Here is a 72089-nt window from a genome sequence, read left to right on the forward strand (position 1 = left end):
TGCAGTTTGACTTCTTAAACTGGCCACGGGCCACGGAGAACATTTGCAGCCCCGAAAAAAGCGCCGGTTGTCCTTTGCCCGGTCTATGGGTACGTTTAGGGTACCGTAACGCACGCCGACTTACACAATGCGTCACGCTGTGATCTCTGGTCCGCTCGACAGCTCCGTGCCGTCCCTATACACCCGGCAGCATCCAGTGCCAAGCCGCCAGCCTTCCAGCGCCAGCCGCCAATGGGGCAGACTGTTGGCTTGTGTCTGAGTGCGCTCCTTCATGCTCCATCTCATCCACATGATTTACTATTAAAAGGTCATAAACACCCAAGGGCTGTTTATTTTTAGGGGCCTATTAATTACTCCTCTGAAAGACATAAAATCCGGCAGCTGAGGTAAGAGAAGAGAAAATTCACCTTTCGGATACAATACCGGCGAAAATGTGGTTATTAATCGCTTGCCTGGACCACCCAGGAGCCAGATGGCTCCATTTCATACAATAATACAACTGGCAGCACTTTAAAATCATTCCTGTGAACGCGGCCCAGTCGGTGTTCTTGCCGCACCGCAGATCAAGCAATACTTTTCGGTTTTTAAAGGTTGCTCTTTCATATGTATTAACAGAACCCCCCCGCCCCCCTCCCAGGAAATATTAATAAATGATAATGTTGGATTTAAAGGGAAGTGAACACTGGAAGCTGTGCCCAAAAAAAGGCCTGCAGGAGGCCAAAAGGACTGTATGTGGTCACCCTGCAGATGATCTTTTCCCTATTACTGACCTAGCATGCCTTATTCTGCTCTCTGTGCGGAGACGGCCATTATGGTAGAGGCAGGGCTTTGCTTCCTCATGCCAGAGCCTCCCTCCTAAAGATTGTTGATTTAAAGACCGGTGTGGGGACTGATAGGATGCACAGATCACAGAATTGATGAAGCAGAAGCAGTGAGATTCTTGCACTGCCAATTCTCAGGTAGAACTTTCACTCCAGCAAGGAGCACTGTAGTGATATCACTAAATCTCATTCAAAATCTTCTGAGACTAGCAGTCAGAGGCAGTAGTGCCTTGGGGCTCACGCTGCAGATATACAGCAATGGGGCAAAGGACTAGTCACTGATATTATCTGTGGACACCCTACAGATGATCTTTTCAAATTACTAACCTAGCAAGTCTTGTCCTGCTCTATGTGCGGAGACGCCAATTATGGTAGAGGCAGGGCTTTGCTTCCTTATGTCAGAGCCTCCCTCCTAAAGATTGTTGATTTAAAGACTGGTGCGGGGAATGATAGGACACACAGATCACAGAATTGATGAAGCAGAAGCAGTGAGATTCTTGCACTGCCAATCCTCAGGTACAGCTTTCTCTCCAGCAAGGAGCACTGTAGTGATATCACTGAATCTCATTCAAAATCTTCTGAGACTAGCAGTCAGAGGCAGTAGTGCCTTGGGGCTCACGCTGCAGATATACAGCAATGGGGCAAAGGACTAGTCACTGATATTATCTGTGGACACCCTACAGATGATCTTTTCAAATTACTAACCTAGCAAGTCTTGTCCTGCTCTATGTGCGGAGACGCCAATTATGGTAGAGGCAGGGCTTTGCTTCCTTATGTCAGAGCCTCCCTCCTAAAGATTGTTGATTTAAAGACTGGTGCGGGGAATGATAGGACACACAGATCACAGAATTGATGAAGCAGAAGCAGTGAGATTCTTGCACTGCCAATCCTCAGGTACAGCTTTCACTCCAGCAAGGAGCACTGTAGTGATATCACTGAATCTCATTCAAAATCTTCTGAGACTAGCAGTCAGAGGCAGTAGTGCCTTGGGTCTGATGAGAACCTAGACTTGTTCCTACAGAAGGAGCGGATGGAGTTGATGCTGTTTATAATTCTTATACCTTCATACCTTTTTTCTTTTTTGTGTTTCTTTTCATATACCTTTATACCACCTGCAGAGAGGAAAACCTAGACTTGTTCCTATAGAAGGAGCGGATAGAGTTGATGCTGTTTATAATTATTATACCTTTATACCTGTTTTCTTTTATTTTTATTATTTTTGTTCATATTATAAGTTCATACCTTTTTTTCTTTTTGTTTTCTATTCTTATACCCTTTATACCACCTGCACAGATGAGAACCTAGACTTGCTCCTACAGAAGGAGCAAATGGATTTGATGTTGTTTATAATTCTTATACCTTTTTTTCTTTTGTTTTTATTATTTATTTATTGTTTTTGGTCATATTATACCTTTATACCTTTTTTCTTTTTGTTTTTCTATTCTTATACCTTTTATACCACCTGCACAGATGAGAACCTAGACTTGTTACGACAGAAGGAGCGGATGGAGTTGATGCTGTTTATAATTCTTATACCTTTTTTCTTTTGTTTTTATTATTTATGTATTGTTTTTGGTCATATTATAAGTTCATACCTTTTTTTCTTTTTGTTTTCTATTCTTATACCCTTTATACCACCTGCACAGATGAGAACCTAGACTTGCTCCTACAGAAGGAGCAAATGGATTTGATGTTGTTTATAATTCTTATACCTTTTTTTCTTTTGTTTTTATTATTTATTTATTATTTTTGTTCATATTATACATTTATACCTTTTTTCTTTTTGTTTTTCTATTCTTATACCTTTATACCACCTGCACAGATGAGAACCTAGACTTGTTCCTACAGAAGGAACGCATGGATTTGATGCGGTTTATAATTCTTATACATTTTTTTCTTTTGTTTTTATTATTTCTTTATTTATTGTTTTTGTTCATATTATACCTTTTTACCTTTTTTTATTTTTGTGTTTCTGTTCTTACACCTTTTATACCACCTGCACAGATGAGAACCTAGACTTGTTCCTACAGATGGAGTTGATGCTGTTTAAAATTATTATATCTTTATACCTTTTTTCTTTTTGTTTTTCTATTCTTATACCTTTTATAACACCTGCACAGATGAGAACCTAGACTTGCTCCTACAGAAGGAGCAAATGGATTTGATGCTGTTTATAATGCTTATACCTTTTTTCTTTTGTTTTTATTATTTATTTATTGTTTTTGTTCATATTAAACCTTTTTACCTTTTTTTATTTTTATGTTTCTGTTCTTACACCTTTATACCACCTGCACAGATGAGAACCTAGACTTGCTCTTCCAGAAGGAGTGGATGGAGTTGGTGCTGTTTATAATTCTTATACCTTTTTTCTTTTCTTTTTATTATTTATTTATTATTTTTGTTCATATTATACCTTTATACCTTTTTTTTTCTATTCTTATACCTTTTTACCACCTGCATGGATGAGAACCTAGACTTGTTACTACAGAAGGAGCGAATGGATTTGATGCTGTTTATAATTCTTATACCTTTATACCTTTTTTCTTTTATTTTTATTATTTTTGTTCATATTATACCTTCATATCTTTTTTATTTTTGTTTTTCTATTCTTATACCTTTATACCACCTGCACAGATGAGAACCTAGACTTGCTCCTACAGAAGGAGCGAATGGATTTGATGCTGTTTATAATTCTTATACCTTTTTTTCTTTTGTTTTTATTATTTCTTTATTTCTTGTTTTTGGTCATATTATACCTTCATACCTTTTTTCTTTTTGTTTTTCTATTCTTATACCTTTTATAACACCTGCACAGATGAGAACCTAGACTTGCTCCTACAGAAGGAGCAAATGGATTTGATGCTGTTTATAATTCTTATACCTTTTTTCTTTTGTTTTTATTATTTATTTATTGTTTTTGTTCATATTAAACCTTTTTACCTTTTTTTATTTTTATGTTTCTGTTCTTACACCTTTATACCACCTGCACAGATGAGAACCTAGACTTGCTCTTCCAGAAGGAGTGGATGGAGTTGGTGCTGTTTATAATTCTTATACCTTTTTTCTTTTCTTTTTATTATTTATTTATTATTTTTGTTCATATTATACCTTTATACCTTTTTTTTTCTATTCTTATACCTTTTTACCACCTGCATGGATGAGAACCTAGACTTGTTACTACAGAAGGAGCGAATGGATTTGATGCTGTTTATAATTCTTATACCTTTATACCTTTTTTCTTTTATTTTTATTATTTTTGTTCATATTATACCTTCATATCTTTTTTATTTTTGTTTTTCTATTCTTATACCTTTATACCACCTGCACAGATGAGAACCTAGACTTGCTCCTACAGAAGGAGCGAATGGATTTGATGCTGTTTATAATTCTTATACCTTTTTTTCTTTTGTTTTTATTATTTCTTTATTTCTTGTTTTTGGTCATATTATACCTTCATACCTTTTTTCTTTTTGTTTTTCTATTCTTATACCTTTTATAACACCTGCACAGATGAGAACCTAGACTTGCTCCTACAGAAGGAGCAAATGGATTTGATGCTGTTTATAATTCTTATACCTTTTTTCTTTTGTTTTTATTATTTATTTATTGTTTTTGTTCATATTATACCTTTTTACCTTTTTTTATTTTTGTGTTTCTGTTCTTACACCTTTATACCACCTGCACAGATGAGAACCTAGACTTGTTCCTACAGAAGGAACGCATGGATTTGATGCGGTTTATAATTCTTATACATTTTTTTCTTTTGTTTTTATTATTTCTTTATTTCTTGTTTTTGGTCATAATATACCTTCATACCTTTTTTCTTTTTGTTTTTCTATTTTTATACCTTTTATACCACCTGCACAGATGAGAACCTAGACTTGCTCTTCCAGAAGGAGTGGATGGAGTTGGTGCTGTCTATAATTCTTATACCTTTTTTCTTTTGTTTTTATTATATATTTATTGCTTTTGTTCATATTATACCTTCCTACCTTTTTTCTTTTTGTGTTTCTGTTCTTATACCTTTTATACCACCTGCACAGATGAGAACCTAGACTTGCTCTTCCAGAAGGAGTGGATGGAGTTGGTGCTGTTTATAATTCTTATACCTTTTTTCTTTTGTTTTTATTATTTATTTATTGTTTTTGTTCATATTATACCTTCCTACCTTTTTTCTTTTTGTGTTTCTGTTCTTATACCTTTTATACCACCTGCACAGATGAGAACCTAGACTTGCTCCTACAGAAGGAGTGGATGGAGTTGGTGCTGTTTCTAATTCTCATACCTTTTCTAGTCTTTTTGGAACCAGTATAGGGCTGAATTCGCCTGGAGGAATCCGTATTCACGGACCGCGCTCAGCCTAGTTGCCTGTGCCAAATTTTTGATCAGCAGTGAAAATACCACGCCGTGTTTGGATCAGCCTTGAAGGAGTCATAGGCGATCGCATTCCCCGGTGTAGTTTGTCTTAACAGAATTCCGCACCGTGGAAAATGTCAATGAACTCGTGTGTCAGTTTCTGCTACCCCTGCTAAGATGAAGCCCCGCGTTACCCAACGCGAGACACAAAGAAGCGTGTATTTATATTTTGGCGTCTGGTTTTCTTTTTTTGTTTACTCTTTGTCTGAGTCTAACACAATCGGGACTCGGCTGTAATATGTTTCTTTTGAAATAACACATTTTTCCAAAACAACGGCCGTCGTGTGGACATCGAACTGTTCATCCTGGTCACTCGTCGTTTGCAAATATCGAAGTTCCTTTAATAGGTTATTTTAATTTATCGTATTCTGTTTAAAAATCATCGTTTTGTTTCAATGGCCGGACTCCATGAAAACATAAATAATTACAGGACGTTATGTGACTCCTAGTGAGAGAACCGAAGCTTCAGGATTAAAGTGTTACTAAACCCCCAACAGTACAATCGGTCTGTAGATGCAGCAAAGCATGCTTGTTATATGCACTGTGGAACCTAAGGGGTTAATCCTCTGCATTGTGTAAAAAGGCTGTTTGATCCTGTCTTCTCTGTTCCTCCCCTTGCTCAACCACCACCTCTTATCGCCTAATAAGACAGACTGAACCGTAGGCATTTTGCACTTGCTCAGTTTAGTAGAGTTTGGTAGAGTTTTTTTTTTCTTGGGAGAGTGCATGTGATCAGCACAGGGCCAATCAGCACTGTCCAGACAGGGATCTTGCATCCTCTTAGAACAGAAAGAAAACTCCTTCTACAAGCTTTAGCTAGTGCTGGGCTGGACACTGATAGAAGTCAGTAGACTGCTCTAACTGCTGATGAGAAAAGGTATTTAGCAGTTTATATTTACTAAAATAATTGCATTTCCATGTTCTGTGTACTGTGGGAGAGCAGATATAGTGAATGCGGGGTCCGGGGAGAGCGGATATAGTGATTGCAGGGTCCGGGGAGACCAGATATAGTGAATGCAGGGTCCGGGGAGAGCGGATATAGTGAATGCGGGGTCCGGGGAGAGCGGATATAGTGAATGCGGGGTCCGGGGAGAGCGGATATAGTGAATGCAGGGTCCGGGGAGAGCGGATATAATTGAATGCAGGGTCCGGGCAGAGCGGATATAGTGAATGCGGGGTCCGGGGAAACTGGATATAGTGAATGCAGGGTCCGGGGAGAGCGGATATAGTGAATGCGGGGTCCGGGGAGAGCGGATATAGTGAATGCAGGGTCCGGGGAGACCAGATATAGTGAATGCAGGGTCCGGGGAGAGCGGATATAGTGATTGCAGGGTCCGGGGAGACCAGATATAGTGAATGCAGGGTCCAGGGAGAGCGGATACCAGATATAGTGAATGCGGGGTCCGGGGAGAGAGGATATAGTGAATGCAGGGTCCGGGGAGAGCGAATATAGTGAATGCAGGGTCCGGGGAGAGCGGATATAGTGAATGCGGGGTCCGGGGAGAGCGGATATAGTGAATGCGGGGTCCGGGAAGACCAGATATGGTGGATGCAAGGTTCGGGGAGAGCGGATATAGTGAATGCGGGGTCCAGGGAGAGTGGATATAGTGAATGTGGGGTCCAGGGAGAGCAGATATAGTGAATGCGGGGTCCGGGGAGAGCGGATATAGTGAATGCGGGGTCCGGAGAGAGCGGATATAGCGAATGCAGGGTCCGGGGAGAGCGGATATAGTGAATGCAGGGTCCGGGGAGACTGGATAGAGTGAATGCGGGGTCCGGGAAGAGTGGATATAGTGAATGCAGGGTCCGGGGAGACTGGATAGAGTGAATGCAGGGTCCGGGGAGAGCGGATATAGCGAATGCAGGGTCAGGGGAGACCGGATAGAGTGAATGCAAGGTTCGGGGAGAGCGGATATAGTGAATGCGGGGTCCGGGGAGAGCGGATATAGTGAATGCAGGGTCCGGGGAGACCAGATATAGTGAATGCAGGGTCCGGGGAGACCAGATATAGTGAATGCAGGGTCCGGGGAGACCAGATATAGTGAATGCAGGGTCTGGGGAGACCGGATATAGTGAATGCAGGGTCTGGGGAGACCAGATTTAGTGAATGCAGGGTCTGGGGAGACCAAATATAGTGAATGCGGGGTCCAGGGTTACACGGATATAGTGAATGTAGGGTCCGGGGAGAGCGGATATAGTGAATGCGGGGTCCGGGGAGAGCGGATATAGTGAATGCGGGGTCCGGGGAGAGCAGATATAGTGAATGCAGGGTCTGGGGAGACCGGATATACTGAATGCAGGGTCTGGGGAGAGCGGATATAGTGAATGCAGGATCCGGGGAGACCGGATATAGTGAATGCGGGGTCCGGGGACAGCGGATATAGTGAATGCAGGGTCCGGGGAGAGTGGATATAGTGAATGCAGGGTCCGGGGAGAGCGGATATAGTGAATTCAGGGTCCGGGGAGACCAGATATACTGAATGCAGGGTCCGGGGAGAGTGGATATAGTGAATGCGGGGTCCGGGGAGAGCAGATATAGTGAATGCAGGGTCCGGAGAGAGCAGATATAGTGAATGCAGGGTCCGGGGAGAGCAGATATAGTGAATGCAGGGTCCGGGGAGAGCGGATATAATGAATGCAGGGTCCGGGGTGAGTGGTTATAGTGAATGCGGGGTCCGGGGAGAGCGGATATAGTGAATGCAGGGTCCGGGGAGAGCGGATATAGTGAATGCAGGGTCCGGGGAGAGCGGATATAGTGAATGCGGGGGCTGTGGAGAGCGGATATAGTGAATGCAGGGTCCGGGGAGAGCGGATATAGTGAATGCAGGGGCTGTGGAGAGCGGATATAGTGAATGCGGGGTCCGAGGAGTTATCTGCTATAGGGCGGAGGGGAAGGGGAAGTGGTTAAAGGAGAATTACACAAAAAAAATGTTAGTTGAACCCACAAGTGCCTTTTTTCACCATCGCTATTCCTTTTTACTGGCTTTTCGAAATTTACAAATGCAGCAATTTAGAAATAGAAAGTACTGGAAAACACTTTTTGAAAATAAAAAGTTAATTTTAAATACAACTATAGAGATCAGACCCAAATGAGGGACAAATGAGGAGGAAAGAGGGACAGAGAGACTTTGTTCCAAATCAGTGACAGTCCCTTGAAATCAGGGACAGTTGGGAGCTATGGTTTTAGGGCCTAACCTGTGCTGAAGTGGTCCTGAAGCTGTCCTGCCTGAAGCTGCACCAAGGAGAAGATCCAGGGTAGCCCGCTTGCTGGAGAGAGCCAGGAAGAAGGTTGGTCTCTCAGAAGGGCCCGGTGACTCACTTGAGGGACAGATGTGGAGGAAAGAGGGACGGAGGGACTTTGTTCCAAATCAGGGACAGTACCTCAAAATCAGTGACAGTCCCTCAAAATCAGGGACAGTTGGGAGCTATGCATAGAGTCATATGAGCAGATCTTGGGTACCACTTCTCCTTCACTCCTTCTTTCTAAGTGAAACCCCCCCAGGAGTCTCCTACATGGTTGTTGTAGTTACCAATGTAGCACCCCAAAGGCAAGAGGTCACCACCAGAGGCTAGGGTGGGCTGACATTTGGGAATGACCTTACAGTGTTGCCAAGTTGGCTTAAAGGTTCTGTCACTGTTATGGTGGACATTGATGTGGATCTAGAGAGTCTGTAAGTGATCTGCTACGGTACTTGGAGCCCCTAACTCTCATCTCCTTAACCATTTTGCAACAAAACTTTAAGAAGACAAAAGTGACTGGCGCCCAATATGATTTCTAAGTGCCCCATTTTAGCCATAAAATGTTAGCCCACCCTAGCCTCTGGTGGTGACCTCTTGCCTTTGGGGTGCTACATTGGTAACTGCAACAACCATGTAGGAGACTCCTGGGAGGGCACTTGAACAGAAAGAAGGTGTGAAGGAGAAGTGGTACCCAAGATCTGCTCATATGGCTCTATGCATAGCTCCCAACTGTCCCTGATTTGGAACAAAGTCCCCCCGTCCCTCTTTCCTCCTCATCTGTCCCTCATTTTGGTCTGATCTATAGAGTTGTTTATAAAATGCACTATTTGTCTTTCAAAGTGTTTCCCAGCTCTAAGGCCCCATTCACACCTGAGCGTTTTGTAGCGCCAAGCTCCAAAACGCTCAGGGGGAAAAAAAATCAATGTTACTCTATGGAGATGGTTCACATCTCCACTCCAAGTCGCATGAAGCAGAACGCCCGAAGCTCAACCTTTCATCCAATATCTAAATTGTTGCATTTGTAAATTTCAAAAGCCAATACAAAAAAAAGCAGTGGTAAAAAAAAGCACTTGTGTGGGTATACTTAAACTTTTTTTAGTCTAAATCTCTTTTAAGGGGGCGTGGCAGGGGTGTGTCCTATGCCTTCATACATTTGCTGATAGGTGTCCCTAGTTCCCATCTCCAAAAGTTGGGAGGTATGCTCTACGGGTAATCTGTATTCAATAATCCTGGGATGATAGCCACGGCGATGACTCAACGGGGGAGATTTACTAAAGGCAAATAGACTGTGCACTTTGCAAGAACAGTCGCTCCAGAGCTTAGTAAATGAGCAAAAGCCTTCCTGACTTCCATCATCCAATCATGCGCAAGCAAACTGCAGGTTTTTTTTATATTCCTTGCAGGTGATTGGGTATTCTTTGCAAAGTGAAGCTTTGCCTCGTTTACTAAGCTGTGGAGCAACTGCACTTGCAGGGTGCACCTGTACTTTGCAAAGTGCAGTGTCTATTTATCTTTAGTAACTCAACCACAATGTGTTCAACATTCCAAGACTGTAGCTTGATCTATATTGCACCCCAGTTGGGATAGTGGACCCCTTATGGAAAAGCAAAGGTGCTGTCACAAGTTAGCCTACAGTTTCTTGTTTGTGTATTCTTATCTCCTTGCTTCAGTGCTGTTCCTGATCCCTTTCACATGTGTGTTTGTCTGTGCTCACCTATGGACGTCATCTGCTGTCCTCTGGGTTTTATTTCCTTCCCTTCCATCACTTCCTGGCCCACCTCCTGGTTTGCCTGCCTATATAAGACATGCTCAGTGTAATGGAACCAGAACCCAGAGCGCACTTGGGTATTTTCCGTCAAACTCCAGCTTCCCTGTCCGAACACAAATCCAAAGACACCACCGCTGATCATGCAGGAAATAGACAGCACCAGACTCTTTTTAAGACAGGAAGTCAACTCCTTTATTTTTACACAAACACAAGATATATACACAGGGCGGGGAAACACAACCAGGAACAGGAAACACATCATCAGCCCGCCCCATCAGGGGGAAAGGCTACAGGAAACACCCCCCACCCAACCAAGACACACAACAATGGGATGCAGCACATGGCAGAGGACAATGGACAACCACATGGCAGAGGACAATGGACAACCACATGGCAGAGATCAAAGGACAGCACACCAATACACAATAGACATTCCCACCCTGTACCCATTAACAGGCACAGGGTGGGTTAAACATAGGAATTTGGGAAGATGCTACAGGGGTCCCCCCACCTCCAAAAGTCACTCCCGTCACACTCAGTCTAGCCCACTTTGCCTGAGCAACTTCCTAGTTGTCGGAGCTCCTGTGTGTTGCTATTGCCTGTATCCTGCATTGACTACTTGTATACCGACCCCGGCTTCATTCTCTGACTGTACTTGTTTTCTGCCCGTCCTGACCTAAGCTAGTCTATCGGACTTCCGTTTGTCTCCTCTCATTGTACTCTGCTCCCATGAGCGGTCTCCTCATCCTTAGCTGGGCATACCCGGGGGCAGCGACCTGGTCCCAGCTTGCTACAAGTCCATCACCACCATCAGGTGCTCTGGTGAAGAAGCAGGCTGGGGCTTAGACTCTGTGCCCTGGGGAACCCCAAGTTGAGTATCTACAAGGGCTCACTACCACAGGTGCATTGTAGCCACATTGGTTAATAGACCATCGTAGACAAAGGATGTTTGGCATACAGCCACCATTGCACAATTAAAAAGTAGGGTGGGTCGGAGGATATGTAGCCAAGAAGTATCAACCTCCCAGACCTTTCATTAGACTCAAGCATCAGACCACCATCAGTTCATCCTGAAGCTCTCAATGGAGTAGCCATCAGTGCCCTACTGAGCCCGAACTGGCCAACACCAACCCGTGCAGACTCCAATAGGGGAGGGGCTTAGCTAATTGGGATGCATTGTCATTAAACATGGCTAGTTTAGCAGAGGGCTTGGAAGTTTGGCATACAACCACCATTGCACAATTAAAGAGGGGGGGAGGGGAGTCGGAGGATATGTAGCCAAGAAGAATCGACCTCCCAGACCTTTCCTTAGACTCAAGCATCAGACCACCATCAGTTCATCCTGAAGCTCTCAATGGAGTAGCCATCAGTGCCCTACTGAGCACGAACTGGCCAACACCAACCCGTGCAGACTCCAATAGGGGAGGAGCTTAGCTAATTGGGATGCGTTGTCATTAAACATGGCTAGTTTAGCAGAGGGCTTGGAAGATTGGCATACAACCACCATTGCACAATTAAAGAGGGGGGGAGGGGGATCGGAGGATATGTAGCCAAGAAGTATAAACCTCCCAGACCTTTCATTAGACTCAAGAATCAGACCACCATCAGTTTATCCTGAAGCTCTCAATGGAGTAGCTATTAGTGCCCTACTGAGCCCGAACCGGCCAACACGAACCCATGCAGACTCCAATAGGGGAGGGGCTTAGCTAATTGGGATGCTTTGTCATAAAACATGGCTAGTTTAGCAGAGGGCTTGGAAGCTTGGCATACAGCCACCATTGCACAATTAAAGAGGGGGGGGAGGGGAGTCGGAGGAGATGTAGCCAAGAAGAATCGACCTCCCAGACCTTTCCTTAGACTCAGGCATCAGACCACCATCAGTTCATCCTGAAGCTCTCAATGGAGTAGCCATTAGTGCCCTACTGAGCCCGAACCGGCCAACACGAACCCATGCAGACTCCAATAGGGGGAGGGGCTTAGCTAATTGGGATGCTTTGTCATTAAACATGGCTAGTTTAGCAGAGGGCTTGGAAGTTTGGCATACAACCACCATTGCACAATTAAAGAGGGGGGGAGGGGGATCGGAGGATATGTAGCCAAGAAGTATAAACCTCCCAGACCTTTCATTAGACTCAAGAATCAGACCACCATCAGTTTATCCTGAAGCTCTCAATGGAGTAGCTATTAGTGCCCTACTGAGCCCGAACCGGCCAACACCAACCCGTAGAGACTACAATAGGGGGAGGGGCTTAGCTGATTGGGATGCGTTGTCATAAAACATGGCTAGTTTAGCAGAGGGCTTGGAAGCTTGGCATACAGCCACCATTGCACAATTAAAGAGGGGGGGAGTGATGTCGGAGGATATGTAGCCAAGAAGTATAAACCTCCCAGACCTTTCATTAGACTCAAGCATCAGACCACCATCAGTTCATCCTGAAGCTCTCAATGGAGTAGCCATTAGTGCCCTACTGAGCCCGAACTGGCCAACACCAACCCGTGCAGACTCCAATAGGGGAGGGGCTTAGCTGATTGGGATGTGTTGTCATTAAACATGGCTAGTTTAGCAGAGGGCTTGGATGTTGGGCATACAACCACCACTGCACAATTAAAAAGTGGGGTGGGGGGGCGGAGGATATGTAGCCAAGAAGTATCAACCTCCCAGACCTTTCATTAGACTCAGGTATCAGACCACCATCAGTTCATCCTGAAGCTCTCAATGGAGTAGCCATTAGTGCCCTACTGAGCCCGAACTGGCCAACACCAACCCGTGCAGACTCCAATAGGGGAGGGGCTTAGCTGATTGGGATGTGTTGTCAATAAACATGGCTAGTTTAGCAGAGGGCTTGGATGTTGGGCATACAGCCACCATTGCACAATTAAAAAGTGGGGTGGGGGGGCGGAGGATATGTAGCCAAGAAGTATCAACCTCCCAGACCTTTCATTAGACTCAGGTATCAGACCACCATCAGTTCATCCTGAAGCTCTCAATGGAGTAGCCATTAGTGCCCAACTGAGCCCGAACTGGCCAACACCAACCCATGCAGACTCCAATAGGGGAGGGGCTTAGCTGATTGGGATGCGTTGTCATAAAACACGGCTAGATTAGCAAAGCGTTTGGATGGATCACTATTGTTTAAATGTCCAGATTTTTTTTTTGCTTTAATTGCAAGGTTTGGAAGTTTTCTGGTTGGAATGAAACAACAGTCTATCCTCAGCAGAGCGATGCTACATATAATATGCATCGATCAGATGGCATAGGAAAGAGAAATATGTCAGATTTTTATGACAGCTTGATACATTTTCTGCAAGCGGTCATTTCCTCATGAACTGGAAAGAATCCGTTATTTCCCTCGAATAAAACAACTTTGTCTATAGCTCCATCAACCGCCTTTCATTATATGGATGATAACTGGCAGTCTATAAAATTCTGTTTCTTGCAGGCCTCCAGATGGAATCTCGGCGAAATGTGAGCCGCCTTAGAGGGGAAAGAGACAAAAATTCATTCTAGGAGAAATAAAGAATGTGTTTCTCTTGTAAATGGCACTCCCATTGACATATTGTGAATGGACTGACTTATAACAAAGAGAATTGGAAGCAACCCCCGGGGACAGACAAAGAACAATTGTTACACATATTTCAGCTGATGCAATGCAAACCAGAGCTTTTTCCTCTTCTTCTTTTTTTTTACCTTTCGCTCATTTAGTTGGACGCCAACCAAAGAGGAAAACTCCGACGTGATTTGGCTTCACGTTTGAATTAGGGAGGAAAAGTGGTTGAGTCTTCTGTTAAGGAGGAACTCCAGACCAAGTGAGGAAATTGTGTATTCATAACGTAGGCAAGTCATTTGTATTCAATTCAGTTGGCTGTGGGGACCCCCTAGTATTAATGTGTCATATTCTTGGGACCCCGAATACCAATGTGTCCTAATTCTGGGATCCCTAGTACCAATGTGTCCTTAATGCTGGGACCCCAATACCAATGTGTTCTAATGCTGGGACCCCTATTACCAATGTGTCCTAATGCTGGGACCCCTAGTACCAATGTGTCCTAATACTGGGACCCCTAGTAACAATGTGTCATAATGCTGGGATCTCTAGTACCAATGTGTCCTTAATGCTGGGCCCCCGAATACCAATGTTTCCTAATGCTGGGACCCCTAGTACCAATGTGTCCTAATGCTGGGACCCCTAGTACCAATGTGTCCTAATGCTGGGACCTCTAGTAACAATGTGTCCTAATGCTGGGACCCCTATTACCAATGTGTCCTAATATTGGGACCCCTATTACCAATGTGTCCTAATGCTGGGACCCCTAGTAACAATGTGTCCTAATCCTGGGACCCCTAATAACAATGTGTCCTAATGCTGGGATCTCCAGTACCAATGTGTTCTAATGCTGGGACCCCTATTACCAAGGTGTCCTAATGCTGGGACCCCTAGTACCAATGTGTCCTAATGCTGGGACCCCTAATAACAATGTGTCCTAATGCTGGGATCTCCAGTACCAATGTGTTCTAATGCTGGAACCCCTATTACCAATGTGTCCTAATGCTGGGATCTCCAGTACCAATGTGTTCTAATGCTGGGACCCCTAGTAACAATGTGTCCTAATGCTGGGACCCCTATTACCAGTGTGTCCTAATGCTGGGACCCCTAGTGCCAATATGTCCTTAATTCTGGGACCCCTAGTGCCAATGTGTCCTTAATGCTGGGACCCCTAATGCCAATGTGTCCTAATGCTGGGATCTCCAGTACCAATGTGTACTAATGCTGGGACCCCTAGTAACAATGTGTCCTAGTGCTGGGACCCCTAGCATGACCCCTAGCACGCCGCTCGCACTGAAAGTCGCAACCGCACTGGGAACTTCCAAAGAAGTTCTTCCCTGCATGTCCCGGAGCACAGGAGTCCATTCAAACGAATGGGCTCTCGTACCCCCGCAAAACGCGGACCGCAGGAACGCACATATGTGAACCAGGGCTAAAGGACGTTCCGATTATAATATACACAAAATATTCCATAGCTCATTTGTTCTCCCGCACTAAAAACAAAAACAACAAAAAACAAAAAAAAAACCTCTCTCTAATAAAAATAAATAAATATCCTTTGTTTAGCGACATTACCATACAGACGCTACAACACACAGCGATGTTTTATTTAATGCATATTAATAAAACAAGAGAAGGTATAATGCCCAATTAATTTTTTATTGAAAAATGTACAAAAAATGCAAAAATAAATAATAGATTCTAAAAAATGCTGCAGCATCAAGTCATTTACATACATTATACAGCTCATTATCTTTGTAAAAATTTTAGCGAGTGACTCCGCTGGTCTCCGCGCACCTTTCCTACACGGCTGAACATCAGCGTCTGGATCTCACGCAGTAAACGCAATACCGGTCACCATACCCGTATATACAGTATATAAATATATATATATATATCTATATATTAAAAAAATAAAATAAAAAAATATATATATATATATAAAAAAATATTTATATATATATATATATATATATATACTACATTAAAGTTGAAAAGTAGCTTTTCTTTTCTTTTTTCTTCTTTTTTTTTATACTGCGACCTCCATTGTCCTTGTGTCATATCTGCATTCCCAGCTGTCAGCGAATCTTAATAATTCCGGGATCCCAAGTATCAATGTGTCACGATTCCGAGACCTCCAGTGCCAATGTGTCAGAGCTCTGGGGGCTCTTAGTGCCTCATAATTCTGAGACCCCCTCCCCTCCCTCTCCATCCCCCCTCCCTGTTCTAGCGTCAATGAGGGGCTATTTACTAAAACTGGAAGGTGCAAAATCTGGTGCAGCTCTGTACAGAAACCAATCGGCTTCCGGGATTAAGGCTCCGTTCACACCAATGCGTTTTTTTTTGTGTTTTTTTGCAGTACAGTCCATGTAACGTGGTTTCTTATGGGACATATTTACATTTACGCTTTCTTGAGCCGCTGCGTTTTTTGGAAAGGGTCGGGGACTTCTTTAAAATTAAAAAGCAGCAATTTTGCTACAATAGAGTTCAATGGGGAATCTGCAAAAATGATTGGTAGTGCGTTTTTGCCGAGTTTTGTTTTTTGCATTTTTATTCTGACCAGCAAAGAAAAAAAAAATTCCACTTAAAAAAAAAAAAGCTGAACAAAACGCAGTAAAAACACATAAAAAACAAATCAAAATTGCGTTAAAAACGTGTTGAAAAATGCAAAACGAACTGCGAAAAGCACTGCAAAACGGAGAAAAAGCAAACTGAAGGTGTGAATGGAGCCTTATTGGCAAAGCTTGATTGAACAAGCTGACGTTAGAAGCTGATTGGTTGCCATGCACAGCTGCACCAGATTCTGATTGGACCAGTTTTAGTAAATCTCCCCCAATGTGTCATAATGCTGAACAGACATGAGCACCATGGAAATGTTTGTTTCCGATGCATTCGTTCATCAAAGAATTTTGGTTTTGTCATACGTTATGTTGATCCGATCTGTTTTCAGGATTCGTTTCGCATTTTCCTTTGTCTGGGTGGATTCGAAAAATTTTGCAGTTTTCCTGGAAGATTGCCATTTATTTGATATAGTATTGAAGGATTCAATATTTTTGGACGCAAGTCCAACCCACTAAGAGAAATGGGACCCCCAGTGTCAATGTGTCATCATGTTAAGACCCCCAGTGTCAATGCATCATCATGCTGAGGACCCCAGTGTCAGTGCGTCATCATGCTGGGACCCCCAGTGTCAATGTGTTGTCATGCTGGGACCCCCAGTGTCAATGTGTCATCATGCTGAGTTCCCCAGTGTCAATGCATTATCATGCTGGGACCCCCAGTGTCAATGTTTCATCATGCTGGGACCCCCAGTGTCAATGCATCATCATGCTGGGACCCCCTGTGTCAATGTGTCATCATGCTGGGACCCTCAGTGTCAATGTGTCATCATGCTGGGACCCCCAGTGTCAATGTGTCATCATGCTGGGACCCCCAGTGTCAATGTGTCATCATGCTGAGACCCCCCGTGTCAATGTGTCATCATGCTGAGACCCCCACTGTCAATGCATCATCATGCTGAGACCCCCAGTGTCAACGCATCATCATGGTGGGACCCCCGGTGTCAATGTATCATCGTGTTGGCCCCCCAGTGTCAATGTATCCTAAGGTTGGAGCCCCTAGTACCAATGTGTCGTCATGCTGGGACCTCCAGTGTCAATGCGTCATCATGCTGGGACCCCCAGTGTCAATGTGTCATCATGCTCGGACCCCCAGTGTCAATGTGTCATCATGCTAGGATCCCCAGTGTCAATGTGTCATCATGCTGGGACCCCCAGTGTCAATGTGTCATCATGCTGGGACTCCAGTGTCAATGCGTCATCATGCTGAGACCCCCGATGTCAATGTATCATCACGCTAGGACCCCCAGTGTCAATGTGTTATCATGGTGGGACCCCCGGTGTCAATGCATTATCATGGTGGGACCCCCAGTGTCAACGTATCCTAAGGCTGGGGCCCTTAGTACCGATGTGTCGTAATTCTGGGATCTCTGTGTCAATGCATCATCATGCTGGGACCCCCAGTGTCAATGTTTCATCATGGTGGGACCCCCGGTGTCAATGCATTATCATGGTGGGACCCCCAGTGTCAACGTATCCTAAGGCTGGGGCCCTTAGTACCGATGTGTTGTAATTCTGGGACCTCTGTGTCAATGCATCATCATGCTGGGACCCCCGGTGTCAATGCATCATCATGCTGGGACCCCCAGTGTCAATGCGTCATCATGCTGGGACCCCCAGTGTCAATGTGTCATCATGCTCGGACCCCCAGTGTCAATGTGTCATCATGCTAGGATCCCCAGTGTCAATGTGTCATCATGCTGGGACCCCCAGTGTCAATGTGTCATCATGCTGGGACTCCAGTGTCAATGCGTCATCATGCTGGGACCCCCAGTGTCAATGTGTCATCATGCTCGGACCCCCAGTGTCAATGTGTCATCATGCTAGGATCCCCAGTGTCAATGTGTCATCATGCTGGGACCCCCAGTGTCAATGTGTCATCATGCTGGGACTCCAGTGTCAATGCGTCATCATGCTGAGACCCCCGATGTCAATGTATCATCACGCTAGGACCCCCAGTGTCAATGTGTTATCATGGTGGGACCCCCGGTGTCAATGCATTATCATGGTGGGACCCCCAGTGTCAACGTATCCTAAGGCTGGGGCCCTTAGTACCAATGTGTCGTAATTCTGGGATCTCTGTGTCAATGCATCATCATGCTGGGACCCCCAGTGTCAATGTGTCATCATGGTGGGACCCCCGGTGTCAATGCATTATCATGGTGGGACCCCCAGTGTCAACGTATCCTAAGGCTGGGGCCCTTAGTACCGATGTGTTGTAATTCTGGGACCTCTGTGTCAATGCATCATCATGCTGGGACCCCCGGTGTCAATGCATCATCATGCTGGGACCCCCAGTGTCAATGTGTCATCATGGTGGGACCCCCGGTGTCAATGCATTATCATGGTGGGACCCCCAGTGTCAACGTATCCATAGGCTGGGGCCCTTAGTACCGATGTGTCGTAATTCTGGGATCTCTGTGTCAATGCATCATCATGCTGGGACCCCCAGTGTCAATGTGTCATCATGGTGGGACCCCCGGTGTCAATGCATTATCATGGTGGGACCCCCAGTGTCAACGTATCGTAAGGCTGGGGCCCTTAGTACCGATGTGTTGTAATTCTGGGACCTCTGTGTCAATGCATCATCATGCTGGGACCCCCGGTGTCAATGCATCATCATGCTGGGACCCCCGGTGTCAATGCATCATCATGCTGGGATCCCCGGTGTCAATGCATCATCGTGCTGGGCCCCTAATGTCAATGTGTCCTAAGGCTGGGGCCCCTAGTACCCATGTCTCGTAATGCTGCCGGGGCCCCTGGGCAGAGGACTCGAGTTAATGTCTTCGGAGGTCCTAGAAAAGGGTTGCGGTAAGCGGGGTGAAGGACGGCGTTGGGTTTTGCGCTCACCAATCTGTGGCTTGCTGCAGATTTACATTTTTAAACACAATAAACTTCAGTGGGCTGCGCGCTGCTGGGGGAGATATTAATAATGATGGTTTATGGGACGGCATCGGGGATGTACACAAACATACAATTTATGTCACGACGCCGAGAGCCTCCACTACAGAAGGCGCGCTGTAATTTGTGCGGATGGCGGTACGGGGAGACGCGCTGACAGGCAGAGTCTATGCTGGGCTCTCTGTGGCCGAATCCGGGGTAAATCTTCCCAAACAAACCGTTATTCGAGAGATTTAGGACTGGAGGGGGAGGGGACGGGAAGATTCCTTGCCGGGGATCACACAGCACATTATGTATTTATATTATATATATTATGCCTCGTCTACCAATCAGAACTCATGCCTTTTATGACCCAGACTGCTATGTATACTCCTGGTGTCATCGTGCTGGGACCCCCAGTGTCAATGCGTCATCAGGATGGGACCCCCAATGTCAATGCGTCATCATGATGGGACCCCCAATGTCAATGCGTCACCATGCTGGGACCCCCAATGTCAATGCATCATCATGATGGGACCCCCAATGTCAATGTGTCATCATGCTGGGACCCCCAGTGTCAATGTGTCGTCATGCTGGGACCCCCAGTGTCAATGTGTCATCATGCTGGGACCCCCAGTGTCAATGCATCATCATGCTGGGACCCCCAGTGTCAATGTTTCATCATGCTGGGACCCCCAGTGTCAATGCATCATCATGCTGGGACCCCTAGTGTCAATGCATCATCATGCTAAGACCCCCAGTGTCAATGCATCATCATGCTGGGACCCCCAGTGTCAATGCATCATCATGCTGGGACCCCCAGTGTCAATACATCATCATGCTAAGACCCCCAGTGTCAATGCATCATCATGCTGGGACCCCCAATGTCAATGTGTCGTCATGCTGGGACCCCCAGTGTCAATGCGTCGTCATGCTGGGACCCCCAGTGTCAATGTGTCGTCATGCTGGGACCCCCAGTGTCAATGCATCATCATGCTGAGACCCCCAGTGTCAATGCATCATCATGCTGGGACCTCCAGTGTCAATGCATCATCATGCTGGGACCCCCAGTGTCAATGTGCCGTCATGCTGGGACCCCCAGTGTCAATGTGTCGTCATGCTGGAACCCCCAGTATCAATGCGTCATCATGCTGGAACCCCCAGTGTCAACGTGTCGTCATGCTAGGACCCCCAGTGTCAATGCATCATCATGCTGAGACCCCCAGTGTCAATGCATCATCATGCTGGTACCCCCAGTGTCAATGCGCCGTCATGCTGGGACCCCCAGTGTCAATGTGTCGTCATGCTAGGTCTGAACCTAGACGTACATTGTAAGCTCTTGGGATCAGGGCCCTCTGTTTCCTCCTCTACCAAATTGTATTGTAATTGTAACATCTGCCTTCATGTTGTAAAGCGCTGCGCACACTGTTGGCGCGATATAAATCCTGTAATAATACTGTAGGTGTAGTAGACGCGTATGGATGAGCTTTTCGCATTTTAAAGTGAGGAAATCCCCCCCTAACTTCCTGTTGTGGTCAGCAGGACAGGAAGTGAGAGCAATTCTATCCAATGGAGTCACAGACAGAAAAATTAAAAAAAAAAATGTTTTAAATAAATAAATAAACGTTCCAACCCTCCTCTACTCTAGTATAACGGTTTGGTTAGAGTTCCCCTTTAATCCCCGCTAAGTCTGTGCGGCCACACACATCGCCATTCATCTCGCTCCTCGCGCGGCACCGCCTGCAATTACCGTGATGGATAACGAAAGTTTCATTTTCTTGGAAAGTGCGGCGCCAGCAAACGTTTTCATTGTACCTCTATAATTAGATTGACTTGAAATCTGCATTGTGTTGTCTTTTTAATTTTAGTTCTTTTTTTTTGACAAGAGTCTTCTTCATTCCACGCCGTCATATTAGCGAAAGAGAAGAGAGGAGAATTCCCGGGAGAGGCTCGGGTGATTCCTATATGGAAATCTGTCTGTTACGCATTGTTTCACCCGCCGGACAGTTCCGCGGGACGGGCGGACGCACTGCTTCCACCCGAACCACCCGGGGTGGGGGGCTTGTAAAGCAATGGTTCGTGTAGCACTACCCCCTAAGGCAGGGATGGGCAAGTGTGGCCCTCCAGCTGTTGTAGAACTACAAGTCCCATGAGGCATTGCAAAACTGACAGTTACAAGCATGACTCCCAAAAGCAGAGGCATGATGGGACTTGTAGTTTTGCAACAGCTGGAGGGCCGCAGTTGCCCACCCCTGCCCTTAGGGGTCGCTGTTGATTTGTGTCCCCATATCAGCCTGCACAGCCAGGCAATCGGCATTCTCCACACAAGTTTGCATTCAGACTCAGAAATCAGTCCTTGAGCTTTTGTTTCGTGGTTGAGAGCTGGGATGGGGTAAGTGGGGGGGGGGGGGTATAGGATGCCCAAAGGAGCGAACAGCTGAGGACAAACTTCCTGGAACTAGTCACAAGCTTCTCTGCAGCACAGTCTCTGTTGGAGAGCCAGCCAGCGTCTCCCCGATGTACCACCCCAGACCATAGATCAGAGGTGTCAAACTGGCGGCCCTCCAGCTGTTGCAAAACTACAAGCCCCATCATGCCTCTGCCTTTGGGAGTCATGCTTGTAACTGTCATTCTTGCAATGCCTCATGGGACTTGTAGTTTGGCAACAGCTGGAGGGCCGCCAGTTTGACACCCGTGCCCTAGATGAAATTCTCCTCTTCCCCCAGCAATCTGGAGGTTTTCCTTAGCAGGGAATCTGACTCCTGTCCCTTTAAATAGGTGAACAGTCAACTAGTAGGGGGCTAACCTGGTTTCCCTCCAGAGTGCTCCTTCCCCTATCCTCCCATTGGGTGCAGGTGTATTCACTCAGATCCTCTCCTGTACTGCTTGTGGGTTGGCTGCTGCTACCTGGCCTATCAGCTGGGCTGCTCCTTCCCTGCCATACAGGTGGTCCTCACTCAGGGGGCCAGTGAGCTCTGGGCTTTCCTCCTTTCCAGCTCCAGGCTCGCAGGCAGACCTCATCCCACTAGGCCTCCTGGCAGCTTCCTTCCTCAAAAGCTTACATCTTCCTCTTGACTCTCAGCACTCTACCACTCCAACCACTCCTGCTACTGAGCAGGTTCCAACACTTTTAAGGGAGTCCCAGCCCCTTAACAAGCCTTCTGTTGGGGATTGGCTGAGGTTCCTCAAGAGTGCAGCCAACCACTCCTCAGATCCACCTACTGCCTCTAAGGCACGGGTGTCAAACTGGCGGCCCTCCAGCTGTTGCCAAACTACAAGTCCCATGAGGCATTGCCTGGAGTGGCCTGCCTAAACCCCACATCTGATTATTTAGAGACCACCAAGTTAAGGCCACCTGGATGTGGCCCAGCCAAACCTCGTCACTATAAATGATCACCCACTTGTGGCCACCAAGACCCTTCCCTCTTACTGGAGTGGCCTGGCCAAACCCCACCTCTAATTATTTGGGTCCACCCAGTCAAAGCCACTCAGATGTGGCCCATCCAAACCCCACTTCTAATTATGGAGAATCACCAACCTGTGGCCACCAAAATCCTTTCAACTTATTGGAGTGGCCTGCCCAAACCCCACCTCTAATTATTGGGGGACCACCCAGTCAAGGCCATTCAGACGAAGCCCACACAAACCTCTTTTATTAATGGAGAACCACCCACAATAGGCCACCAAGACTCTTCCCGCTTGCTGGAGTGGCTTTCCCACACCCTACCTCTGATTATGCTGGGACCACCCAGCCAAGGCTGTCCAGACCTTGTCCACTTACCGGAGTGGCCCGCCCAAACCCCACATCTAATTAGTGTGGGACTACCTACTCATGGCCACCCAAAACTCTGCCCATTTACCGGAGTGGCCCACCCAAACACCACATCTAATTAGTGTGGGACTACCTACTCATGGCCCCTCATACTCTGCCCATTTACTGGAGTGGTCCGCCCCAAACTCCACCTCTGATTATGCATGGACACTTATTCATGGCCACCCATATCCTGACCCCATCCACTTACTGGAGTGGCCTTTCCAAACCCCATGTTTGATTATGCAGGGACCACTCATTCATGGCCACCTGGGCCCTGCCCACTTACCAGAGTGGCCCACCCAAACCCCACATCTAATTATGGTGGGACTACATACTCATGGCCACCCAGACCCTGCCCCTACTGGAGTAGCCCACCACAAACCCCGCCTCTGATTATGCAGATACCACTTATTCATGGCCACCCATACCCTGAGCTATTGAGGTTGGAAAAACTTATTTTTTTGTTTGTTTTTACAGAGCAGCTAAGTTTAGTAAGGTAAACATAGGAAAAGAAACTGATAGCTCCAACTGCTGGCTACATATGGAAATATAATGCAGTACATGTTAATATGCAAAATCTTCTGTGTGCCGGACTAAAAAAAAAAAAAATATATATTTTTGTTTTTAGTTCTGGTTGTATAAAGTAAATGCAAAAAAATTAAGCATATTCACGGCACATTTTCTTTCCCGTTACATTTTTTTTTCTTTTTATTCTCTGTTACTGAAGTTCATTAATTTTTATACGATGATATAAGATGCATTTTTGCTGCCTTAGCAGAAGAGAAAATATCGACCATACACTGGGGTTTATTTGTCTCCCCGTAGACCTCTACGCTTTTTTGTAGACTTTCCTGATAAAATATGGGACCGTGGCTCGGCGACCTCCTGCGAAACGCAAGAGAGACGTGCGCATATTAGTCCCTCATGAATTTTCACTCTTGGGAAAAAAAAGGGGGGGTTTTGGAAAAGTAACAAATTAGGCGATGTCACATCCGAGGAGGCTTAATGGTTTTACAACCAAGATTAATATACTTCGAAGCAAGAGTTATCTTCGGGAGCAGGTTGTTAATTGTCGGTGGATGTAGAGATTGTACTCTATTTCTTGAATCTGATGCAGCCAGTTATGGTTTGTGTAGAGAGAATTAGCATTTCTACAGCGGAATTAAAGACGACGAGGGAAGTTCATTGAAAGGATCACGGCTACACCTAGATGTCAAAGGAGCGCTAAACGTAAAACCGGAAAGGTTACAAAAGTTGCACTGAAATAATGATTACAGCTATGCCTGAAAATGTGGAATTCGCTCCTTCCCTCCCAAATTCCTTTTTTTTTAATGCAATTCTCTTCATTCTTCTTGTCTCCACAACTGCCACTCTTTTGGGTAAGGTGTATGGATTTATACAGGGCTTCATTTCTCAGAGAATAGATGCAGGAACTCCCCCTTTCTCTGCACCTACCCACCTCCAAGGACCATCCCTTGGTTCCACCCCCTACCCACCTCTGAGGACCATCCCTTGGTTCCAGCCCCCTACCCATCTCTGAGGATCATCCCTTGGTTCCACCCACTACCCACATCTGAGGACCATCCCTTGGTTTACCCTCTACCCACCTCCGAGGACTATCCCTTGGTTCCAACCCCCTACCCATCTCCGAGGACCATCCCTTGGTTCCACCCCCTACCCACCTCTGAGGACCATCCCTTGGTTCCAGCCCCCAACCCATCTCCGAAGATCATCCCTTGGTTCCACCCCCTACCCACCTCCGAGGACCATCTCTTGGTTCCAGCCCTCTACCCATCTCCGAGGATCATCCTTTGGTTCCACCCACTACCCACATCCGAAGACCATCCCTTGGTTCCAGCCCCCTACCCATCTCCGAGGATCATCCCTTGGTTCCACCCACTACACACATCCGAGGACCATCCCTTGGCTCTACCCCCTACCCACCTCCGAGGACCATCCCTTGGTTCCAGCCCCCTACCCATCTCCGAGGATCATCCCTTGGTTCCACCCCCTACCCACCTCCGAGGACCATCCCTTGGTTCCACCCCCTACCCACTTCCAAGGACCATCCCTTGGTTCCACCCCCTTCCCACCTCTGAGGACCATCCCTTGGTTCCACCCCCTACCCACCTCCGAGGACCATCTTTTGGTTCCACCCCCCTACCCACCTCTGAGGACCATCCCTTGGTTCCACCCCCTACTCACCTCTGAGGACCATCCCTTGGTTCCACCCACTACCCACCTCCGAGGACCATCCCTTGGTTCCACCCCCTACCCACCTCCGAGGACCATCCCTTGGTTCTACCCACTACTCACCTTCTAGGATCATCCCCCGGTTCTACCCCCTACCCACCTCCGAGGACCATCCCTTGGTTCCACCCCATACCCACTTCGCAGTCCTGCCCCTTTTAGAGAATATAGAACCAAGTATCATTTTGTGGTACTAAATAATTTGTATGGGATTTGTTAACCCTTTGACGCCGAGCGCACGCAAATATGCGGCCTCCCGGCATCTAGGCCTTGATGCCGTGCGGACACATATTTGCCTGCAAGTAGAAAATACATATGTGCTGAGAGCGCGCGCCCTCAGCGTGACTCACGGAAAGGCCCCGATCTCTCCATTCGATCGGGACCTTTTCTGATCATGTGACCGCCTATACCAGCATTTACTCAGAGAATAGGTGCAGGAACTTTTCCTTGTCTGCGCCCCCTACCCTCCTCTGAGCACCGTTCACCGAGTTACTGTTGCCTTTCTATCATCTGGAACCAGTCTGCCCATTCTCCTCTGACCTCAACAAGGCATTTTCATCCACACAACTGCCACTGACTGGATGTTTTCTCTTTTTCGGACCATTCTCTGCAAACCTTATAGATGGTTGTGTGTGAAAATCCCAGTAGATCAGCAGTTTTTTAAATCCTCAGACCAGACTGTCTGGTACCAACAACATTGCCACATTCAAAGTCACTTAAATCCCCTTTCTTCCCAATTCTGATGCTCGGTTTGAATTTCAGCAAGTCATTTTCACCACGTCTAGATGCCTAAATGCGTTGAGTTGCTGCCATGTGATTGGCTGATTAGCAATTTGTGTTACCAAGCAATTGACCAGGCGTAGCTGTGGTTGGTGAGTGTATATATGGGCATACCTGTGGGATCCTTGTAGAGGTTGGTAGTCTGTAGCAGTCGATAATACTCCAGTGATCTCCCGGCTGTCTTTCAGAACTGTGCCGAGCGACTGCTCTGCTACTGACTGAACATAGGATGTTTCTTGTTCAGCCTGGGCGGCATTCAGGGAAACGTATTTTTCTAAATTTTTCTGATTGGATGAGGTGGAGATCAAGACATCACCGCTCTGCCTCCCTTTCTCGTCCAGAGACATCCCTACTACAGTGATCTCCACTATCTCCTGGGCTCCGTACCAAGTGGCTGCCCTGCTGCATTGCGAAAACAGGAGATGGGCGGCTAGGCACGGATGCCAATCATTGAATGCTTTCAAAGCATTCTAAGACTGGATGAGGATAAGTAGTGATGTCATACTCTCCACCTCATCCAATCAGAGAAAGCTTTGCATTCATTGGGAAATGGTGTTCCGTAAATGGTACCTGTCCCAAGCAAGTGACCTTCTGTGCAGTAGGGCAGCCACTCAGCATGGGCATCCAGGGATCATTTTGTATTCTTTTCAATGAACACACAGTGTTCTTTAATTGGATGAGGTGGAGTAGTGATGTCATACTCGCCACCTCATCCAATCAGAGAAAGCTTTGCATTCATTGAGAAATGGTGTTCCGTAAATGGCGCTTGTCCCAAGCAAGTGAACATCTGTGCAGTAGGCCAGCCACTCGGCATGGGCATTCATTGAACACTTTGTATTTTTTCAATGCACACAAAGTGTTTTCTGACTGGATGAGGTGGTGATTAAGATGTCTCCACTCTGCCTCTCTTTCTTGTCCAGAGATATCCCTACTACAGTGATCTCCACTATCTCTTGGGCTCCGTACCAAACGGCTGCCCTGCTGCATTGTGAAAACAGGAGATGGGCGGCTAGGCACGGGTGCTAATCATAGAATGCTTTCAAAGCATTCTAAGACTGGATGAGGTGGAGTAGTGATGTCATACTCTCCACCTCGTCCAATCAGAGAAAGCTTTGCAATGGTGTTCCGTAAATGGCGCTTGTCCCAAGCAAGTGACCATCTGTGCAGTAGGCCAGCCACTCGGCATGGGCATTCAGGGAACACTTTGTATTTTTTCAATAAACACAGAGTGTTCTCTGATTGGATGAGGTGGAGTAGTGATGTCATACTCACCACCTCATCCAATCAGAGAAAGCTTTGCATTCATTGGGAAATGGTGTTCCGTAAATGGTACCTGTCCCAAGCAAGTGACCTTATGGGCAGTAGGGCAGCCACTCGGCACGGGACCTAGAAGTTGGTGGAGACCAGGGGTGGACTGACAACTCATGGGGCCCCCGGGCAATAGGGGATCATGGGGCACCTGTGTCCTTGCCCACACTCAAAGTACACCCAAAAAAGCCTATAAAAGGTACCAGGGGCATTTCATGGGGCCCCCTACTGACCCTTGGGCAGTGCCTGAATGCTCGAATGATCAGTCCACCCCTGGTGGAGATCACTGTAGTAGTGGTGGTCTGGTATCAGAAAATTAATTTAAATCAATTTTGGTGGCTTTTGTAGAACATCGATCGGGTTTCCCGGACATCACACCAGTTGGTTTTACCATGAAATGAAGGACCAGACAGGGCTGCATGACATTAATAGCGAGCATTACATGACATAATTACATGGGGTTGGCTCGCTAGTTTTTTCCTGTTTAAAGGCCCTTCGCGGGTAAAGGACAAACCTACAGCACAAACAAGGTAATCGAATAAATAGACAAACGGTGGTGACTTATGAGAAAATGATTGCTGGATACAGCACACAGATCAATGGCTTCAATAAATACTTGATTGCAACTTATTGGAGCCGGCGGAGCCATCATCTCCGCATCTTCGAGTTCTCCGTACGGCTGGCAGTGCCTTTCAGTCACCGTGGAGAAGAACATTCGTTACTTGGTATTAGATTGCCTTTTTGGGGTGATTTCCTGAAGGTCAGAAACACAATTATGGAGTAATACGGAAGCTTTAAACTTAAAGGGGAAACTGTATTGTATTTCGAGGGAACGCGCATATGGCGATATTGTAACCTTTGTTGTGAATTTTGTATTTTTACATATTACTTCTCTCTATGACATATAGAGATTTATATACTGCCGCACTATTGTTCTGTTTCAAATGCCACTTTATGCATTGACAGAACTCCTTAAACCCAGTCTGTGTGGTCACCTGCTGACTTGGCACGATCCACAGGCACCTTAACTCTTCAGTAAGACACAGGAGTTGAATCAAACACAATTTTACTTCAGGTAATTGCAGTACAGGGGTATTTCTGCAGTCTTTTGAAGTATATGAAGACAATGCCTTTCCCAAGCCCTGAACCTGCAAAGAACTTATACGTACTGAGGGAATATGGAAGAAAGAGGGAAGGTCTGGCTAGGACTGAACTAACTGGTACTAAACAGGAGGGGAAAATAAAATCACATAATATATACAGTATATGTATTGTACATTCACATCAATCCCTAACCCTCGATGGTTAAAGTGAACTCATAAACACCTGCAGATCACAAACAGTGCAGCTCACAGAAGCTTCAGGAAGCATGGAGTACACCCCTAAAACAAAAGTGTATGCTAGGTCACTGGCTGAAAGTGCTGAAGCCAATTGTCAAGAATGACCAATTAATTCTTCCAGACCAAAACAAGACCAAGACCAGACCAGACCAGAACCAGAAGGGACCAATACCAGAACAGACCAAGACCAGATTAAAACCAGAATGGACCAAGACCAAAACAGACTACAACCAGGCAAAGACCAGACCAAGACCAGTACGGACTAAGATCAGACCAAGAACAAACCAAGACCGAAATAGACCAATATCAGAATGGACCAAGACCAAGCAAAGAACAGACCAAAACCAGACTTAATCTAGGCAAAGACCATTCTAAGACCAGAACAGACTAAGATCAGACCAAGAACAGACCAAGACCAGAATGGACCAAGACCAGAATGGACCAAGACCAAAACAGACTACAACCAGGCAAAGACCAGACCAAGACCAGTACGGACTAAGATCAGACCAAGAACAAACCAAGACCCAAATAGACCAAGACCAGGCAAAGACGAGACCAAAACCAGACTTAAACTAGGCAAAGACCATTCCAAGAACAGACTAAGATAAGACCAAGAACAGGCCAAGACCAGAACGGACCAAGACCAGAACGGACCAAGACCAGACCAAGACTAGACAAAGACCGGACCAAGACAAGAACAGACCAAGACAACACCAAGACCAGACCAAGACAATAACAGACTAAGACAAGACCAGACCAAGACCAGACCAAAACCAGACCACGATCAGACCAGACCAGATCAGAACCAGAATGGACCAAGACCAAAACAAACCAAGACCAGAACGGACCAAGACCAGGCAAAAGACCAGACCAACACCAGACCAGACCAAGACCAGGCAAAGACCAAACCAAGATTAGAACGGACCAAGACCAGACCAAGACTAGGCAAATACCAGACCAAGACCAGAAAGAACCAAGACCAGACCAAAACCAGATCAAGACCTGACCTAGACTAGGCAAAGACTAGTCCAAGACCAAAACAGACAAGGACCAGAACAGACCAAGGCCAGTACGTACAAAGACCAGACCATGACTAGGCAATGACCAGACCAAGACAAGAACAGACTAAGAGAACACCAAGACCAGACCAAGACCAGACCAAAACCAGACCACGTTCAGACCAGACCAGATCAGAACCAGAATGGACCAAGACCAAAAAAAACCAAGACCAGAACGGACCAAGACCAGGCAAAGACCAGACCAACACCAGACCAGTCCAAGACCAGGCAAAGACCAGACCAAGATTAGAACGGACCAAGACTAGGCAAATACCAGACCAAGACCAGAAAGGACCAAGACCAGACCAAAACCAGATCAGGACCAGACCTACACTAGGCAAAGACTAGTCCAAGACCAAAACAGACAAGGACCAGAACAGACCAAGGCCAGTACGTACAAAGACCAGACCATGACTAGGCAATGACCAGACCAAGAGAAGAACAGACTAAGAGAACACCAATACCAGACCAAGACCAGGCAAAGAACAAATCAACACCAGAACAAATCAGCACCAGACCAAGACCAGGACAAGACCAGATCTTATGATCCAGGCTTCCCTGTCAGACAGCACAGCCTGATGCTTGACCCCCGATGCTGCAGCAGCACAGCTTGCTCAAAAAAAACTCCCCCAATCTGCACTTTAGAGAGTAAGCATCATCCTACAAACAGAATCCCTCTGCTCTCGCCTCCTGTCAGCATGTTCCCTCACAACACATGTCTGTACTAAAAAAAAAGAGTAATAATACAGATCTTTCTTACACAGGTTAGGCAGGGTAGGTAGCAGGAGGGGCAGAAAACATTTATAAAATAGTGTTAGGCAGGAATTCCTTTATTAGACATCCACAGCTGGAAAGTTAAAACAAAAGTTACTATCACTTTAACTTGAACCGTCTTCCTGTTGGTGACAACAGCGGACCACGCCTGCACAATGTGTGTCAGCACAGCTACATCTAAAGATCACCCGGCAGTAATATTAACAGTGTGACCACATAGGAGCGCCATTATGAAACAGGGACAGAGCGTTGTCACCCTGTAACAGGAAGTACCCGATGAAGGATTGTCCCGGCAGGATCACCAGATTATTTTACCAAAAGCTTCAGATTTACAACGATTAAAGGCAACTGGCAAAGGTCCACTAACACGGTAGAGTTTATCTGCGATTTCAGCGATCGGGTTCAGATCTACCTTGAACGCGAAACGGCCGACATTCTTTGTTTCCCTTTTCTTGATTGGAAATTAACTTTTACGGGGCCATCACTACAAGTTTCCCTGCATGCTGGACTTCTGACGTTTATATCATTTCTCGGAAGACCAGATGTGCGCAGAAAGACGTTTTCATAACTCAGCCAAGTCCCGCGGCCTCCCCTTCCACGGCAACGCGGAACAGCTGACGGTCGTATTGTAGCGCTACGGCGCCAGCAGGAGATCCACAAACTCCTCCACTGACTTTACGTGTGTTGTGGTCTCTCCTGCCAAGTCTTGGTAATATCCGAACTTGAAGCCCCCCAGAGTGGCATAAGCGCCATATGGGCCTGTGTACAACGCGTAATGCCTAAACGACGGACCCGTAAACTACGCCTGCCGGCGCTTTTATGGTCAGTTGCCTCCGGAGGCAAAAATTTTCCCATTCAACTTTTTAGTTTTTTTTAAAGGAAACCCATCACAAGAGCAATAGTTGACCCCCCTTTTAAAAACGGTGGTCGCCTGGCTCCCATTCCGATGGTCTTTGAAGCAGAATTTCAGGTTAATAAAAAGAAAAGTCCTACATATACATTCTCTATGACTTGTCTACCAAGGGCTTTAAGAGCCGGTGAAGGGCTTCACAAAAAAAGTGATCTAGGGTTCTCAAAATGGTTGCCCCCCACTTCCCCGCTAGTGGTACCCATGGTGGTTCCTGGGCTTTCCCATTCTTTCAGGGAGCCACAGGACTGCGGGAAATAGCTTGCCCCATGAGAGCAGGAGGAACTTGGAGGAAAGATGCGACCAGTGGTGTATTTAGGTTTTGTGCTGCCCTAGGCAACACAAAAATTGGCACCCCCCCTCAGGGAGAGCCCTACATTGACCAAGAACACCCCTGCCCCCACCCGAGACAGCCTTCCACTACTACTGTCCTCCATACTCCATCCACCATCGCCCATGGAGAGAAAAAGAAAGACACTCACCTTCACAGCTCCGGACATGAGAGTCGGGCTGTGGGTACAATGTCATGAAACCTGCAGCCTCTTTTGGAACCCACCAGGTCCCCATGCCATGTGTGTCCTTTCTTCCATCCCTTCTTCTGATGGGCAGTGCTGTGAAAAATGCCATCCTAGGCAAATGCCATGTTTGCCTTGTGGTAAATACACCCCTGGATGCGACTAATGACCCCAAAATTCGTATTATATCCGGGGGCACAGGAGTCATTTCTTGGTTAGTGTTGCTGAGGATGTAGCTATTCTAGTGCCATCTGTGCTTGAATATCTTTACTGGAGGACAGGGAAGACATTGGGTTCTTATAGACACCCCTTGTCTCCATAAAAACCTGTCACCTGCCCATCCTTTCACGTTGTTACTAGGAAACAAATGCACTGCGACAGTGTGAAAAGGCTCTAAGGAAATGCTTCCTCCTGCCTACCGCAGACTGATGTCTTCATTTCAGGAAAATTGGACCGAACATCACGAAAACAGCTTGCCCAATGAGAGCAGGAGGAACTTGGAGGAAAGATGTGACTAATGACCCCAAAATTGATGTGTATTATATCCGGGGTCACAGGAGTAATTTCTTGGTTAGTGTAGCTGAGGATGTAGCTATTCTAGCACCATCTGTGCTTGAATAGCTTTATTGGAAGACATTGGGTTCTTATAGACACCCCTCGTCTCCATAAAAACCTGTCACCTGCCCATGCTTACACATTGTTACCAGGAAAAAACCGCACTGCGACAATGTGAAAAGGCTCTAAGGAAATGCTGCCTCCGGCCTGCTGCAGATTGATGACTTCATTTCAGGCAAATTGGACCGAACCTCAAGGATGTCGCCCTCCAGAGGATTCCCCCCCCCCCCCCTTCTGACCAGGCCATTTTTTGCATTACGGCGCTGCGTTACTTTAGCTGACAATTGTGCGGTCGTGCAACGCCACGCCCAAATGAAATTTACGTCCTTTTTTCCCCACAAATGGAGATTTCTTTTGGTGGTATTTGATCACTTGTGCGTTTTTGATTTTTTGCACTATAAAAAAAAAAGACCGACGATTTTGAGAAAAAACCAATATTTTTTACTTTTTGCTATTAAACACGTCCAGCAAAAAAATTTTAAAAAATCACATTTCCTCATAAATTTAGGTCCAAAATGTATTCTGCTCCGTGTCTTTGCTACAAAAAAATTCCCAATACGTGTCAATTAATTGGTTTACGTGAAAGTTATAGCGTTTACAAATGGTGGTATAGATACTGTTTTTTTTTTTTGACTAGTAATGGCGGCGATCAGCGACTTATAGCGGGAATGCGGTGGGAATTCTGACATTGGGGGGGAACTGACTTGGTGTCACTGACATCCCCAGTAACACTAATACAGTGATCAATGCTAATAAAAAGCACTGACTGTACTAATGGCACTGAGCAGGAAGGGGTTAACATGAGGGGCGATCAAAGGGTTAACTGTGTGCTGTTTTACTGTGTGCTGTGTCTGTGCTTCACTGTAGGCACACTTCTTTGTATGGCTGTGCTATGCAGAGCCATACAAAGCAGTGTTCAGGAGCTGACGGGAAAGAGATCTGTGCTCTTTACTTAACCCCTTCACACTGGTCGAGTGCAAATGTGGGCCTAGACGCCAAACGGCTGCACATTTGCGCTCTATTTAAAAAGAACATACGTGCTGAGAGCGAGCGCCCTGCGCGCTCCCAGCACACATGTCCGGTACTCACGGAAAGGTCCCGATCTCCTCTTTCGATCGGGACCTTTCCCGATCATGTTACCACCGTGCCGGCGTGTCACGGCGGTCACATGACCCTAAACCCGCCCCGTCTCCCGGCTTCTGAAACCCTTAAAGGGCCAGGAGGCACCAGCGTGAAGGGGTTAATACTCCTCAATCACTGAGTGCCGGTGAGTACTCACTGGCTGGGACCCGGTGATTGACAGCCAAGGCCACGAATAGTGGTGCGGGTAGGGCGCGCATGCGGTTGTCATGCGCTCTCTATCCGGAAATGCGAAATCATGTATATATACGTGATTTTGCGCACCCCTGCCGCCCTGTAGCAGTATTACGGGGAAGCTTTTAATGATCAAATAGATTTTTTGAAAAATGAAACTCCTGCTGTATATCACGACATGTTAGGAATCTAAATGGTTCACTAAAAGCTCTGCCCCCTCCCTGCCCCTGAGTCTCACTCCTCCTGCTGCAGCAGAAGTCTACTTGCTCGTGCGCTGTGCAGCACAAGGCTTTCCGCACTGCTACGGCCTCGTATTTCACTTCTTTCCCCTCCCAGTAAACAGCGTGAAGTTAGTGGCAGATTTTCGGCGTTTTTAATCTCTTTCTCCTTGAGCTAATAACAAGGCGGCAAGAAACTGAAAACTCCATCCACTCCGTTCCAGCCGAATCCCACCGGCGAATCAACTGCCTTAAACATCTGGAAGTCACTAAAACGCGTCCCCGGGATGATAAAAGAACTAATTGTACCAATAAATTTAATGACGCGCCCGTACAGTGTACCTTTAAATTTAATATGTCATAATTAATCCTTCGTACGGACCTATTCCGCAATACCGCCAGGTCTGACGGAGAACGCCGAGGAGTCCGCCAAATCCCCCCGATCCTATCAATAATACGCCAAATATTAAAGTGGAATCAGGGGTGTGATTCTGCACATGGGGGGGATCAAACGTGATCAATTCTTAAACAGAAACATAAAGATTTGATTTAAAAAAAACTGCAAAGATTCTAGAAAACTTTGTTTAAGATTCTTACCCGATTCTGTTGTGTAGGTACTGAGACAGGCCATTGCTGTACCTTTCTCAGTGGGAGGGGTTGTAGTGGGAGGGGCTGCCTACTTTGATCAACTGATTGGTCCTAGTGATGTTATGGGTGGGAGGGGCTGCTTCTGTGATCACATGATCAGTCCCATTGTTTTAGAGTTGTAGTGGGAGGGGCTGCCTGATTTGATCACATGATCAGTCCCAGTGATATAACAAGTGGGAGGGGTTGCTTCCGTGATCACGTGATCAGTCCAATTGTTGTAGATTTGTCGTGGGAGGGGCTGTCTACTTTAATCAAATGATTTGTCATAGTGATGTTATGGGTGGGAGGGGCTACTTCTGTGATCACATGATCAGTCCCAGTGTTGTAGAGTTGTCGTGGGAGGGGCTGTCTACTTTAATAAAATGATTGGTCGTAGTGATGTTATGGGTGGGAGGGGCTACTTCTGTGATCACATGATCAGTCCCATTGTTTTAGAGTTGTAGTGGGAGGGGCTGCCTGCCTTTATCACATGATCAGTCCCAGTGATATAACAAGTGGGAGGGGCTTCTTCCATGATCACATGATCAGTCCAATTGTTGTAGATTTGTCGTGGGAGGGGCTGTCTACTTTAATCAAATGATTGTTTTAGAGTTGTCATGGGAGGGGCTGTCTGATTTGATCACATGATCAGTCCCAGTGATGTAACAAGTGGGAGGTGCTATTTTTATGATCACATGATCAGTCCCATTGCTTTTTGAGTTGTTGTAGGAGGGGCTGCCTGCTTTGATCACATGATCTGTCCCAGTGATGTAACAAGTGGGAGGGACTGCTTCTGTGATCACGTGATCAGTCCCATTGTTGTAGAGTTGTAGTGGGATGGGCTGTCTACTCCAATCAACTGACTGGTCCTAGTGATGATACGGGTGGGAGGGGCTACTTCTGTGATCACATGATCAGTCCCATTGTTGTAGAGTTGTAGTGGGAGGGGCTGTCTACTTTAATCAAATATTAGGTCCTAGGGATGTTCTTAAACAGAAAGATAAAGATTTGATAAAGAAAAAAAAATTAAAAGATTCCAGAAAACGTTGTTTAAATTTCTTACCCGCTTCTACTGTGCAGGCAATTAGACATACAGCTGCAATTTAAAATGGTGCAATTTGTGTGCGATTTTAGAGTCATGTCAGATGCGATTTCAGAAAACTTCATTGCTACTTGTGAAGATTTTCAATGATTTCTTGCCATTTGCAGTGCGATTTCCATGATATTCTATGGATGTGAAATCGCCACAAAACTGCAGAAAAAGTCATGCAAGAACTACTTTAGAATACACTGACGTTCGCCTTCATGAGATGCCATTTCAGTTGCGATTTCGATTCGCTAATTGCACCTGAAATTGCACCGGTAGAACCTGTCATGTATTTAGCTTTTTGCCTGGAGTTGCCCTTTAAGTCTTGGATCCACCTCTTCGTAATTGAATATACAGCAGTCAAGGTTTATTTTATAGAAATGTTCCTCTTCTTTTTTTTTCTTTTGAAGCCCATCGCTGATGTTATTACACCAAATACATTGAATATTGTGTCGAGGTTAGAAAATTACTCCTCGCAGGAAATCTGCAGCTCTTTTAGCGTTTGACCTGTTTGCTCATCAACTCAGCGACACGTTCAATCTAAATTATTAAGCAGCTATTTGTGTAGGACATGGCGCTCATTCCTGAGCAATAACGGCCCTCTGATAGTTCACCAATTACCGCATAACCTTTGTTTATATATCGCATGAAAGAACCAAACCGAGAGCGGGGCTGATGCAAATTCCACTTACGGACCTGAAGATTTCTCATTTCCAGCGTAAGCGCATTTCCAATGTAAATTACGTCAAGACCGTGTTGCTGCGCTAACCGCATTAGTCTTCAAACTGATTGGAAGGGAAGATGGGGCAATTCATACTCCGGATGTGCAGACTTCCCCGTGATACTATGCTGCGTCTTCTCTTACACCCCGGTCACATCGGGTGCGGCTTGGCATGCAATGTGCATGCCATGTGTGACGGGAATCACTTTGGGTGGGGGGCCCAGCAAACTTTGGAGAGGTGGGGAGACCCCTGTCTCAGTTACCCATGTCCTTCTTATGTGTAAGCAGGGGCGGACTGCCAACTCATGGGGCCCCCGGGCAATAGGGGATCATGGAGCCCCTGTGCCCTTGCCTAAACTCAAAAAACCCTATGAAAAAGGTACCAGCGGCATCTCATGCAGCCCCACACTGACACCAGGCCCTCAGGCAGTGCCCGAGTTTCCAAATGGTCAGTCTGCCCCTCTGTGTAAGTCACCCTGTGCTTGTTAGGGGTACAGGATGATCTGTCCTAATATTGGGGTGGGGGGTTGTTGTTTAATGCCATGTGGTTGCATCCCATTGTTCTATTGTCTGTCTTGCTTGGGAGCAAACTATTATGGGATGTATGTGTTTATGTGTATTGGCTTGGTGGGGGGTGTCTCCAGCAGCCCTCCCTGCTGATGGGACTGTCTGTTGGTGTGTCTCTTGTTACTAAATGTAGATTGCCCCGCCCTGTGTCATTTTGCAGGGAGGGGGGATTGTTCCCCTGAGTGTATATATCTTGTATTTGTATTCAAATAAACTAGTCTACTTTCTGGATTACTTCAAGATTGGTGTCGTCTAGTCTTGTTTGGTTGGCTTTGGTGTCTGTGGTCGGTGTTCGGACGGGGAAGCGGTAGTCTAACGGAAATACCCAAGTGCAGTCGGGGGTCGGGGGTGTTTTTTTGAGCACTGGGACAGATAACAGGTGCTGGCTGCATTATTTATCAGGGACTACACAGGGGCAGCGAGCAGTGATCAGAGGTACTGGGGTGGTAACCAGGGATACTGGTGATTAGGGACACTGAGGCGGTGTTTCGTACTACAGTGATTTCCAGCTTCTAGTGGGATCCCACAGGTATCCTATAAGCTGGAGCAAAGTAATTATGCAAAGATTGCCATACCTGGAATTCTTCTTTAACATAATCTCTTGGGATCCTGCCATAAAGGTCCTTGCTTAGGCACTTCCTGTAATAGGGTGACAACGCTCTGTCTCTGACACCCAATTCTGCTCCTGCGTTGTCACCCTGTCACATGCTCTACCAATGGAGACTACACGTTTCCAAGCCAACAAACATAACACAGGCATGGTCCTTTGTTGTTATCATTACGAATCCCACCCTGAGATATGCCGTGCAGCTATTGCTTTTTTGTGGGGCTTTTTTCTCTTTGGATGTATCAGCGCAGTCCGATAATGTATTACCATCTAATGAAACTCTAAAGAAATACATTGTAAACGCAGCAAGCGCACATAGAAATGCACTGATGATGTGTTGTACAAATGCATAGCGGCACATTAACCTGCATGCTGGGTGGTGAAGTATGTCCTATAATAAAGTGCATGGAAACCAACCGCATAGGAGATGAAAAGAAAACATATGGAGACACGCTGAGAACACGCTTACATCTCAATCCTATGTACATGCTTTTCTAAAAACATGATATACTTCTCCTGCACATACCCAACATGGGGCCACATCAGGGAATGGCTTATCTGGGAACAAATGTATTACAATTGGTATTCCTGGACCTGCCCAGATATCCTCCTACCACCCTGTAACCCTGTATGGGAAGATCTTTTATTCGGGGTAAAAGACACTTCATTGATTAGATGTCGCCTCTACCCCGCTCTGGATTCTATGGGTACAACTTACTAACCCGAAACCAAAAATAATCATTGATTGCAGTTTGCTGCACCTTAGATGTGGACTAGCACTCTCCTCCATTGTAGGGTTGTGTGTGCCTGCAAAGTGTCTCCTAGATCACAATCTCCTGTGTGCTATCCTAACATATGTGCTACTCAACATGTAACATGTCACTTCAGAGCTGCAGATAGAGAAAAGGAGATTTTTCTTCATGAGGACATCATTCAGCTTTGGTACTGACTGACTCAGATAATACAGGAGTGAGCAATGCTGTGTGTCAGCTGTCCATGGTGCTGAACATCTCAGATCTGCAGTACAGCTGCACTGTGTACAGGATCTCCCTCCAATGTATCTTTTCCTTCTTTCTCTTTCTTCTCTTTCTCTCGGTTCCGTTGTATTTTTTTCTTGAAAAATAACGGGATGGGCGTGGCATCTATCTATCCATCCATCTTTCTTTCTTTCTTTCTCTCCTTTTCCTTCTTCTTTCATCTCCTGTACTCAGCTCTCACCTAATCTAACCTTTCCTCCTCCTCTCCTCTCCTTTCCCATCTTCATCTCTTCTGCTCACTTTTCCTTTCATAACTTTCATAACTCCTCTACCATTTCTTTTCCTCACCTCTCTCCTTTCTCTCTCTCTTATTTTCTCCTCTTGTAATGGCTTCCTATCTCTCTCTCTCTCTCCCTCCCTCCAACTCTCCCTCTCTCTTATTCTTTCCTTTCCTCTAATCTCTCTCCCCCCCTCTCTCTCCCCCTCTCCCCCCTCTCTCCTCTCCCTCTCTCCCCCCTCTCTCTGCCCCTCCCCCCCTCTCTCTCCCCTCTCTCCTCTCCCCTCTCCCCCCTCTCTCCTCTCCCCCTCTCCCCCCCTCTCTCTCCCCTCTCCCCCCTCTCTCCTCTCCCTCTCTCCCCCTCTCTCTGCCCCTCCCCCCCTCTCTCTCCCCTCTCTCCTCTCCCCTCTCCCCCCTCTCTCCTCTCCCCCTCTCCCCCCCTCTCTCTCCCTCCCCCCTCTCTCTCTCCCCTCTCTCCTCTCCCTCTCTCCCCCCTCTCTCTCTCCCTCCCCCTCCCCCCCCCCCCTCTCTCCTCTCTCTCTCCCTCTCATGTCAAGACTTCATTTCTCTCATCTCCGTCTCTCTTTCTCTCTCTTCTTTCTTTGCCTCCTTTCTCTTCTTCTTTTTCATGTCATTACTGCCTTTATCTCTATTTTATTGTCTCCTTTCCTCTTCTCCCTCTTTTATTCTTTCCTTTCTCTCTCATGTCAGCACTTTCTTTTTCTCTCTCTCTCATGTCATGCCTTCTTATCTATTCTTCTGTTGTGCTTCTATTCTCTCCTATTGTTCTCTCCTTTCTCTCTTTCAAGTCATGACATTTGTTCTCTTTCTCTCTCTTTCCATTCTCTATTGTTTCTTTCTCATGTCATGACTTCTTTTCTTCCTTCCTCTCTCCTTTTTTTTGTCTCATGTCATGACCTCCTCTGTCTGTCTCTCTCTCTCTCTCTCTCTCTCATTGTCTCCTGTCTTCCTCTCACTCTCTTATTGTTTCCTTTCTCTCTTCTCTCAATCATGTCATGACTTCCTTTCTGCCTGTTCTCTCTCTCTTTCTCTCATTTTTTTATCTCTTCTTTCTCTCATGTCATTATTTAATTTCTCTTGGTTTTCTCACTCTCTCCTTTCTTTTTGTCCTTTCTCATGAAATTACCTTCTTTCCCTTTATCTGTCTCTCTTCTCTCCTTCCCCCCCCCCCTCTTTCTCTCTCTCATTATTTCCTTTCCCTCTTCTCTCTCATGTCATGACTTCCTTTCTCTTGGTTCTCTCTCTCTCTCTCTCTCTCTTTCTCATGTCATGACCCCCACCCCCCCCTCTCTCTCTTCTTTCTCTATTCTCTCTCTCATATTATGACCCCCCCCCTCTCTCTCTCTCTCTCTCTCTCTCTCTCTCGTTGTCTCCTATCTTCCTCTCTCTCTCATTGTTTCCTTTCTATCTTCTCTCATTCATGCTATGACTTCCTTTCTGCCTGTTCTCTCTCTCTCATTATTTTTTTCTCTCTTCCCTCTTTCATGTCATGATTTAATTTCTCTTGGTTTTGTCTCTCTCCCTTTCTTTTTCTCCTTTCTCTCGCTCTCTTTATTTGCTTTCTCTCCTCTCTCTCTCTCTCTTTCTCTCTCTCTCGTCATGGCTTCCTTTCTCTCGGTTCTCTCTCTCCTTTCTTTTTCCCCTTTCTCCCACTCTTTTTTTCTCATGTCATGACCTTATTTCCCTTTCTCTCTCTATCTCTCTCGCTCCATCTCTCTCTCTCTTTCTCTCTCGTCATGACTTCCTTTCTCCCCCTCTCTCGCTCTCTCCATCTCTCTCTCCCTCCATCTCTCTCTCCATCTCTCTCTCTCTCGTCATGGCTTCCTTTCTCTCTCTCTCTCTCTCTCTCTCTCTCTCATCATGACTTCCTTTCTCTTGTCTCTCTTTCCATCTCTCTTGTCATGACTTCCTTTCTCCCCCTCTCTCGCTCTCTCCCCCTCTCTCTCTACATCTCTCTCTCCCTCCATCTCTCTCTCTCTCTCTCTCTCTCATCATGACTTCCTTTCTCCCCCTCTCTTGCTCTTTCCATCTCTCTCTACATTTCTCTCTCCCTCCATCTCTCTCTCTCGCCATGACTTCCTTTCTCTTCTCTCTCTCCCCATCTCTCTCTCTCTCTCTCGTCATGACTTCCTTTCTCTTCTCTCTCTCTCCCCATCTTGCTCTCTCTCTCTCTCTCTCTCGTCGAGACTTCCTTTCTCTTCTCTCTCTCTCCCCCTCATAACTTCCTTTCTCTCGGTTCTCTCTCTCCTTTCTCTCTCTTTCTTATGTCATGACCTTCTTTCCCTTCCTCTCTCTCTCTCGTCATGACTTCCTTTCTCTCGGTTCTCTCTCTCCTTTCTTTCTCTCCTTTTTATCTCTTTGGTTCTCATGTCATGACCTTCTTTCCCTCTCTCTCTCTCTCTCTCTCTCTCTCTCTCTCTCTTATTCACTCCTCTCTCTCCTCTTTTTTTCTCCCCACTTGCTCAGCCCTGTGATTTACAATGGTTTACAGATTCAACTATGACTTTAAACTAAGCAGAAGCAAACATTATTTTTTTCTGCGTCTTCTGTTTTTTTTCTTTCCTCTTTATTTCCACTGTTGGAAACAAGAAAACAACTTAATAAGCCTAACTGGAGCAAATTAAAAATTACAAACCCTGAAAGCCGAGATCAAAGAGAAAGCAAAAGATAAAGAATTGACTTAACTTGCCTATTTCACAAATCATATTCACGCCTTTATCAAAAAGGCATCTTGAGCGAAAACAATAACCTGCTGATAATGACACTAAGAGTTCCAGTTCACAAGCTTTGTTAGGATCACAAAGCTTCAAGTACAATTTTTTTTTTTCTTCAGCCGTTAATATTCTGGCTGACTCATCTCTCTTAAATGAGTTTTTTGACCTATAATACAGATTTTGGTATTTTAGCTACAACCATCCAAATAATCTCCAAAGTAATTTAGAAAAGAGCAAAGTTAACCATGCAAGTCTCAATGTGTCCTCTAGACCAATTCAGCTCAGATAAGATGCTTTTACGCAGATAGTTCGCAAAAATGGAAGGGGGGTGAACATATGGATTTCCATCGTAAGTTATCCCATATATTCTTCTTCAGGTCTGTGCATTCAATGGGCTTGTGATTCCGTTAATATGAGCTATTTTTTGTAAAAGGTTCCTGAATTTTCAAAGATGAGTAACATTAATGCTCGTCGAAGGAAGGAGGAGTCTCATGGTGACTGTGGTTCTGGAAAAGAGCCTTTAACTCAATGTATTAAAACTAGAAATTCCTAAAGTGTACCTATACATAACTAAAAGAGTGGTGCTTATCATATATATTGTTAGGGCATGATGAAAGCTTACTTAAAGCATTTCCATTTTAACCAAAAGGTTTAAGACATGCCCTGGAAACCTAATATTATTATTATTTTTAGTGAAAGTCTAAACTTAAGGAGGACCTATACTGGTCAAGCAAGGGGCAAATGACTAGTCATTAGTATTGCCTGTGGTCCCACTGATCTTTTTTCTATAGGTGACGTGTTCTGCATTGTGTCTCCTTATGGAGGTAGTCACTTGTTTGACTTGTATCTTTTTGGCTATTTTTCAGTAAAGCATATAAAACCCCTGAAGTTTAATAATGTGCTTTCACCAAACAAGAATGTTGCATATACAAATTGCTTATAGTTGTGAGAAACATTGCAAAACATACCGAATGACACAAGCATGCATACACACACATGCGGACTAGACTTTCCAAGCAAATGAACAGTGACTATAGTATGAATGCAGTAAGCGTACACTAAAAATCACTTACCTTCTGTTATAGCTGGTCCAAAATTTCCTCCTCGAACAGGATTTTAGCTTCTGTTATAGCTGGTCCATAATATCCTCCTTGAACAGGAACGTATCTTCTGGTATAGCTGGCCCAACATTTCCTCCTTGAACAGGAACTTAACTTCTGTTATAGCTGGTCCAAAATTTCCTTCTTGGACAGGATCTTAGCTTCTGTTATAGCTGGTCCAAAATTTCCTCCTTGAACAGGAACTTAGCTTCTGTTATAGCTGGTCCATAATTTCCTCCTTGAACAGGAACTTATCTTCTGGTATAGCTGGTCCAAAATGTCCTCCTTGAACAGGAACTTAGCTTCTGTTATAGCTGGTCCATAATTTCCTCCTTGAACAGGAACCTATCTTCTGGTATAGCTGGTCAAAATGTCCCCTTTGAACAGGAACTTAGCTTCTGTTATAGCTGGTCCATAATTTCCTCCTTGAACAGGAACTTATCTTCTGGTATAGCTGGTCCACAATTTCCATCTTGAACAGGAACTTAGCTTCTCTTATAGCTGGTCCACAATTTCCTCTTTGAACATGACTTCAGGCATTAAACTTTGGATCTGGATCCCTTGTAATACAGATTTAGTGTTGTCCCTAGGTGAAGTCCCTCTCCAGTTTGTGCTACTTTCTTTTATTTATTTCAGGTACTTATATAGCGCCGTCAATTTACACAGCACTTTACACATATATATTATACATTCACATCAGTCCCTAACCCTCAAGGGGTGTACAATCTAAGGTCCCTAACTTACATTCATACATACACATACTAGGGCCAATTTAGACAGGATCCAATTAACCTACCAGCATGTCTTTGGAGTGTGGGAGGAAACCAGAGTACCCGGAGGAAACCCACGCAGGCACAGGGAGAACATGCAAACTCCAGGCAGGTGGTGTCGTGGCTGGGAATTGAACCAACAACCCTAGTACTGCCAGGCGGAAGTGCTAACCATTTAGCCATTGTGCTTTTTATTTAGAATGTTTGTTATCCACAAGAGAATAGCCCTTTCCTACTTCCATCATCTCCTACATCAGTTTTTTTTTAGTTACAATGGAGCTAACTCAAAACCCTAGATGGCACTATTTCATACATGCCACAGATCAAAGATCAGAGATTCCATTGGCTGAAATATTACTCCACCCCGAAGTTGGCTCTTGAGGAATGGCTGCAGCATTTAGGGACATGCTTCTTGTAGTGAAGAATGAGATGTGGGGATTTTAATTTCTGTTCCTGTGTATGGCCATTGCCAATGCTGAACAGGTCTGAATAATGAAAACCAGGTCAGCTTCCATTTTTCAAAAATAAATGCATAAATGAATGACTAGATAAATATATTCATAACAGTCACTTACTTGTACAGGAGCCTTCTCTGAGGCTTTTAGGCCCCATTCACACTTGGCAATTTGGAATGATGGGTGGAATTGCCCCAACATCTGTCCGTGATTCCAAACAGCAAGGCAATCAGTGCAAAACATGCAAGGTGCGTTTGGGTGTCATTGATTGTAAATGGCATCCCAAACTCGGTGAGATTTTGCCTCGATTGTTGCGCGATAGAATCAAGCTGCTATCGTGGCTTTAGAAATTGAGTGAAGTTTTTTGTCCAAAAAGGAGCAGGAATTTCTTTTGGGTGCCAAACAATCATAGGGCAGCTCATTGAATGGGCTGCCAAACAATCATAGGGCAGCCCATTGAATGGGCTGCCCTATGCGTCACACGTAGAATTGCATAAAAATTGCTCACACAAAATCGCAAGTGAGAATGCAAGTTGTATGAATGGGGCCTAAATGTTCATTTTCCCGCAAAGGAAGAAGAAAAGCGCCTCTAAGTGCAGTATAAAGGACGTTTATTCAGGAAAAATGTAAAAACAATCACATGGTAAAAGGGTAAAGGAAGCTTGTTGGTATAATGAAGTATCAAATGTTGACCGAGTCCTCGCTGGGAATGCCATGGTCCACCATCTTGGTGACCATAGGAATAGATGGCCAATCAAATCTTTGTCCCAATGCCATCGTAATGGGATTCTGTCACAAGTTATCCTGCAGTTTTGTTTGTGTTCTTACCTTCTTGCTTCAGCCCTGCTCCTGATCCCTTCTCACGTTGTCTGTGCTCATCTATGGGCATCGTCCGCTGTCCTCTGGGTTTTATTTCCTTCCCTTCCATCACTTCCTGTCCCGCCTCCTTGTCTGCCTGTCTATATAAGGCGTGCTCAGACTAGGCCACTTTGCCTGAGCAACTTCTTAGTTGTTGGAGCTCCCGTGTTTCCGCTGTAAATCCTATATTGTCTATCTGTGTACCAACCCCGGCTTCGTTCCCGACCTTGCTTGTTTTCCGCCTGTCCTGACCTTGGCTTGCCTATTGGATTCCCTGTGTCTTCTCCCGCTGTAATCTGCTCCCACGAGCAGTCTCCTCCACCTCAGCTTGGGGTACCTGGGGGCCGTGACCTGGTCCCAGCCTGCTGCAAGTCCATCCCCACCATCAGGGGTCCTGGTGAACAAGCAGGCTGGGGCTTAGACTCCGGGCCCTGGAGTACCCCAAGCTGAGGATCACTACCACAGGTGCTGACAGATTCTCTTGGGATTCTGGGTCCCCACTCCCTAAAGACAATGGATGCTGGAAAGCCGCACATGCCCAGTAAGCCTCACCCAGTACAAGCACAGTTGGCTTATGGGAAATTAAGTCATTATCGCAACTTATGAAGATCAAACACATAGTCCAACCAGAATAGACCAGCTTGAGGCACAGGGGAGTCCAAAGCCTGTTCAAAATTTCTGAAGTTTAGAAAAAAAAAAAAATATTCTGCAGGGGAGTATGAGTTTGGAGATAATGGAGTTCCCCTTTAAGCGCAATCTCTTTAAATGACCATTCTGTATTCTACTTGGCGACCTTTCATTTTTCAAATGTCAACATCAATTTGTGAGTGCAGCAGTCCTCAAATACGTGGTCTCAACAGTGCTTTTCAAAAACCTGCAATTTAATTCATCCTTCACAATTAGGGAAGGACCTTTTGCGGCTCTTATTTTCAGGCCCACTAATATTGCCTTAAGTGTTGTGTGTTTTTCTAAAGAAAAAAAAAAAGAAAGACCAGCCTGGAAAATAAAAATAAGAACATTGATATTGACAAGGAAGTCAGCATGAAATTTGTTTTTGGCGTTTTATGTACTAGACGGAGGGCTACCAAGTGACCCGGGTAATTGAGGTTTTTATACTTTCCAGTGTTCACTTTGATGTATCCTCATATCTGCAATGTAATAGCAGGTGATGGTTGATAAATAGATGTAAACAGGAACATAGATTCATGAGAATAAAACCAGAAGGCCGTGTCCCCGAGGGAGCTTCACAACGTTGACATTCAATGATTCTGCAACCCCAGCACTTCTCGGCTAAATAGATAAGGCCCTCTCTATCTTCTGACAGAAAATGAGAAGTCTCTGTGTTTCCCTAGGCCCCGGGCCTTTGTAATACTCCGGGGATTTGGGGAATAACTGGAGGAAGACGGTGACTTAACTGGGGTTTTCCTCATCCACAATGACTCTAATGTATTGCCACGTCTACTGTGTTCAGCAGCTATTACCAAATGCATGTCTATTTTTTAAGTATCCTCCAGTGTTTCTTTTTTTTTTTCTCTTTGCAATTTGTTTGCCTCATAGACCAGCTGTGATCCCTGAACTAGACACAGTTGTCTTCATAGAGCATTGTCTTCTACTGAGCCACCAAGAGAACCTGTGTCCTGATACATGCAGCCAGAGAGGCGGACTGACAATTCATGGGGCTCATACCCCACCGTGCCCCTGCGGCCCCTGTCTCACCATCAGCGGTCCTTGAGCCAGAGTTGTACGGGAGGCCTGCCTCTTCACATCAGGCCAGGGGCGGACTGACAACTCATGGGGCCCCCGGGCAATAGGGGATCATGAGGCCCCTGTGTCCTTGGCCAAACTCAAAAAAGCCTATGAAAAAGGTACCAGGGGCATCTCATGGGGCCCCCTACTGACCCCAGGCCCTCGGGCAGTGCCCAAGTTTCCAAATGGTCAATCTGCCCTGTGCAGCCAAAAGCTTGTGGATAGCTGACCATCACACCTATACGTGGTGGTATCGAAAGGTTTTCAGACTAGTTTTGTAACACACCAACAGATGGCAGCACAAGGCTGTTCACACAGCCACAGGGAGCACCGACCTTCATAAGTCAGTGAGCCAAAGGACATCATATCACGTACCTGGATAGTGAGCCTGACGCAGGGGCGGACTGACCATTTGGAAACTCAGGCACTGCCTGAGGGCCCGGGGTCAGTAGGTACCTGGTACCTTTTTCATAGGCTTTTTTGAGTTTGGGCAAGGACACAGGGGCCCCATGATCCCCTATTGCCCGGGGGCCCTATGAGTTGTCAGTCCGCCCCTGGCCTGACGTGAAGAGGCAGGCCTCCTGTACAACTCCGGTTCATGGACCACTGATGGTGAGACAGCGGCCGCAGGGGCACGTTGGGGTATGAGTGCCTGTGATCAGCCCAGTAATGGCTGGTAAGCAGATGAGCTGCGGGCCGGAGGCAGAAAGCAGGATTCTGATGCAGCCGTGCTGGATGGATGGATACCAGAGAGCAGCGTACTGAGGATCATGGCCGGATCTAGGGGGGTGCTGGGGTGGGCTGGGTGGGCTGGGTGGCCTGCCCCCCCCAGATTTTAGTTTTGCCCCCCCAAAGCCACTTTGCTGCCCTAATCTGATACTTTCCGGCCCTAGTTTGACACTGTACTGTACTTTCCTTGACTGACACTATACTGATCTCAGTTATGGGTTGTGTGGGGAGTTCTGCTGCCTGTGCCCAGGCTGTGTACAATGCAGAGATAGTAGGAGGAGCTGTGCCCCTGTCCTCTGCCCTGCCAGCAGTGACCCCTGTCCTCTAACCTGCCAGCAGTGACCCCTGTCCTCTGCCCTGCCAGCAGTGACCCCTGTCCTCTGCCCTGCCAGCAGTGAACCCTGTCCTCTGCCCTGCCAGCAGTGCCCCCTGTTCACTGCCCTGCCAGCTGTGACCCCTGTCCTCTGCCCAGCCAGCAGTGACCCCTGTCCTCTGCCCAGCCAGCAGTGACCCCTGTCCTCTGCCCTGCCAGCTGTGACCCCTGTCCTCTGCCCTGCCAGCAGTGACCCCTGTCCTCTGTCCTGCCAGCAGTGACCCCTGTCCTCTGCCCAGCCAGCAGTGACCCCTGTCCTCTGCCCTGCCAGCAGTGACCCCTGTCCTCTGCCCTGCCAGCAGTGACCCCTGTCCTCTGCCCTGCCAGCAGTGAACCCTGTCCTCTGCCCTGCCAGCAGTGCCCCCTGTTCACTGCCCTGCCAGCTGTGACCCCTGTCCTCTGCCCAGCCAGCAGTGACCCCTGTCCTCTGCCCAGCCAGCAGTGACCCCTGTCCTCTGCCCTGCCAGCTGTGACCCCTGTCCTCTGCCCTGCCAGCAGTGACCCCTGTCCTCTGTCCTGCCAGCAGTGACCCCTGTCCTCTGCCCTGCCAGCAGTGACCCCTGTTTTCTACCCTGCCAGCAGTGCCCCCTGTCCTCTACCCTGCCAGCAGTGACCCCTGCCCTCTACCCTGCCAGCAGTGACCCCTGTCCTCTGCCCCCCTGACTTCCTATCTTCTGCCCCCTGACATTTTTTACTGCACCCCCAATCAGACAGGCTAGATCCGGCCCTGCTGAGGATGCATGGTCAGACGAGCCGGGTTCAGTATTGGTCAGGCAGATCAGGCTTAAAGTGGCAGGAGGAAGAGTAGTCGGGTCACAGGCCAGGTCAGCAATGGAAGATCAATCAGACAGGAGCCAGAAGGGTAAATCCAAGGCAAGCCAGAGGTCAGGGCAGGTAGCGGTCAAGTGGAGGTCAGGAACAAGCTGGTTCGGTATCAGGAGACAATCCCAGGAATCAGGGAACACAAGCAGGGATAAGACCATACGGCAATGGGACATCTACTGTAGCCAGTTTAAATGGCCCTTTGGCGCCAGCATTCAATACAGGCGCGTGCCTGCATGCGCGTGCGCGCCTATGTCCAAGCACCCGCACATCTGTTCGGCTCGTAAGAACTCTGTGCATATTTGTGCGCCGCAGATCTTCACCTGCACTATGGGTAGGCCTTTCCTGACAAATCGTCCTGTGTACATTGGGAGCTGTGCAACTGGTGCTATTCTGACCACGTGCATTACCACATCTGCTATTTCGTCATTATTATTATTATAGCAGGTAGTGGATACCCTGCCTGATGAAAGAGGTCACCGGGCGATGCTCGTCCCACACATGCTCAGAAATGCGTCGCACATTGATGACGTCAGACGCCGAACGTGACTGACCTCGGACATCTTGGAGACTCTGCCAGGCTTCACCACCCACACCATCTGCTGTTGGACATAGGCTATCTCCTTCTGGTACAGTCACCCAAACATCTGGCACAAAATGTTTTTACCTCTCCACTACATGAGCCTGTTTTTAATTTCTAAGATGTGAGTTACTACTTATCTTCTTATTAAATACTACTACAGTACGCACATAGGGGCGCTGCGTTCCTTTTACCGCAGGGTACGCTTCGCTCCATTGCAGCTTGCCCTCAGTGCTTACTGGACTACCCCTGCCCACTGGGAACTTCATACTACATACATGGATTGCTACACCACGCGCCTGTCATTTTCCTTGTATTGGATAACAGCACATTTGCGCACTTTCTCCATCTTTCAGACAATGATGACCTTCTGCGCTTCAGTCTTCAATAACTGAAACAAAGAAAAAGATATTTGTGAGAAATTCGATTTGGAACCTTGCAAAGATATATACCATGAGTAGCAAAAACAAAAATGAAAAAGGAGTACTGTTCTCCTCTCTGCTGCTGACATCTGAGCTGGGGGGGGGGGCAGAGAAGAGCCTCTCTGTGGTAACACCTTGAAGTGTAGGATCTGGTGGAGGAGTTCCATCCTCTCCGCTGCTGACTGCTGAGACGGGAAGCAGAGACAAGCCTCTGTTTCTTCACGGAGAAGCACAGGATCTATAGGAGGAGTACTGTTCACCTCTCTGCTGCTGAGTGCTGAGACAAGGTGCAGAAAAGAGCCTCTCTGTGGCAGCACCTAGAAGTGTAGGATCTGGTGGAGGAGTTCTGTCCTCTCTGCTGCTGACTGTTGAGATGGGAGGCAGAGAAGAGCCTCTGTTGCTGCACGGAGAAGCACAGGATCTGTAAAAGTTCTGTCCTCCTCTCTGCTGCTGAGTGCTGAGACAAGGTGCAAAGAAGAGCCTCTCTATGGCAGCACCTAGAAGTGTAGGATCTGGTGGAGGAGTTCTGTCCTCTCTGCTGCTGACTGTTGAGACAGGAGGCAGAGAAGAGCCTCTGTTGCTGCACGGAGAAGCACAGGATCTGTAGGAGTTCTGTCCTCTCTGCTGCTGACTGCTGAGACGGGAGGCAGAGACGAGCCTCTGTTGTGCATGGAGAAGCACAGGATCTGTAGGAGTTCTGTCCTCTCTGCTGCTGACTGCTGAAATGGAAGGCAGAGACGAGCCTCTGTTGCTGCACAGAGAAGCACAGGATCTGTAGGAGTTCTATCCTCTCTGCTGCTGACTGCTGAGACAGGAGACAGAGACGAGTCTCTGTTGCTGCACGTAGAAGCACAGGATCTGTAGGAGTTCTGTCCTCTCTGCTGCTGACTGCTGAGACGTGAGGCAGAGACAAGCCTCTGTTGCTGCACGGAGAAGCACCGGATCTGTAGGAGTTTTGTCCTCCTCTCTGCTGTTGACTGCTGAGACGTGAGGCAGAGACGAGCCTCTGTTGCTGCACGGAGAAGCACAGGATCTGTAGGAGTTCTGTCCTCTCTGCTGCTGACTGCTGAAACGGGAGGCAGAGACGAGCCTCTGTTGCTGTACGGTGAAGCACAGGATCTGTAGGAGTTGAGTCCTCTCTGCTGGTGACTTCTGAGACGGGAGGCAGACACGAGCCTCCTTTGCTGCACAGAGAAGCACAGGATCTGTAGGAGTTCTGTCCTCTCTGCTGGTGACTGCTGAGACGGGAGGCAGAGATGAGCCTCTGTTGCTGTACGGTGAAGCACAGGATCTGTAGGAGTTCTGTCCTCCTCTCTGCTGGTGACTGCTGAGACGGGAGGCAGAGACGAGCCTCTGTTGCTGCACGGAGAAGCACAGGATCTGTAGGAGTTCTGTCCTCTCTGCTGCTGACTGCTGAAATGGAAGGCAGAGACGAGCCTCTGTTGCTGCACAGAGAAGCACAGGATCTGTAGGAGTTCTATCCTCTCTGCTGCTGACTGCTGAGACAGGAGACAGAGACGAGTCTCTGTTGCTGCACGTAGAAGCACAGGATCTGTAGGAGTTCTGTCCTCTCTGCTGCTGACTGCTGAGACGTGAGGCAGAGACAAGCCTCTGTTGCTGCACGGAGAAGCACCGGATCTGTAGGAGTTTTGTCCTCCTCTCTGCTGTTGACTGCTGAGACGTGAGGCAGAGACGAGCCTCTGTTGCTGCACGGAGAAGCACAGGATCTGTAGGAGTTCTGTCCTCTCTGCTGCTGACTGCTGAAATGGGAGGCAGAGACGAGCCTCTGTTGCTGTACGGTGAAGCACAGGATCTGTAGGAGTTGAGTCCTCTCTGCTGGTGACTTCTGAGACGGGAGGCAGACACGAGCCTCCTTTGCTGCACAGAGAAGCAGAGGATCTGTAGGAGTTCTGTCCTCTCTGCTGGTGACTGCTGAGACGGGAGGCAGAGATGAGCCTCTGTTGCTGTACGGTGAAGCACAGGATCTGTAGGAGTTCTATCCTCCTCTCTGCTGGTGACTGCTGAGACGGGAGGCAGAGACGAGCCTCTGTTGCTGCACGGAGAAGCACAGGATCTGTAGGAGTTCTGTCCTCTTTGCTGCTGACTTCTGAGATGAGAGGCAGAGACGAGCCTCTGTTGCTGCACAGAGAAGCACAGGATCTGCAAGAAGAGTTCTGCTCTCCTCTTTGCTGCTGACTGCTGAGACAAGGTGGGGACGGAGATGAGGTGGGTGCCACAGCTTCAGGAGAGGTGCAAGGGTCACATAAAATGGCCAGGGGTGGGCCAGATTCGGCCCATGGACCTTGTGTCTGACACATGTGGTATATCTTGGATGGAATTCATATCGTTCGCATGCTTCTAACCCTTTCTGTGTAGCATTACCAGTTGACCGTTGCCCGGAGTGTCCCTTTAAACAAAATATGTCTCCTCTCTAAAATCACACCAGAGGGAATTCAGCATTTCTCGATCAGGCCTGGAAGTTTCGGGAGCAGCAGACGGACGGTCGGAATACCAAGTGCGCCGAGTGTCTGACCCTGACAGCTATTTTATGGAAGTCAATATTTTTTTGTCTTTGCGGAGAATTATTCAGCGCACACCCGCACCGCCTGCCATCTTTCCCATAGCATAATTGAGATTTAAGATTTATTTTACCTTTTTTTTTTCTCCAGCCTTATTTGTACAGGGATTCAAACTCAGAGACAGCTTATTTCAAATCCATTTAATTATCTCCAATGTTCTATCGCCTAATGCTTTCTATAGAGGATTTCAACAAGGCCGCTTCCTGCCAGGTATTCCGTGACCCTCCTGCCTGAGATTAGTGAGGTTGTGTCTCTGTCAACCACAGAGAATATCTCTCACACAAAACTGCCACCTTCGCTTAAAATTTTAACATTTAATTCACCCACAGTAATGAGTCACGGAATGTAAGAAGATGACAAGTTCAAGTCCGCTCCCTTTTTTCCCTTCATTCCACAGATATAATAACGTTGCATAATTTACCACAAAGCTTTGCTAGTAGGAAGGAAACTTCTGTCTCAAGCAGATCTGGGAATCATAATGCTGGGAAGAAGGAGGGTCCATGGACGCTGGTTATGGTCCTAGTGGTCACCAAAACATCTCCATTTGTCTAGTAAACATAAGGGTGGCACAGTGGCTAGTACATCTGCCTTGCAGCAAATTATTATTATTATTATTATAGAGTATTTATAAAGCGCCAATAGTTCGCTCAGCGCTGTACATTACAAAGGGAGACAGAACATGTGACAGAACAATACCAATACAATGCAAAACATGAGAGGATTGAGGGCCCTGCTCTTTCGAGCTTACAATCTAGGAGGGAGGGGATGGTGGCACAGGAGGAGATAGCTGTGGGGGATGGAGTGGTAGGAAGAGTGGAGGAGGGAGGCAAGTTAGCAGGGGGTGGGGTAGGCTTCCCTGAAGAGATGGGTTTTCAGGGTGCTCCTAAAGGAGAGGAGAGTAGGTGATAATCTGATGGGTTGGGGCAGGGAGTTCCAGAGGATGGGTGACACCCTGGAGAAGTCCTGGAGGCGGGCATGGGAGGAGGAGACCAGGGAACTAGAGAGAAGGAGGTCTTGTGAGGAGCGGAGTGTGCGTGTTGGGCGGTACTTGGATATTAGGTCAGTGATGTAGTTCGGGGCAGTATGGTGGACAGCTTTGTACGTCAGCGTTAGGATTTTGAATTTGATCCGTTGCGCAATCGGAAGCCAGTGGAGGGATTGGCAGAGGGGGGTGGCGGAGACAGAGTGGTTGGAAAGGTGAATGAGTCTGGCAGCCGTGTTCAGGATGGACTGAAGAGGGGATAGCCTGTGGTGAGGCAGGCCAGTGAGGAGGGAGTTGCAGTAGTCGAGTCGTGATATGATGAGGGAGTGGATGAGCTGTTTAGTGGTTTCTGGGGTTAGGAACGTGCGGATTTTGGCGATGTTGCGGAGGTGGAGTCTGCACGAGTTTGTTAAAGATTGGACTTGGGGCTGGAAGGATAGGTTGGAGTCCAGAATGACACCCAGTACTCTGGCCTGCAGGGCGGGTTTGATGGTAGCGTTGTTGGATGTGACGGAGAAATCAATGGGGGGTGGTGTCCGGGCTGGGTCATGGGTTCAATTCCCAACCATGACGCCTCCTGCATGGAGTTTGCATGTTCTCCCTGTGCTTCTGTGGGTTTCCTCCAGGTGCTCCAGTTTCCTCCCACACTCCAAAGACATGCTGGTAGGTTAATTGGCTCCTGTCTAAATTGGCCCTAGTATGTGTATGTATGAATGTAAGTTAGGGACCTTAGATTGTACGCCCCTTGAGGGTTAGGGACCTTAGATTGTACACCCCTTGAGGGTTAGGGACCTTAGATTGTACGCCCCTTGAGGGTTAGGGACCTTAGATTGTACGCCCCTTGAGGGTTAGGGACCTTAGATTGTATGCCCCTTGAGGGTTAGGGACTGATGTGAATGTACAATATATATGTAAAGCGCTGTGTGAATTGACAGCTCTATATAAGTACCTGAAATAAATAAATTTGTGAAATGGTAGATTTGACACTCAAGTTATCAATATTTAAAGGCTAATATCATATTTTAACCTCCTTAGCGGTATTCCCGAGTGTAGCTCGGGGTAAAATTTCAATACCAAGAGCGGTAACCCCGAGCTACACTCGGGCTTACCATGCGGCGCTGCTCTGGGGGTTCCTGCAGCACTTACCTTGTCCTTTGCTCATGCGATGTGTCCCCTGCAGCGTCCCCGGCCATCTCCTCCGGCCGATACCGGCATCCGGCTTCCGTGTTCCGGTCCCTGTGACGTCCGGACGTACAGGAAATTTTAAATTTTAAAAAAATGTCATTTTTGCTGTCATTGCTAATTCAATGCATTTCACATATATTTTGTCCCTACTGCTTTGTCCGGCGCCCTGCCTGCAATTTTACTGTTCTTTCTGCCTGGAAACTTAGATAAGTCCATGGCGTCCAAAAAGCGTCCCTTTACGTCAAAAGCGGTTTTAGAACAGCGATAGTAAATCAGAACCACTTGCAGAATTGAGTGATAATGATTCGTGGGGAAATTCGTCATCAGACACTGAAAACGATTCTGCGACTTTGCTCAGCGAATATGCGAATTTGCCTCTGTATTTCAAATTGCAGTGTTTTTGGTTTGATTATATTATTATTTTTTATGATTATTTATTAAATTATCATTTATGATTTCGTGTTTCAAGTTTTATCATATCCGGAATGTTTACTAGACTCTTGTTCGGACAGATTTCAGTGAGTTATTCCTAAAATTACAGGCCTACATAAAAAACTACATATTTCCATGCAAAAAAATGGTACCGCTTTCAGCACAAAAAATCGGAAAGAATCATACCGCCGAGGAGGTTAAGGAGAGAAGAAGAAGCGTCTCTAAGTGCAGCAGACCACTGTAGCCTCCCTAGCGGTCTGATTATGTCAGTATTTCTGTGCTCAAAGCGGTACATTTTTTTGCATGGAAATATGTCGTTTTTTTATTGTATGCCTGTAATTTTTAGGAATAACTCACTGAAATCTGTCCGAACAAGAGTCTAGTAAACATCCCGGGGAGGATAAAATTTTAAACACGAAATCATAAATTATAATATAATAAATAATTAGAGATGAGCGAATCGAACTTGGCGAAGTGGAATTCGTTTTGAATATTAGGAAAAATTCGATTCGCATCGAATCCGAATTTTAGCAAACTTCGGATGCACGAATCGAACTTTTCCCGATCAGCCGGCAAAAGTGTCACTGCAGAGAGCTCCGCTATTTCTGACAGTTCTCTGACAGTTCTGACAGTTCATTTACAGCGGTTGAAACATTGTATCTATTTGTTTCCATTTAGGATACAGATGTTTTTATTCAGAAATAAATAGATACAATGTTTCAACCGCTGTAAATGTGAAGGAACTGTCAGAAATAATGGAGCTCTCTGCAGATACACTTTTTGCTGTACTGGAATTCTTCTTCTTTTCATTCTTTTTCTTCTTTTCATTCTTCTTCTTCTTCTTCTTCTTTTCATTCTTCTTTTCATTCTTCTTCTTCTTCTTTTCATTCTTCTTCTTCTTCTTTTCATTCTTCTTTTCATTCTTCTTCTTCTTCTTTTCATTCTTCTTCTTCTTTTCATTCTTCTTTTCATTCTTCTTCTTCTTCTTCTTTTCATTCTTCTTCTTCTTCTTTTCATTCTTCTTTTCATTCTTCTCATTCTTCTTTTAATTCTTCTTTTCATTCTTCTTCTCATTCTTCTTTTCATTCTTCTTCTTCTTCTTTTCATTCTTCTTCTTTTCATTCTTCTTCTTCTTCTTTTCATTCTTCTTCTTTTCATTCTTCTTTTCATTCTTCTTCTTCTTCTTTTCATTCTTCTTCTTCTTCTTCTTTTCATTCTTCTTTTCATTCTTCTTCTTTTCATTCTTCTTCTTCTTCTTTTCATTCTTCTTCTTCTTCTTTTCATTCTTCTTTTCATTCTTCTTCTTCTTCTTTTCATTCTTCTTCTTCTTTTCATTCTTCTTTTCATTCTTCTTCTTCTTCTTTTCATTCTTCTTCTTCTTCTTTTCATTCTTCTTTTCATTCTTCTTTTAATTCTTCTTGTCATTCTTCTTATCATTCTTCTTTTCATTCTTCTTCTTCTTCTTTTCATTCTTCTTCTTCTTCTTTTCATTCTTCTTCTTCTTTTCATTCTTCTTCTTCTTCTTTTCATTCTTCTTTTCATTCTTCTTCTTCTTCTTTTCATTCTTCTTCTTCTTCTTTTCATTCTTCTTTTCATTCTTCTTCTTCTTTTCATTCTTCTTTTCATTCTTCTTTTCATTCTTCTTCTCATTCTTCTTTTCATTCTTCTTCTTTTCATTCTTCTTTTCATTCTTCTCATTCTTCTTTTCATTCTTCTTTTCATTCTTCTTCTCATTCTTTTTTTCATTCTTCTTCTTCTTCTTTTCATTCTTCTTCTTCTTCTTTTCATTCTTCTTCTTCTTCTTTTCATTCTTCTTTTCATTCTTCTTCTTCTTCTTTTCATTCTTCTTCTTCTTCTTTTCATTCTTCTTTTCATTCTTCTTCTTCTCCTTCTTCTTCTTCTTCTTCTTCTTCTTCGTCGTGCCCCGTGACTGCCCAAATGAGTGAAGTGTGCGGTGATTCTAAGATCGACGGCACTCATCTGCATGTCATACTGACTGACAGTATTATTTCTCTTCCCCAGCAGACTCCAAGGGCATTTAAATTAAAGGTACAGTGTTCTGCACTAATATAAAGGCTCTCTGAAGCCTAGAAACCCTTTTAATAAGTTAAATTCGTGGCGAATAAATTCGCATCAAATCGAATTTCTCCCGCAAATTCGGCGAATCAGCCGAATCGAATTTTTGAATAATTCGCTCATCTCTATAAATAATCATAGAAAATAATAATATAATAATAAATTTAATTCAATAATATAATCAAACCAAAAACACTGAAATGTGAAATAGAGCGCCAAGTTCGCACATCGCTGAGCTCAGTCGCAGAATCGTTTTCAGTGTCTGATGAGGAATTTCCCCCACGAATCATTATCACTCAATTGTGCAAGTGGTTCTGATTTACTATCGCTGTTCTCTAGCCGGTCTAAAACCGCTTTTGACCTAAAGGGATGCTTTTTGGACGCCATGGACGTTTCTCAGTTTCCAGGCAGAAAGAACAGTAAAAATGCAGGCAGGGCGCCGGACAAAGCACTCGGGACACAATGTATGTGAAATGGTTTGATACAGGAATGTTATACTATGTGATTTTAGTGTATTTAGTGAAAGTCACTTTAAAATTGTAAAATTTTCCGCCAGTTCCGTCCCCCCGTACATCATGACGTCGCGGGGGACGGAACCTGGAAGACAGATGCCAGCATTGGCCGGAGGACATTGCCGGGGACACTGCAGGAGGGACATTGCGGGAGCGAAGGACAAGGTAAGTGAAGAAGTTGAAGCTGTTATAGCTGCAAAGGGTGGGGCCAACTCAATATTGAACCCTATGAACCAAGACTGGGAGTCCATTAAAATTCAAGTGTGTGGAAAGGCAGGCGGCCCAATACTTTTGGCAACATAGTGTATATCCCATTTTAGCAGATCAGATTTTATTTTCTTCTTTATCTGAAAGTCAATCTGCCACGTTCTCCTGGTGATTCATGTACGAGGGAACTGGAAATCTATCAATGGTAGCATCAGCACCAAAACTTTCATTTGCAAGACCCTTGAGAGCTATGTGATCCTCTTGATACCCTAGCAGATCCTGCACCGCCAACCTACTTGGGTCCCACCTCAACCCTAAACACCAGACTGATCCTCGTGTTACCCCAGCAGATCCTTCACCGCCAACCTACTTGGGTCCCACCTCAACCCTAAACACCAGACTGATCCTCGTGTTACCCCAGCAGATCCTTCACCGCCAACCTACTTGGGTCCCACCTCAGCCCTAAACACCAGACTGATCCTCGTGTTACCCCAGCAGATCCTTCACCCCCAACCTACTTGGGTTCCACCTCAGCCCTAAACACCAGACTGATCCTCGTGTTACCCCAGCAGATCCTTCACCGCCAACCTACTTGGGTCCCACCTCAACCCGAAACACCAGACCAATCCTCGTGTTACCCCAGCAGATCCTTCACCCCCAACCTACTTGGGTCCCACCTCAACCCTAAACACCAGACTGATCCTTGTGTTACCCCAGCAGATCCTTCACCGCCAACCTACTTGGGTCCCACCTCAAACCTAAACACCAGACTGATCCTCGTGTTACCCCAGCAGATCCTTCACCGCCAACCTACTTGGGTCCCACCTCAACCCTAAACACCAGACTGATCCTCGTGTTACCCCAGCAGATCATTCACCGCCAACCTACTTAGGTCCCACCTCAACCCTAAACACCAGACCGATCCTCGTGTTACCCCAGCAGATCCTTCACCGCCAACCTACTTAGGTACCACCTCAACCCTAAACACCAGACCGATCCTCGTGTTACCCCAGCAGATCCTTCACCGCCAACCTACTTGGGTCCCACCTCAACCCTAAACACCAGACCGATCCTCGTGTTACCCCAGCAGATCCTTCACCGCCAACCTACTTGGGTCCCACCTCAACCCTAAACACCAGACTGATCCTCGTGTTACCCCAGCAGATCCTTCACCGCCAACCTACTTGGGTCCCACCTCAACCCTAAACACCAGACTGATCCTCGTGTTACCCCAGCAGATCCTTCACCGCCAACCTACTTGGGTCCCACCTCAGCCCTAAACACCAGACTGATCCTCGTGTTACCCCAGCAGATCCTTCACCCCCAACCTACTTGGGTTCCACCTCAGCCCTAAACACCAGACTGATCCTCGTGTTACCCCAGCAGATCCTTCACCGCCAACCTACTTGGGTCCCACCTCAACCCGAAACACCAGACCAATCCTCGTGTTACCCCAGCAGATCCTTCACCCCCAACCTACTTGGGTCCCACCTCAACCCTAAACACCAGACTGATCCTTGTGTTACCCCAGCAGATCCTTCACCGCCAACCTACTTGGGTCCCACCTCAAACCTAAACACCAGACTGATCCTCGTGTTACCCCAGCAGATCCTTCACCGCCAACCTACTTGGGTCCCACCTCAACCCTAAACACCAGACTGATCCTCGTGTTACCCCAGCAGATCATTCACCGCCAACCTACTTAGGTCCCACCTCAACCCTAAACACCAGACCGATCCTCGTGTTACCCCAGCAGATCCTTCACCGCCAACCTACTTAGGTACCACCTCAACCCTAAACACCAGACCGATCCTCGTGTTACCCCAGCAGATCCTTCACCGCCAACCTACTTGGGTCCCACCTCAACCCTAAACACCAGACCGATCCTCGTGTTACCCCAGCAGATCCTTCACCGCCAACCTACTTGGGTCCCACCTCAACCCTAAACACCAGACTGATCCTCGTGTTACCCCAGCAGATCCTTCACCGCCAACCTACTTGGGTCCCACCTCAAACCTAAACACCAGACTGATCCTCGTGTTACCCCAGCAGATCCTTCACCGCCAACCTACTTGGGTCCCACATCAACCCTAAACACCAGACTAATCCTCGTGTTACCCCAGCAGATCATTCACCGCCAACCTACTTGGGTCCCACCTCAACCCTAAACACCAGACCGATCCTCGTGTTACCCCAGCAGATCCTTCACCGCCAACCTACTTAGGTACCACCTCAACCCTAAACACCAGACCGATCCTCGTGTTACCCCAGCAGATCCTTCACCGCCAACCTACTTGGGTCCCACCTCAACCCTAAACACCAGACCGATCCTCGTGTTACCCCAGCAGATCCTTCACCGCCAACCTACTTGGGTCCCACCTCAACCCTAAACACCAGACCGATCCTCGTGTTACCCCAGCAGATCCTTCACCGCCAACCTACTTGGGTCCCACCTCAAACCTAAACACCAGACTGATCCTCGTGTTACCCCAGCAGATCCTTCACCACCAACCTACTTGGGTCCCACCTCAACCCTAAACACCAGACTAATCCTCGTGTTACCCCAGCAGATCATTCACCGCCAACCTACTTGGGTGCCACTTCAACCCTAAACACCAGACTGATCCTCGTGTTACCCCAGCAGATCCTTCACCGCCAACCTACTTAGGTCCCACCTCAACCCTAAACACCAGACCGATCCTCGTGTTACCCCAGCAGATCCTTCACCGCCAACCTACTTGGGTCCCACCTCAACCCTAAACACCAGACCGATCCTCGTGTTACCCCAGCAGATCCTTCACCGCCAACCTACTTGGGTCCCACCTCAACCCTAAACACCAGACCGATCCTCGTGTTACCCCAGCAGATCCTTCACCGCCAACCTACTTGGGTCCCACCTCAACCCTAAACATCAGACAGACTTTCAGGAGTGAAAATGAGCCGAACAATTGTAGTCTGTGAGCTAATCCGCCCAAAACTCTCCTTGTCTGTGTTATTGAATTTTATTTCTGCCATGCTGGAGTTGAGTGCCGAACAATAGCTTGCAATTGCCTCACCTAGTTTAATGTATGCAGATGGAGGGATAAATGTATGCATTTGAGTGAACATTATGAAAATGTCATTAGCGTTATAGGGCCACCAAGTCCTCAATTCGCGGCGTGCGAACACATTGCTAGCAGATGCCGAGCCGGTTCCCACCTACTGATTTGTCATTAACCTCCGTCTTAACTTCCTGGGACCACCCCGAGCTCCAGTAAAAAATAATGTAGCATTTTGCAAGCTAACTGCTCGCGTTTGTCTCCCATCCAAATTTCTCTGAATTATATAAGGTGATTTTGTGATGGTAAACTACCGTTCCCCCGGGGCCTCAGTTCGATGCCACCAAAAATCCATCGAGCTTACGAGCGTCTTAAATCGAAATGGAGTCCCTGCGGAACCATATCAAATTGCCTTTGCCCTGTCTTGCCCTCTCCATCTCTCTCTCTCTCTCTGTCGAGCCGTTTGGCGGATGGCAGCGGGAACGTGGCGCATCTTATCTATAAAAATTCTCTACGACCCGTTTGCCAAGTTCGGATTATTTGCCAAAGCGTCCTTTACGATCGCACAGGAGCCTTAAAGTCGATGTAAAAACCTAAGTGAATGACGGTTTGCAGGGGCGGACTGACAACTCATGGGGCCCCCGGGCAATAGGGGATCATGGGGCCCCTGTGTCTTTGCCCAAACTCAAATCACACCCAAAAAAGCCTATAAAAGGTACCAGGGGCATCTCATGGGGCCCCCTACTGACCCCGGGCCCTCGGGCAGTGCCCAAGTTCCCCAATGGTCAGTCTGCCCCTGACAGTTTGGTAAAGCACTGCGCATCATAAACAATTGGCATTTTTTTTTTACTGTTCTGTTTTCACTCTTTTTCATCCGTTGTTTTAAATTGACCCCTGCAGCCTCTTTGCTGCCACTTCCTGTCTAAATGCACTCCAGCGATGGCTGCCTGGCATTTCTCAGAGCGGATGCCCTGAAGGTGACAACAGCAGACCGTTTCTGCATAATGTGTGTTGAAGTGGCCACTCGGAACTTCTATCAGAAGCCTGTGTGACAGGGTGACAACGCAGGAGCATAACTGAGAGACAAGGACAGAGCGTTGTCACCCTACAATAGGAAGTGCCTAAACAAGGACCTTTATGGCAGGATCACCAGGGACTATTGTGATGTAAACTGCAGATTTAAAAGATTGAAACCTATTATTAATAAAATTAAGATGTTAAAACAGAAATAAACTCTCCCTTTTCCCTAGCCGGTGCCGACATCTTCACCCAGTATTCTTTTGGGTTCGGGATTATTGGCTATGTTGATTGGCCCCTCTTACATCAGGGTTCCCATCAGAGTCCCCTCTTACATCAGTGTCCCAATCAGTCCCCTCTTACATTAGGGTCCCCATCAGAGTCTGCTCTTACATCAGGGCCCCAATCAGCCCCCCCTTACATTAGAATCCCCATCAGAGTTCCCCCTTACATCAGGGTCCCCATCAGAGTCCCCCTTACATCAGGGTCCCCATCAGACTCCTGCCTTACATCAGGATCCCCATCAGAGTTCCCCGCTATACATTAGGGTCCTCACCAGAGTTCCCCCTTACATCACAGTCCCCATCAGAGTTCCCCCTTACATCAGAGTCCCCCCTTACATCAGAGTTTCTATCAGAGTTCCCCCTTACATCAGAGTCCCCCCTTACATCAGAGTCCCCATCAGAGTTCCCCCTTACAGCAGAAGCAGAGACCATAGGCAACTTCTGTTGACTTCAACCCTCAATCTGTGCACATTGAGGATGTACCACTAACCCTTGCTAGGGGCCAGATAAACTCTTGTAGCGGTGCGGATGTGACACGGCCCAAAGTTTGGAGAGCCCTGCATTAGACCATAGTGATGAGAAAATTTGGTGCAGGATGAAACATTTTTCTTGAACAAATTTTTCCCGGAATTTCCGAAAATACCGACATCAAATAATATTGAAATGTTAAAAACAAACCAAATTTGGAAGCACTTTCAAGTGGCATTCAAGTCTCTGATGGCGTTATCGAAGGTACGAACATTTGTGTATGGCCACCTGCCCACCTATAGAGTCCATCCCCGTCTTTGTCCCTGATTGGTTTCCTATAACTTTCTGTCTTATTGACAATGTTAAAGTTTAATCTTACTAACAGAATAAAAACCCAACAGAGGTTCTAACTTTTACCCATTCTCACCCCCCCCCCCCCAAAAAAAAGAATATTTCAGTCGGTGTACATGAGATAACGGGGATTAAACACAATGGAAGGATTGCATGTTGTTTACAGATTGGTTGCATCTACCTGGCGTTCTTATTTATTTATTACGCCTTTATTTTTTTTTAATGGGCTCCACCAGTGATTTGCATTTTATCGGTAAATTAGAAAACGATTGCTCTGTTCCTGTAAGGCTAATTGGGGCGAGCTGGATGCAGAGAAGCCATTAGGATCCCGTACAGTAATAGGCTGCCAGATCGCCCTGGCCCCGACATGCGTTTGGAATTTATTTTTGCAAGCTCAGCATTGTGCTGGTAATTACTGATCAACATAGAATATGGCTGAGATGAAATGACGGAGATGGTACGTGCCAGGAACAAAGTTTAGAGAAAAGAAAAGAAGACAGAAGCAATGTCACGGCTCGGGCACAGGATAAATGAAAACTTTTCGTGAGTTTGTGGATAGTAGTAGGTGGGAAATTGAGAGAGTTTCATATGGACTCCTGTTGGATGAAAAAACAAAACAAAATAAAACAAAATATATATATATATATATATATATATATATATATATATATATTATACAGGATTTATTATTATTATTATTATTATTATTATTAATAATAATATTATTATTATTATTATTATACAGGATTTATTATTATTATTATTATTATTATTATTATTATACAGGATTTATTATTATTATAATTTTACAGGATTTATTATTATTATTATTATTATTTTACAGGATTTATTATTATTATTATTATTATTATTATTATTTTACAGGATTTATTATTATTATTATTATTATTATTATTTTACAGGATTTATTATTATTATTATTATTATACAGGATTTATGGCGCCAACAGTTTGCTCAGCGCTTTACAATATAAAACGGGAGACAATACAGCAACAATACAGTTCAATACAAGAGGGATAGGAGGACCCTGATCCTGGGAGCTTACAATCTAGGAGGGAGGGGCTGGTGGTACAAAAGGTAATAACTGTGGGGGATGGACTGGTTGGAAAAGCAGAAGATTCCATTATTAGCTGAGGGCAGGATAGGCTTCCCTGAAGAGAGAGGTTTTCAGAGATCGCCTAAAAGTGAGCAGAGTAGGCGATAGTCTGATAAATTGGGGTAGAGAGTTTGGGTGATATTTGGAGACAAGATCGGTGATGTAATTTGGGACGGAGTTATAAATGGCTTTATATGTTATTGTTAATGTTTTGAATTTTATCCATTGGGCAATGGGAAGCCAGTGGAGGGATTGGCAGAGAGGGGTGGAGCACACTGAGTGGAGACCAGTGGAGGGATTGGCAGAGAGGGATGGAGCACACTGAGTGGAGGCCAGTGGAGGGATTGGCAGAGAGGGGTGGAGGACACTGAGTGGAGGCCAGTGGAGGGATTGGCAGAGAGGGATGGAGCACACTGAGTGGAGGCCAGTGGAGGGATTGGCAGAGTGGGGTGGAGCACACTGAGTGGAGGCCAGTGGAGGGATTGGCAGAGAGGGGTGGAGGACACTGAATGGAGGCCAGTGGAGGGATTGGCAGAGTGGGGTGGAGCACACTGAGTGGAGTCCAGTGGAGGGATTGGCAGAGAGGGGTGGCTGATACAGACCGTTTAGTAAGGTGGATGAGTCTGGCAATATATATATTGACATTGGGGGTTGTTTGCTCAGTGGCAGAAGCATTTTAGTGAGTCTGTGCAGTACTGGGACAGGTTCCTCTGGTGCCCAAGGCAAGGATGCAGAACTGCACCTCCTCCCCCACTGTTAATGCATGCCATAGAATGAATTTACTTCCCTTCATCTATTTTCTGCCCCCTTGCTCCCCTGTGTCCAAGGCAGTTTGCCCTTCTGCCCACCTCTTGTCCCGGCCCTAAGTCCATGCCAGTTTGAACTGTGTTTTCGGGCGTGTCAGCCCACTTTCAATAAACAGAATAAACGTTCAACAGAAAAGCAGTTGCCCAGGAAGGTGGTGGTGATGGTGATGGTGTTGGTGGTGGGGGGTGTTCACCATCAAAAAGAGGCACAGTTAAAAATAATACCAAGCCATCTGGCTCTCTCTTTACCAGAGACACTGCTGGGGCCCCAAACCTTGGCCTTTGGCTTTTGGTCCCTCAGACCATCTCATGTATCATCCTGGGATCCTGTGCACCTTTCTTAGCTCACCCAGTTCTCCTGTCTTTTTGGGCTCTCCTGGCTCTCTCAGCCTTAGTGGTAGTTTTAGGCCCATGCCCTGGATCTCATGACACTAGATCTCATGGTTACCCTAGTCAAGATTGTCTCCATGTCCTTCTACATCTCACCATAGATACCCTTCCCAACCTATACTAATTAAGAAATGACCAAAGTTGGGAAGAGTATCTTGACAATCTTGACTAGGGTAACCCATATGTCTCCAAGTCCTTCTGCATCTCACCATAGATACCCTTCCCAACTTATACTAATTAGGAAATGACCAAAGTTGGGAAGGGTATCTATGGTGAGATGTAGAAGGACTTGGAGACATATGGGTTACCCTAGTCAAGATTGTCTCCAAGTCCTTCTACATCTCACCATAGATACCCTTCCCAACTTATACTAATTAAGAAATGACCAAAGTTGGGAAGGGTATCTATGGTGAGATGTAGAAGGACTTGGAGACATATGGGTTACCCTTCCCAATGTATACTAATTAAGAAATGACCAAAGACCTGATCTGGAGACAATTGGCCAACTTGGCTGTTTATTAACACATAAACCAAAATGTCATTCCTTAAAACAGAAAACATATACATAAACCAATTGCCATAACATACAGGTTGCTGGTCTTGGGAGGCACTTGAGAACCAACATCAGGTTGTGTATCTGCGTTACTACTTCACATCTAAATGGACATGGAGTTTGTGGTGTCACCTATAAGATCAATGGGATCGATCATGGGACGGCAGCCGGAAGTGTTACCAATGAGGTCACGCTCATGCTACTACATTATTAAAAAAAAAAATACCCTGACAGGAAGTCAGATGTGTGTAGGGAAATGTCTCCCTCCATGACCAGAACTTTATCCCACATATATTCAGTTTAGATAAGAATTTCAGGGTAACAAGTACCAACGATTGGTTCCGCTGGCCTGAACATAAATGTGGCCTTTATAAACATGGAGGGTTATTTTGCATCATTGCAGACGTACATATCTACCATGTGAGTGTGTTCCATCGAACAGTTAGTAGTAATCCTTTAATGGAGTGTCACTAATGGAATTTTAAACAAGGAAGGCCACTAGTGTTATTATTAAAGTCTATTAAATAGCAATATAGTTACATATTAATTACCATCATTTGCCGGTTCTCTCGATTTAATTATTTCGCTACAACGCTCAGCATCAGCATTCTTTCTTTTACAGAAAATCTTCTAATAAGCTATTAATTTCAGTCTTGATGTGCAAAAATAGTCAAAGTTATACAGGGAGGTGAAATCCACAGAAGACTGACACTGGAATTACATTGCTGATTGAATGTTTGCTACAGAGGGACAAATATCAGATATGCTCACTTCTTGTATTCAGTAATGGTTTTTCCTGTATTAAGATAGTACTGACATATTATGTAGAGGTCTGTGGAGCATGTAGAATCATTAGTCCCCGCCCCCGAGGAGCTTATACTGTAATGTCCTCTTGACACCCATAGAAAGTGTGCAGACAGAGGCTGGGTAAGTTACTGGTATGGATTTGGCTTGTAAGAACAACGTACATAAACTCAGGAGGAACATACCAATTCCTAAACATACATGTGCAACAACGCTCAACAAAAGCAATCTCATTCTTTTCCTCACAGACTGCTCACATCTCTATGTTTAGTTGCTTGAAGCCCTTTCGGAGCGGTGTCATGTACTTTTGGCCCCATAGCTTTTACTGTTCCCCACCACTCTCCTCCCACCCAAGAGCTTGCATGCACATGCAAGAACGCTTGTAAAGCCACTGTAAAAATGTTCAAAAACATACAAAAATAGAAAAGCTTAGAGGCTTAGCTGTAGTACAGTAGACGTGCCTACTAGACAGGTGTGGTTTGTTTTGTTCCGGATCAAAATTCTTACAAAATTTTCATTAATTGGAGATTGGGTATCCAGATTTCAGAATTAGGGCTCTTTCACATGGACGTTCCGATCAGGTCTGGCTGCCCGTTTTTCAGGTGGACCTGATCAGAACCTCCATTCTCCTCTATGGAGTGGCAGGTGTAAAATGGACATGTGTCCGTTTACACCCACCGACATCCAATCCGATCCGATCTGCCAAAAAGGGACGATGGGTATCCAATTCCCCTTCCGTCTGTCGGATCGGGTTGGATGAAAACGGACAGATGGTCCGTTTTTATCTGACCGCCCATTGAGGAGAGCGAGCAGCTCTGTGTCTGCTCTGCAGCAGCGGAGCAGACACAGAGCTGTCATCTACTTGCTCAACGGGGATCAGCGGAGAGATCCCCCACTGAGCAAGCTGATCCGCTAAACAGGTCCACTCCTTAACAATAGTAATAAATATAGATGAATCTGAAATAACGAAACAAAAATGCTGTCCGAAATAATGAATTATACAAATTTGAATTGAATTTGAACAAATTAGAAAATTAAATTGCATTTGAAAACAAATTTGAAATGTAAACATATTGCTTATTATTTCTGATTTTCATTTAAACACTGTGTGTTTTACAATATAGCCTTCTTCCAAACTCAAATTTAGAAAAGAATAGAATAAAACAGAATACACACAGATTACATTCAGCAGAGCTCAAGGAGAGCTGATTGGAGGGAAGAAACACCCCCCCCCCCTTCACACCCCACATGGAAGAAAAATATATTTGAAATATATTTAAAAAATATTCTTCCCAATTATATTGACGTATATTTAAAATGCTACAATTTTGTCTGTGTTCAATATATATTTCAATATATATATATATATATATATACTTCATGTTGAAATACATTTTTATTACAAAATATATGAAAAATATTTTTTAAAATACATTTCATATACTGTATGTCTTTAAAAATACAAATCTACATTTTTGGAATGCATTTACAAATATATGTAAAGATAGATGTTAAAATGACTTTTTTATATGTTAAACAAAATCTGAAGAATATATTGAAAAAAAAATATATTTAAAAAAATATTTTTCATATAATTTGTAATATATAAAATACGCATTTCAACATGCAATATATATATATATATGTGTGTGTATTATTATTATTATTACTATTATACAGGATTAATATAGCGCCAACAGTTTGCTCAGCGCTTTACAATATAATATATATGTGTGTGTATACATATATATGTGTATATATATATATATATATATATATACACACACACATATGTATATATATGTATATATATATATACATATATATATATATATATATATATATATATATACACATATATATATATATATATATATATATTGCATGTTAAAATGCTTTTTTTTATATATTACAAAATATATGAAAAATGTTTTTTAAAATATATATTATTTTCAATATATTCTTCAGATTTTTTTTAGCATATAAAAAAGTAATTTTAACATCTATCTTTACATATATCTGTAAATGCATTCCAAAAATGTAGATTTGTATTTTTAAAGACATACAGTATATTTGAAATGTATTTTTAAAAATATTTTTCATAAATTTTGTAAGAAAAATGCATTTCAACATGAAGTATTTATATATATATATATATATATATATATATATATATATATATAAATAAATTTTGAAATGTATTGAATATGGTCAAAATTGTAGCATTTCAAATATATGTCAATATATTTGGGAAGAATGTTTTAAAAATATATTTCAAATATATTTTTTCTTCTATATTGGACAGCTCACAAGAACAGAGCAGAGGCTGTCAATCACACGCTAGTGTGCTGGAGCTCCCTTCCCTGTCACCTTTTTTTCTCTTGGTGTCAGACAAACTTTTTTGTTAGAAAAAAGGGGGCAAGGAACTGAAGTTACACACTGCAGAGCTCAGTGAGGAGAGCTCTGAGAGCTGATTGGAGGTAAGGAACATACCTCCCCTTCACAAAGCACACAGCTGATGCTGACAGTCAGCTGGAGGTCCCTCCCCTATCACCATTTATCTCTTGGTGTCAGGAAACTTGTCAGAAGTGACTCATGCTGATAGCAGAGGAGGGAGACAGCAGACAGAAATGACACTTAGTGCTCCAGATAGAGACAAGTACACACTATAGAGGGATATGATTTGTTCAGGTTTCCTGTTTGAGGTTTACAACGACTTTAACTCTTTTTCCATATAGATTAGCAATGATATTTTTTCGATGATTGTCACCTTAAAGTCACCCGCCCCATAAAATAATACAGCCCCGAGCTTCTGCCCCAACAGGCCCGCGAAGTGCGGCACAGCAGTCAGATATAAGCGGTCTCAGGGGAAGAGTCGAGAGGAAGGTTGCCCGAGCGACTTTTCTACTCTTCAGAACGCACACCATTAAATATTGTTGTCACAAAGCACAAACTGCCAGCGTTTAAAAGGTTTCATGCAAGGTCAAGGCAATAAAACGAGCGTTTTGTTCCGAACAATCCCATGCAATCTCACTTATTGAAATATCCGGACTTGCTGTATTCTCATTCTTTAGACTCGTCCTTGTCGCGCGCTACATCAGCCCGCTATGTGTGCAGGCCCGTCGCTTGTGTTCCCAGGCTGTGTCAAGGGCGCCCATCTGTACATCACCATTCTTATGGGAAAATGCAGAAGAAATGTTTGAACATTCTCATTATTAATACCCGATCAACGTCAACCATCACCAGCTTCACTGTGGCACTTCTTGACTGGTCTGCGATCAACCAACAAATACACTAAAGTGGAACTCCAGCCCGTCTCTTTTTTTGCTGTAGGTTGGGAGGGAAAGGGTCTTAGTTGCTGCAACTGGTGTATTCCCATTCTTCCTGTTGGGTTCTTAATTATAGAAGGGGCCATTGTGTGAGCGATACATGCCTGGGAACGCATTGTGTGCTTAACCTGGCATCTATCATATTCAGCAATATCATTGTTTGGCCCTGACAACAAAAGTATGGGGTGTCTGTGTATTTACTTCATTACAGAAGTCCAAAAGTAACAGACGACAGCCAACGTGTTGTGAGGGCTATGTAGTTCCCCCTTCATCAAGGATTAGATTGTTGGACTACTTGGATTCTTGGTGAATAATGGGTAGGTACAGTCAGGCCTTTTTCCCTCTCCGAGATAAGGTGCAGGAAGTCCTCACTTCTGAGTCACTTCTTATCTCCGCCCCCTACCCACCTCCGAGCACCTCTCAATGGTTCCACCCTCTACCCACCTCCGAGTACCAATAATGGGGCACTATTCCTCCCACTGATACCAATGATGGGGCACTATTCCCCCCACTGATACCAATGATGGGGCACTATTCCTCCCACTGATACCAATGATGGGGCACTATTCCTCCCACTGACACCAATGATGGGGCACTATTCCTCCCACTGACACCAATGATGGGGCACTATTCCTCCCACTGACACCAATGATGGGGCACTATTCCTCCCACTGATACCAATGATGGGGCACTATTCCTCCCACTGATACCAATGATGGGGCATTATTCCTCCCACTGATACCAATGATGGGGCACTATTCCTTCCACTGACACCAATGACGGGGCACTATTCCTCCCACTGACACCAATGATGGGGCACTATTCCTCCCACTGACACCAATGATGGGACACTATTCCTCCCACTGACACCAATGATGGGACACTATTCCTTCCACTTGCACCAATGATGGGACACTATTCCTCCCACTGACACCAATGATGGGACACTATTCCTCCCACTGATACCAATGATGGGGCACTATTCCTCCCACTGACACCAATGATGGGGCACTATTCCTCCCACTGACACCAATGATGGGGCACTATTCCTCCCACTGACACCAATGATAGGACACTATTCCTCCCACTGACACCAATGAAGGGGCACTGGTCCTCCCACTAATACTAATGATGGGGCACTATTCCTCCCACTGACACCAATGAAGGGGCACTGGTCCTCCCACTGATACCAATGATGGGGCACTATTCCTCCCACTGACACCAATGATGGGGCGCTATTCCTCCCACTGATACCAATGATGGGGCACTATTCCTCCCACTGATACCAATGATGGGACACTATTCCTCCCACTGACACCAATGATGGGGCACTATTCCTCCCACTGACACCAATGATGGGGCACTATTCCTCCAACTGACACCAATGATGGGACACTATTCCTCCCACTGACACCAATGATGGGGCACTATTCCTCCCACTGACACCAATGATGGGACACTATTCCTCCCACTGATACCAATGATGGGGCACTATTCCTCCCACTGATACCAATGATGGGGCACAATTCCTCCCACTGATACCAATGATGGGGCACTATTCCTCCCACTGACACCAATGATGGGACACTATTCCTCCCACTGACACCAATGATGGGGCACTATTCCTCCCACTGACACCAATGATGGGACACTATTCCTCCCACTGATACCAATGATGGGGCACTATTCCTCCCACTGATACCAATGATGGGGCACTATTCCCCCCACTGATACCAATGATGGGGCACTATTCCTCCCACTGATACCAATGATGGGGCATTATTCCTCCCACTGATACCAATGATGGGGCACTATTCCTCCCACTGACACCAATGACGGGGCACTATTCCTCCCACTGACACCAATGATGGGGCACTATTCCTCCCACTGACACCAATGATGGGACACTATTCCTCCCACTGACACCAATGATGGGACACTATTCCTTCCACTTGCACCAATGATGGGACACTATTCCTCCCACTGACACCAATGATGGGACACTATTCCTCCCACTGATACCAATGATGGGGCACTATTCCTCCCACTGACACCAATGATGGGGCACTATTCCTCCCACTGACACCAATGATGGGGCACTATTCCTCCCACTGACACCAATGATAGGACACTATTCCTCCCACTGACACCAATGAAGGGGCACTGGTCCTCCCACTAATACTAATGATGGGGCACTATTCCTCCCACTGACACCAATGAAGGGGCACTGGTCCTCCCACTGATACCAATGACGGGGCACTATTCCTCCCACTGACACCAATGATGGGGCGCTATTCCTCCCACTGATACCAATGATGGGGCACT

The sequence above is a fragment of the Staurois parvus genome, unplaced genomic scaffold (genome assembly GCF_062004578.1).
Source record: "Staurois parvus isolate SC_StPar_1 unplaced genomic scaffold, SC_StPar_1.0 ptg000731l, whole genome shotgun sequence".
Classification (NCBI taxonomy): domain Eukaryota; kingdom Metazoa; phylum Chordata; class Amphibia; order Anura; family Ranidae; genus Staurois; species Staurois parvus.